Genomic DNA, 72,089 nt, shown 5'->3' with positions numbered 1-72,089 from the left:
CTTTTCGTTGTTGAAAGGATTCAATCATGTTTCACCATTGTTCATCACCGTTTAACAACTCGCGTCCGGCGCGTCTGCGTGGTTTACTTCGCTCGGGCAGCTAAAGCTGCCCTCGCGAAGTAAACCACGCAGACGACGCGGCCGCATCGTTGTTAAACAGTGATGAACAACGGTGAAACATGATTGAATCCCTAAATGAATACGACCTTCACGCACATGTAACTTAGAGAATACAATTTGCCGACTTTACGGCTCATTAGTAGTGTCCAGTCACATATACTCTCATTAGTAAGACTCACCTTGTTAACCATTGTGAAATTTTCACCCAGAACCTACTTTTCCCACCCACAGTTACAGAGACTTTCAAATATTTGTTGAGGACCAATATAAACAACTGCAACATATTCTGATTAAATGGTTGATAAATCGGGAAAATATCTTTTATTCTATTACCCTCACGACCCATTATTCAAAATCGCGCACTGTGATTTGTTGAAACACGTCACGTGAAAGACCATTAATTAGCAATAAAGTGGCCAGGGCAACGAACTTTATGTTCTTCTCGCATCACAGCGCACAGCAAAGCGAGATGCGGTATATTAGCGTCGTTACGCATTCTACGCAAAGCATTACGCTTGGTTACGAGTTCTGCAACACTCGCTATCACTTACGCTTTGGCTACACCTTGAGGTAAACAACTTGAAATATTTGGGGGGGAAAATGTGATATTTTCTCTTTAAATCGCACTATTTTGTGGTAGTAGAATAGATATAAAGGGTGCAACATTATCCTTTACACGCAAATAATGTGTCCTAGGCTGTAAAAACGTTTAAATAATGGAATTATTTACGTTTTTACTGCCTCGGACACATTATTTTCGTGTAAAGGATAATGCATTAACCCTTTATTTCTTAAATAAATTCTTGTTCAGAAATATCGCCAAAAGTCTTTGAGATTACGTCTCCTAACGGATTTGCATTAGGTGATTCATTCTGCCCAAGCATAAAGAATTAAGAGTTGTCTATTCCTGACATGAAAACTCAGTCTATATGTCGTATGCCTTTTTCAAGGCATTATTTAGTTATTGTTTTTTATGATGTCCATAAACGTCATGATGTTATGTACATGTATATAAAAATATACATTTTCAGAAAGGAAATGACCCATGGACATGATGGAATCCAACTAACATTACAGATTTCTGCAAAATTACACAATTTGATTTTACTTTACTAAGGAAGGCATATGGATTATAGCTTATTCCTTGTATAGGGGATAGTTACTAGTATATTGTTAAGTATTCTAAACTGCAAAATTAATGACATGCGGGGAAGAGCGCAGTTTGCGATTGACGAATCGCTGAATGTCCCTTATGGTACGTTTTACTAAGCAAACACAAAATGGTTTGCTATAAGCGATAAAGTGGATATTAGGGGCCGTTCATTTTTTACGCCAGGGGTGAGCGGGAGTTTGAAGTCAAGAATCCGATTTATTTCTTTATTTCATATAGGGGCGTGGTCTGATGGGGTAATCTGAAATTTTTACTTGAACATGAGACGGAATGTTTTAACTTAAAAGTTTTAAATGCAGAAAAAGGGGTAAACAAGGGGGCATTCGAAAATATTGAGCGAACTCGACTGGAGGAAATGCGATTGTTGTCAATTGTATTGTCAAAACTTCCGGTAAACGGGTAGCCATCGAGGTATGACAACAATCAGAACTTAATTTTGATGTCCAATTGAACATAAAGACATCAAAATCAAAATCATATATAATTCACCCGCAGATCGGATTCATGAATATATAGCCCATATAGACCTGAAAATGAATATCAAAATATTACAAATATAATTTTTTTAATAATTTGCTATATATTTGTGTTATATCCCGAATTTCAAAAAAATCAAAATTATCTGATATCTGAAGTACATTCCTCGTTTTCAGAATTCCATTTGGTGTGTCTGATGTGCTAAAAATACTGTGCAAACGTTGCTATCCGATCCCTTAAGTGCACAATATAATGCGAAAGTATCGTGTGATTTGAAAATAAAGTTGATTGTTTGATTAGTTAATTGATTGGTTGAGCACTAGCCTGTATATTTGTTTGATTGATTTTTGATTGATTGATTGATTGATTGATTGATTGATTGATTGATTGATTGATTGATTGATTGAATGATTGAATGATTGAATGATTGAATGATTGAATGATTGAATGATTGATTGATTGATTGATTGATTGATTGATTGATTGATTGATTGATTGATTGATTGATTGATTGATTGATTGATTGATTGATTGATTGATTGACATGAAAAAGTCCATATGTCAGATGCAAACAAATTGTCAATAGCAAACAACATCAGCAGAATTGTCCAATGTTTCTAACAATATGTGATGCGATCAAGCCAAATCAGTCGGAACTCGGAAATATTGATTTTGAGATATAGCCAAACAAATGAAAAATTTGCTTTTGTTTCCTATTGTTTTGGAAACTCTTTAATTGCTTATATCTTTGGGATTGGTTGTTCAATTTTATTGGGTTTTCTGCAAAAACCAGCTTTGTTAATGCTGTTTCCTAACCTATAAGAAACTGAAAATTTATTAATGCCGAGTTCCGACTGATTTTGCTTGATCGCATCACATATTAGAAATATAATTTCTCACCACCAAAAAGAAGAAAGTAAACACAGTAACACACTGTCGGACTTCATCATGCATATATGGATTTTTGATTCAAGACGTACATAATTATTTCACAACAAACTTGTTGTAACCTGTTATCTTTTTGCATTATGACAAGAACTTTATATGCAAACACACAAAAAAACCTATTTGATGTAATTGGAAACCGTTAAAACAAACTGAAACAATATTGGATAAATCAGAATTTCGAATGCAATTGAATTGAATTACAAGAATTTACATTATTTCATATTTTCAATCACGAATCATTTTGTCACTTTCATAAAATTGTAATCAACAGTGACGCATCTTGAACTTGTGATTGAGTATTCATGTAAGTAATGTTGAATGTTTGATCGGTAATCACGTATTTTGTTTCTAAATAAATAAGACAAGTTACCTGTAGAAAGAAGCTCGATTCTTATTAAACTCGTTGAGTCTAGTTGATCTCCTATGCTTTTAGGATCTAATCTTCTTTTGTCACCTAAGTGAAATAAAGATCTATTGGCATGGCGGCCTTGTGATATATTGCCACTGCTATAGGCGGAAATTGTATTTTAAATTGTGTATTCATTTATGTTAATATACCATTTGTTGATAGTGAAACAATATTGTTAGAGTCGATAAGGAGGACACGGGTGAAAGTTTTACAAAGACTGAGAAATATGATTAATTCGTCTTATATTTATATTTCAAATTATCTGCTTACATAATGAACGCAATAAATTGCTGTATAGAGAGCATTGCGAATATTGATCTGCGTGTTGCTGATGGCATTTTCACACGCTGTCCTAGATATCAGTATATCTCTATAACGAACACAGATTATCTTTTATATGAAGGTGATGGGTAGAAAAATAAAGAACCTGAATCCGATTGTGAAATTTTAAATTTATTATCTACTATATATAGTACGTATAATCTTAAGACAAATCTAGTTTACAGGTATTCAGAACGGAATGGAGTAACGGTACTCTTAGAAAATGTCATTGTGCAGTGACGTACGAGCTATACCGGAAAGACCAGCTTCTTATCAATTAACTTATTCAAAGATACCTGTAAAAAGCACAAGGAAGCTAATATTTGTTCACATATCTTGCACTAAACAGTATACTCGTATATAATACTTTCGTTTACTAACAAATAATTAGAAATTTGACATCAAGGCACTACAAATCCAGTTTAATGCATGCGTGGATAGGTTGTTGTACAATGCACTTTGAAACAATGTATTATCAGCAACTCTGTTTAATACACTGCTTGCAAAGCAAACGAATGAATGTCCTAAGCCAATAATCTTACCTACAATTACGCGGTATTTTCTACTCTCACTTTCACTGGCATTGTTCATTTGTCATGCTATTAGCATATATACAAATATATACATTTTCATAGCATTTGAGTATTTTCACCTGTATTATCATTGATACTGTTGTGGCCTTTGTTAATTAGGAAATTTGTCATGCGTAATGAGCTATTCCAGAAATTAATGCCCCACCCCCTTAAGAAAACATGTAAACTTGTACCATATTTTTTTTGGAATTCATAGACCAAAGTTTTATCCAAAAAAAATTGGGATTTCTCATTTTGACAATAAAATAATTAAAAAATTGGGAATTACCTGTGTCCTAAAAGAAGACAGGCAACTATTTGCCGACATTTTTGGAAATTCCTATGTCTTCTTTAGGGTTTTGAAAATAATGACAATTTTTTGTGGAAAGTACAAGAGGAAAAAATTGTGAAAATTTTTGGGAATCCTATGTCTTCTTTAGGGGGGGGCTTTAATTTCTGGAATAGCCCAATACAAGCGATATAGAATTAACGACAACTGTACTTCTTAGATGCAGTAACGACAATTTAAAGATATGTCAGTAAGAAGTACCTTAAACTTTATAATTACTATTAATGGAAAAGGGTTAGCCATATGATTACACTCTGTAATGGACAATCCGATAAATTACAGCTGGGATCCCATGGGACATTACTAATATACTGCAGCAAGGCCAACGTGATTATGTTTATTTGTTACTATCAGTTGGGTCAAATGGATTACTTGCCTCAACATAACCAGGTGACAGTTTTTGGTTTCGATACAACCCTTCATGGAAATCCCATTTTTCGTTTGCCATCACATTTTTAGTATACAATAAGGGGTTTATAAAATTATGTCCAACCATTTTCATACGAAAACGCATTCATATACTAAATCATATACAAAATAGTTGGCTTAAACATACGTAATATTTAAATAAGATTCATTGTTATAGTGATAACAAACGGTTTGTATTATAAGGTATTGTATTCAAGCTTTGTTTGAATCATGCTGCGCATCGTGGTAGCTGAATTCGTCAGTGTGGAATATATTGGATAAAAAAGAATAGAAAAAAGTAGCTGAATCTATTTTGGGTGAAATATGATCGGTTATTATAATTGAATGTATATTACTATTTAATGAAGTCAAATAGTTGGATATGTATATCAGGTTAGATATTCATATCATATTCCAATAAAATAGATCCAAAGGGAGAATGAAATTACAATTGAAGTATTTTCAGTCAAAAGCTCCCATTTCAACACACTTTCTCTATTGTTATTTAGTATTGAGGACTGAGTAGGAGATTGAAAAGGAGATTCAGTTAAAATATGTATACAATATTTTCGAATGGAATAAAAGTACAGTGAGATTGTAAACCAACTTCGCCGCTGCTGTTGCTCTTGTTTTTAACACACGTACTAATTGTCGAGAATAATTTAAATTACGCTTCATCACAACAAGTATTAGTTGTTTATGTCCCTTACCGGGGGCGTTTTCGAGGAACTTCCTCGTCCTCAGCTGATGTTGTTAGCTGTGATGTTTTTCTTGGAAACGGCTGGAGACCAATTGTTGTGTGATGAAACAATTGTTGTGGTTGGTGGTAATTGATATCTAGACAGTACTACATATTTTGCGCTCAGCAGAAGATGGTACTGTCAGGGGCGTAGCAAGAGAAACAATGCGGGGCCCTTTTAGCAGGGCTATATTTACAATTGGGCCTGTGCATGTTCCTCACCATGTTTTGGACCAAAATGTGGTAAAATTGCAAAGTTTTGCGCGATTTGCGCATATAATTCTAACCCTTCACATAGCAGAATTTACCTAAAATTGGGCTAAAATGGTCTGAAATTGTGTATATTTAATGTGCTTATCTTGCTTATCCATGCTTATCTGGAATTTCTACCACCACTTTCGATCTTATAGTAGGCCCCCAATTTGTAAACCAAACTTGGCCTCTTTTGCCTTCCTCACGGTGAGTTTGGGGCCTCCAAATTTTGGCCGGGCCCGGGTAAATTCGGCCCTGCCTTTGTTTTGTTTTTCTACATTCGGGATTGCCATTATTAGTTATTACGTCACATGGTTTCTTCTTAATGAAGCATTTGCCAATGGTTTCGTGAAATACCGAATGGTCAGATGGTTCCCGATATTCCTTGTATTATAGGTACGTTGACAAACAAAATGGTCGACTGCAGATCCGTCGAATAACGCTTTTTCAATGGGAAATGAACTTAGCTGCTTGGATGATGTCACGATGGGGTTAGCATATTTATTCCGTATTGAAACGCGTGTTCTGACGGAGCTGCACTCGACCAGCTTCCAAAGCCTCGTTTTGTTTTAAGTATATATCGAGGACAACTTATATGCCGTATAAATGGTGAATTAAAGAGATATCGCAATTAAAATGTAATTCCCGACATCCTTTGCAAATAAATCTAGACTACGTCATCTTCTATGCAAACCTCGTCACTACGCATGCTCCACAATAACAGATTCTTTCCAAAGGATTTTGAGAAGTGTCGAAATCGTCTATCCGCTGAAGACGCTGGATGACTTGGTTAACATGTATTCGCCGTAGAAGTAGTGATGCAACAGGTTTATTTACCATAGAGATAGTTTAATGTATTGCCCTGCACTAGACGTACACTGTAATTCTGCATCCCACCATTGATTATCAAAGAATAGGCATAAAGACATGGATCGTAGTTCTATGGCAATGTCACATTATGCAGAGCCCATACACGATTCACGAACACCTGTACGATTAGTATCTTTGAAACGGAGCAGTATGTATTCAATCTATATTGCACACATGTGATGCGATTAAGCAAAATCAGTCGGAACTCGGAAATTTTCATTTTATTATAGGATAATAAAAAGCATTTATAAAGCTGCATTTTGCAGAAAACCCCCTTGAAATTGAACAACCATTTCTAAGATATGAGCAATTAAAGGGATTCCAAAACAACAGGAAACAAAAAGAAATGTTTCCTTTGTTGGGCTATATCTCAAAATCAATATTCCCGAGTTCCGACTGATTTTGCTTGATCGCATCACATTATACAGACATGATAGTTGATGATTGCAGCCTACTTATAGTCCATTGTATTACATTTAAAGATTGTTTTCACCTATTGCTATGGTAATTAATCCTGTCCTGTTACATCACTATTTCTACGCAGGGTGTCGCAGAAAAAAATAGCGAGTGATTAAAATTGAACGTCGAGAAATAGACATCAGAATAAAAAAAAAATGAAAATTTTCGCATAGCCTATTTTATTGTGCATAACGTACGAAAGTTTTATTTGATTTGGTTGAATGATTGCGAAGAAATAACCGATTACGTAATGCGCGCATCAATGCAGTTCATTCCAAGTTTGATCACGGGCGCTTTTTTTATACTCGCTCACCGCTTCCTAAAGTTTGTGTATCATTATCATTAAATTTAGTCAACATTTTCTATTTTATAATCCGACGGTATTATGTTATTCATGCTTTCACTTTTTGTTCGAGAAAAACTTTAATATCTGCAATTGGAAGCTTTCCCACTTTAATTTTTATGTTGTGCAAACATGTTATAGTTTAGCTTTCCAAAGAACATTTGAGCCAAAAATGACAATGGTCAAAAGCTTACAGTTTACGTGTGATTTTTGATATCATGTAACATTATTGTTCAAGTTTTAAAATATTTAAACTGTGCATTACAATATCTACGAAATATTCCAAAAACATTAATGTGTGTGAGAAATGTTTTAAGCCAGCTGGAATTCTTTTATGCAATAATTCTTTATGCAACATTTATATCAACATTAACGAGAAAAGATATTTACAAGTATCGAGCATCATCTTACATGAAAGCTTTCATTTTCAATATCGTGCAAATTTGAACAAAACTTAGTTAAATGTTTTGCAAGAAACAGATTGTTTAAAGAGAACGAAAATGATTTCACAGAAAAGAACTATAATGCGCATTGTGGTATATGGTCTTTCTTTCAAACTTGGAATGAATTGAATTGACGTGTGCGTTATGTAGTAGCTTATTTCTTTGCAATCAGTCAACCGATTCCAGTAAAATTGACGTGTAAGATGCAGAATAAGATGGGTTACACGCTGATGTTTAGATTTCCTCGACTTACGTCCAAATTCACTGACCCGGTATTTTTTTCCGGGACACCCTGTACGTGCTACAATTTTGGCATACTCAAGTACCTTGGTAGCAGTAAAATAGACTTTAGTATCAGGTAACCCTGAAGATCGTGCAACTGCATTAGCAATACCTGGATGAGTAGCCTGCCTATAAATATAAAAATCAAGCTTTTCACCACTATTATACAGTTGAATCAGTCCTGATGTATGGTGCAAATACCTGGACAATTACATGAAAGTTTAGGAAGGCACTTGGCAGTTGCTACACAAAACTACTGATAAAATGACTTGATGTTACTTGGCAGTCGTACATCACGAATAAGGAGCTGTACTGTAATCTCCGAGAGATTGAAAGTGAACAGCGTTTGATTCGCAGGACCCAACCAGAAGTAAAACAAGAGGCAACCTTTGCATGGCAAAAGATCAAGAGGGCAACCACGGAAAGACTATACCTTAATCATGGATAGTGGAAAAGTGCAGTCTAAGAGTCCAACATTGCATCTTAGACGTCAATGAATGCATATTAAACGGCCTTCTTCTTCTTCTTCTTCTTCTTCTTTTCTTCTTTTTCTTCTTCTTCTTCTTCTTCTTCTTCTTCTTCTTCGAAGTCTTCTTCTTCTTCGAATTCTTCTTCGAATTCTTCTTCTTCTTCGAATTCTTCTTCTTCTTCTTCTTCTTCTTCGAATTCTTCTTCGAATTCTTTTCGAATTGTTCGAATTCTTCTTCATCTTCTTCTTCTTCTTCTTCTTCTTAGGGCAATATGATTCTTCCTCTGCGAATTCTTCTTCTTCTTCGAATTCTTCTACTTCGAATTACGGCAATGGTGATCGGCAATTCTTCTTCTTCTTCTTCTTCTTCTTCGAATTCTTCTTCTTCTTCTTCTTCGAATTCTTCTTCGAATTCTTCTTCGAATTCTTCTTCGAATTCTTCTTCGAATTCTTCTTCGAATTCTTCTTCGAATTCTTCAAATTCTTCTTCGAATTGTTCTTCTTCTTCTTCTTCTTCTTCTTCTTCTTCTTCTTCTTCTTCTTCTTCTTCTTCTTCTTCTTCTTCTTTTTCTTCTTCGATTCAGCTTAAACATGGAGGAGGGGGTTGTTAGGGGGTAAAAAAGGGGGAAAAATTTTAAGTTTGTCCAATTTGAATAAAATTGGTATATGTGACCGTTCACGGCGAATGAGCCGTAAATTCCTCCCCGGTCAATTTTGTTTTATTTCGTGTTTAAAAATAAACATCATAAACTTAAAGATGGTATATCATTTGACTTCAAACGATATCCAGAAGCGGGGTTATGGTTTGTTAAACTTTGCTCCTTCAACAAAATTATAGCTTTTTACGTTTTTACATGTGTCTCTTTTTCCACATTGCTGGCAATAAATATCAAACAGTCATAATTGGCGGTCATTTCAAATCATCCCCAAGTCAACGAGGTTTAAGAAAGTTCTCTCATTGTTAATTGTTGGTTATGCATACAAAATACAATGCCTGGTAACCCACCACTTGAACAGGATTTAGCAAAAGCAAACAAAGACCAGAGCTATTAAAAGTCTATAGCCATCTAAGGTAGAAGCTTATTCTTCAACAATAGGATTATTGATTAGTTTTTGACTATAAAAATCAGACAGATGTCGGGCCAGCTTAAGTTACCGATGAATACGACCTTCGTACACATTTTACACCGTAACTCATAAAAAATTTAGGGAATTTACCGCTCATTTGTGCTGCCGGGTCACATATGTGATTCTGATGATTTTAAATATGATGGAGGTCATTTCAAGGTCATCAGAGTTGACCCAAAGGTGACAAATAGTAAAATTCCTATGTCTGTCCAACTTTAATGAGAAAGGCCATTTCAAGGTCATCAGAGGTCATTTTTTTATTAAATAGATTTTTATTAAACTTGGTGTCTGCATTGTTCACGAAAAGGCAATTCAAGGTCATCACAAGTCGTATCAAGGTCACGGCGGGACTCCGTGGTATTATAAGACCGCAGATTATCTAGTTCATCTTCTTCTTTTTCTCGCAACCTTGATATAATTTGCTGTAGCTCATTAAATATTTGACCGATCATGACCAAACTTAAGCAAAAACGCCACTACCACAGCCTTTACATTTCTAATAAAGAACTTTGGGAATAGGACTCGCTAAATATTTTAACCGGCGAGGTAGGTACCAGGGAATAATCACACGGCTTGGTAGATGCGTCTTGGTTCACTCGTCTCGACTAGTCCCTGAGATTGGTATTCGGTTCATCGTCTCTTCATCATAGGCCTGAGTAGGGGCGCTAAAATAAAGTTCTTCATAGAACCAGAGGTTCAACCAGGGACTTATTTAGGCTTTTAGAATCAGCCAAGCACGAGTATTATCACACAAACATGAAGACAATCAAAACCCAATTTACTGTTAATTAAGTTATATTTATTACTTACTACATCTTCTTCATTCGGTATGAAACTTTATATTAAAACTAACAAGAGAACTGGGAGTAGAACAAACTCCATTATCCAGTAATAATTAGCGAGAATTGTACTCGCTCTAAACTAAGAAGTTGTGTTCAAATCTTGACGCACACGGAGAGTTTATGGAGAGATGTTAACCATCTGAGTGAATGCCACAGACTACAATTCATTCTCAGTTTGCGTCGTCCACAAAACCTCTTTACAAAAGACCATTGTGACGTTTAACGATAGTCTAATCGAAATGATACGAGAGAGTGATCTCACTCGAGGTGAATGACACCATAGTTTTGAATAAATAAATAAATTAAAATAGAAGGCACGGGCTATAAAATAATATATCGCCACAACACATTAGACATAGCCCATTTGGGATCAAACGTCAGGAATGAGTAATTTTGGCTAAAAATATGATTTTTACCAAAAGTGCTTCTTCGTTGCCCATGGTATTTCCGTCAAATTTTAATGTTGTTATTCTTTATTCAAAATGTTGAAATAATATTAGTAATAACTGCCGGGAAGGGTTTCTGTCCATTTTAAGTTGAAATAACAAGCTAAAGTGAAAGAAACCCCACTGGTTATTTTGGCCATTTGCATGCAATTCTATGGGAGGACATATTATCATAATTTTTAAATTATGATAATAATGTCGAACTTTGCTCTGTTGACCTACAAAGACAACACATTTGGCAGATTCCATTTAGGTCCAAGTTGGGACATGTGTAAACATTACAAATATTCAAAAAATCAGGTAAAAAAAAAATAAACCAATTTCATATTATAAGATCGTACATTATGGCTTTAAAGGGGTCAAATAAGGCTAGTTCATCATCAAAATCAGGCTCTAGCAATACGTCAAAAGAGGTATAATTACAAAGTTTGACAAATTTGATTAGAAATTAGTATATGTGATGTTGAAATGATTCAAAACATGGTCGAGGTCATTTCAAGGTCACAGCTGGATGAACTTCGTGGTTTTATAAGACCGAAGTACATCTAGTTCCTAATTTTATCTGCACGACATCGGTGTTTACAAAATATTTGCCTTACCCAGTTTTAACTGAGTAAGTATTATCATTATAAGTTATGCTGAGTTTTTGGTTATTTGGCATCAACATAATAGTTTTCATCAGGTATTGTTGAGAGAGTTCTCAATATAAGAAATTAGTCATAGTAAAAGTGAATTAATGACATATAAGCAACAATTTGCAATGGGTTTAGGTTAGGTGCAACTTTTACATCTGGCAACACATTTTGGGCTATTGAGACATATGGATGTATTAAACTGGTTTGTTTTGGGTTTTTTGGAGGGGTGTTGGTATTTCAGTTTCAAATTTGTTTATAGATTTTGAGTTAATAATTTTGATGAAGAATGTAATTACTTTATTTGATGTGTTCATTGTAGCGCCTCACATACAAGAACAACATGTCCCCTCATTGCTGCTTTACCTATTTATGTAATATACAGGAATAATACAGTGATTTGAAAGTAAGCTAGGGCTTCCGCGATCTATCTTAGGAGCTCTTAAGCTCTCTACTAGCATAACTCACTACTTAAGCTTGCATCCATCTGTAGCTGTCACTTTAATATTTTCAAAGATTTACTGAGAAATGTAGATCACCATGCGATGGCATCGATTTTTATTATCATATTATGCATTTATGTGAGTGGATTTTACGCCCACTGTAAAGTTTACTAACTTATTCTGTTTCCAAATTTATCTTTCATTATAAGGATTTTGTCACAATAGGTTTCCGGAGTTTTTTTTTTCCGTCTATTGCTTTGGCTTACGGTGTGGTGGATTGGATTTTTTTTATTGTTACTGTTTTTCCTGTATTGATGGTACCTGTCAGATAAAAGTCCTGCTTATTTATTGCTAAATGCACCATAGGTATAGGAGTGTAGTGCAAATGCTGTTTAGGGTATGTTTTGGAAATCTCTAGCCGCGCATCATATAGAAGCGTTTTTGACCCCTGAACCCCATTTGTGAGATCCATGCTTGGGAAAGAACCTTTTTTTTAAATTTTTTTCTGGTCACGCTTGAGTATATTATGAAACTTAACTGACCCCCATGGCTCTGTTGTTGCTTGAGAAATGTTGCGGATGTCTGTGTGTTGATAGTAGCGGCATGTGTATCTGGGAGTCGACTGTGTACTCTTGTTTGCCATGGGATGTTGGCTCCTGGACGCATGTTGGGGCTGTCGGCTCGTAGGTAGTGGTTTGGGGCCCATGGAGGTGATCCTGTGGGTGGAGTGGGCGGTGGTGGTGGTCAGGGTTTCATCCTGGTCTCTACACTCACTGGTTTAGGTAACTGGGTGAGTGTTTTTCAGGCTGACCCTGTGTTTGCCTGCTGGTAGCATGTCTTGAGCTCAGTGATGTTCTTTTTCCATTCATTCTGTCCCAGTGCTTGTTTTCTGGTTCTTGGATATGCTGGGTTAGGCCTGATGCTGCTCCTGCTTGGGCCCCCAGATACCTTAATCCATTGTGTTTTGTCATTATAAAAAAATGTTTTCCATTTTCTCAATTGTTACTATGTATATTTCCTTGGTGCTTTTGATATATTGTGCAATTATGTCTTAAAATGATGTTTTTTTATTGTATTGCTCTTGACGTAAGTTGTTGTGATGTGTGCAATCGTATGATATTATGTTTCATAATCCGTTTTTGTTGTGTATTATATGGATGGCCTTTGTGCCACCTGGGAACCAAGGGAGAACAGTGCCAGTGCATTGATTGCTCATCCCAGGTTAAATAATTAGTAAATAAGTAAATAAGTAAATAAGTAAATAAGTAAATAAGTAAATAAGTAAATAAGTAAATCAGTAAATAGGTTAATAAATAAATAAATAAATAAATAAATAAATAAATAAATAAATAAATAGATAAATAAATAAATAAATAAATAAATAAATAAATAAATAAATAAATAAATAAATAAATAAATAAATAAATAAATAAATAAATAATATTTTTATGCTTTCACATATTGTTAGATCAAAGAGAAAGGTGTGCAAAAAATTCTTTGAAAGATTATCTGATTTGTTTTACTCATACCCAACAAGTCTGAGAGTTTACTTCATTTCTTTTGTCCATTTTAAATTACAATGTAGCACATTAGTGTTTAATGTGTATTGCCCTATTGGAACGGTCCAAAATTGGGTCTATTTGTATAATCCGAATTATCTCAGTGACGCGTGTATTGATGATTTGTGCGACATTTTAAAGAAGAAATGTCATGATTTTTGAATCTTTAAACCTTTTTGAATCTTTAAAGTTTTTAATTTGCTGCAAACATTTTAAGTTAAGTCCCACAATCTATATGGCATATTTTTATTGAGACACCCTCTATATGATGTACATTTAATATTCATAAATTATCTTATACATGCTTCAGCTTTTGACATTTGACAAAAATATTTAATTGACCACCCTTCCACTCGGCTATTTCTAAAAAGTAATCAGGCTTAGCCCGTGCAATAAATTAGCAATAAATAAATTGTATTCAAAAAACACTCATTTTGTCGGTCACAACTCATAGTGGCGTATACGTAGGGTAATTTTTATGAAATTTGGTCCAGCGGTTTTAAATATCAAGTTCTTCAAGTACACCAAATAAGAAAGTACAGTCATGGACAAAAGTTTGGAATATTTATATTTTATATCAAACGCAGTTTTCAATCATATTCTAAACAGGTTTATTGTTCTGGAGTAGTGCTCATTTGAATTTAATTGAAAGGTACAAATGTCCTTTGATGTTATACATCACACTGTTTGTCAATTAAACAAAGAATTACCTGACATTACAATGGAAGGACCACACAATTGCAACACTTTTTGGCGGTCTCTTTGTATCACACAATGATATTAAAGACACTAACAAACTTAATGGTTTAAAGAAAAATTTTAACTCTCACTGTGATATGTTCAGATACGTCTCTTGCTTCTCTCTCTCTCTCTCTCTCTGGGTCAGATGGCGCAGGATTGCGCTGCTGTGGTCTTCACAAGAGTACGCCATCTACTTCTATCAAAAGCCAAACGTGTTGCACCATACATTCCGTGTGATGAAACGTTCTTCACATCATTTGTCCAAGATGTTGATGGACGTCCCCTTCCACGATGGCCTTCCACAGCTCCCTGAAGAATCTGCTTCTCAACTCCACCATCCTTTCTTACAATGTGGCCAAAGTAGCGCAATTTCCTCTCAACGATAGCCTTTCTGATGTTTAAGTCTGTGCCAATCTTATTCAGGACCCAGATATTTGTCTTCTTGTCTTTCCAAGATACTCCCAACAGCCTCCTATAGCACCACATCTCAAATGCATCTATCTTCTTCCTGTCATTCTTTGTCATTGCCCAGGATTCGCACCCGTATGTAGCAATTGAGAAGACTGTTGCACGGAGTAACCGTACCTTGAGGTTGATTGATAAACCACGACTCTTCCAGATCTTTGACATACTCTGAGTTGTTGTCCTTGCCATAGCTAATCTTCTTTTGATCTCTTTTTGTCTTTTTTAATCTTCTTTTTGTGTTCTTGAGAAAACACAACTCAATATTTGGTGTGTCTCCCCTAACGCGACGTGGCATTCCCTCGACCAGATTTGCTAATGTTCATTGTGGAATACCTCGCCAGCAAGCAACGAGGGCGTGTCTACGTTCGAGCAGGGTGATTGGTTGGTTGTCCATGTTGCCTAATCTGCGAGATACTTCTGCCCAAAATTCTCTATAGGGTTCATATCCGGGCTCAAAGCCGGGCAGTCCAGGTATTCGACATTCTCATTTTCAAGGAATTCCCTCACGCCTCGGGCTCTGTGCGCCGTGGTGTTTTATGTTGGATCACGATTCCCGAAGTCTCTTCTTCCAAACGGAAGCATAACTGTGTCAAGAACATGCAGGTATTGGTTTATGTGTCCGTTCAGCATGTAGATGTGTGATTTCGACCTACTGTGAAATGCTCCCCATACTGTGTTTCCATCACCGCCTCCCTGGACTCTAGGCAGGATAAAATCCTCAAGCAGGCCTTGACCAACCTGTCTACGGATCTTGAATCGGCTATCTTGTTTGTAGAGGAGGAACCGGGCCTCGTTACTGAAGATCATATTACGCCAGTGGCCTACTGTAAATTTATGTGTCTCTGTGACCAACGCAAGCGCGCATGCCGATGTCTTTGCAAAACTATCATATTTCTTCTTTCGTCTTGCGCGTAAACCTGCACTTACCAGTCTATTGTTCACAAGTTTCCTGGTAACAGGCGCGTGTATGGACCTCATCAATTGTGTTCGCAGCCAAGATTCAGGCTTCGTGCGGTCATTGCGGCAAAGTCTCAGGAGAGATCAATCTTCCATGGCAGTTGTCTTTTGGGCCGACCTGACCTTGGTCTAGGTGTAGTATTTCCGGTCTCTCGACGTCTCCTCACAATTTTAGAAACTGCACCTTGTGTAAATCCAAAAGCGGCACCAATATCCTTGTGTTTGTAGCATCCATTATGTAACTCAATGACGCGGGTGTATAAATTTACGCTCAACTTGCACCCCATGATCAAAAATATCGTAAACGATAGACAGATGCAACAAAGTAAAGCTGGTTTCTTCACAGAGTAATACAAAAGCCAATGTAAACTAAGGGGACTGCAATATTCCAAATCACTACGAACCAAGGCTGCATATGAGTACAAAGTCCTGGATACATTACGAGGGGCATTGAAGTCAATGGTGCGTTTAATCATACCAAGTTTTTTGTTACACTTTTTAACAACCCTGTTAATGTGATCATCCCAAGTGAAAGACGAGGAAATATCAAGGCCAAGATCTTTGATGGAACTAACACGGTCTAGAACGGCACCATTCATTTTATAATCATGACGAATTGCATTCCTACGTCTGGTGATTGATATGATCTGGCATTTAGTGGGATGAAAATGGAGATCCCAAGTTTTGCTCCAATTAAATAATGCATCAATATCACTTTGGAGCATGTGACAATCAGAGACATCAGCGATGTTTTTATAACATTTAGAGTCATCTGCAAACAAAGCTAAAGAAGAATTCTGGGCAACACTGGGCATGTCGTTAATGTACAAAAGAAAAAGCATAGGTCCCAATATTGATCCTTGGGGTACCCCTGAAACAACTGGAAGCCAGTCGGAATTAACCCCATCAATAACAACCCTCTGCCTCCTCCCTGTTAAATAAGCACGAAACCAATTGAGGAGGTCAGAATGAAAGCTAAAAGATTGCAATTTGTGAAGCAACAAGCTATGCCAAACACTGTCAAAAGCTTTCGAGAAATCAAGATAGATCATATCAACTTGCCCAGCGTTGTCCAGAGTAGAACTGACTTCACGAAAAACGGATAAAAGCTGTGTCACAGTGGAGCGACCCTTGATAAAACCGCGTTGCAGATGGTATAATTGGTCTTTAATTGCGGGGAACACTTGATCAAAAATAGCTCTCTCCATCACTGTATATGTGATACACAATAGTGACACATGTCTATAATTTTTCAGCACGTTGCCTGTCAGACTTTTTAAAAACAGGAACAACACTGGCTTTTAACCAGGTCTCAGGCATAATACCAGAACTGAAAGATAAGTTAAAAATGTGGCACAACGGGAAAACAATTTCATGAGCGCATTCTTTCAAGACCCTGGGAGATATCCCATCAGGGCCAATAGCTTTGGAAACATTTAAATTGCACAAGATCTTGAGGACATCACATTCGTTGATCTGAATATTACCCAGTGAAGGATGTTGAAACCCATGTATCTTTGGCAACTGTGTGTTGGAAGTTGGCTGAGTAAAAACAGAATAAAAATAGTTGTTAAAAAGAGAAGCTTTTTCTCTAGCTGTTGTAGCTGTGATATTATCCCAGCTGATAACTTTTGGAAGAGATTTGGATTTTGTTTTTGATCTAAAAAATGACCACAATCTCTTGGTGTTATCAACAACACTTTCACCAACTCATTAAACTTGACAGAGAGCAAATTTTTCAAACGATTACGTAACTTCCGAAAATTGGCCCAGTGGCTAGAGAGATTTGATTTTTTAGCACGCCTCCAAGCAGTTTCCTTTTTGTTTTGGAGATGCCTAACTTCTGCGTCAATCCACGCTGGGGCCGAAGAGTCTTTGATCTTAATTTTTGGTATGTAATCGTCTAAAACCTTGGTGAATATTTCTGAAAATAAATTCCATGATGAATTAACATCTATTGCACAATATACTTGACTAATATCAGTATTTTGCAGCTCACAACGTATGTCATTAAAATTAGCTGATCTAAAATTGTCCTACATTACGTGATATGGGATGTTACCTAAGACCTTGCCAGACACCCGTGAACCCCTTTGCATGGCTGACGGGTCATTGATGGTAAGAAATCTGCACTTAAAACACGGCTATAAAAATTAAAACATTACAATCTTTTGTCCATGATTGTACTATACTATACCGTGTTCAATAAGTTCGTTCCGCCACCTCCCAAAAAGTATTTATAACGTGTTTAAAATGAAACTTACACAATTCATTTTAGGTTATTTGTTATTTTGTGACATTAGTAGAGATGTTAAATAAAATTTATTTGAAGTCATAGTATCCTTGGTGGTCAATCACCATGATCACTTCCAAAACGCGCTTGCCCCCAGTTACCGTTCACTAATGGCACAAGTTATTTTTATTCTTTGCCATACACTCTGGACTCTATCTGTAAGTGGTGTTATGATTTTGTAATAAGGAGTTTCAAAAAACCTTTCTTTAAGAATAGACCACAATTTTTCTATTGGATTAAGACCTTTCTTCCTCCATTCTCTAGCAATTTCTCTCTCCTTGAACAAGCCACTGTCGTTTTTTAGACGCCATCTTTAAATTCTCTGAGGTTTGTGGTTTTTTAAATTCCTCAAGACACACGTCTGTCCACACTACAAGAAAATGATGATGATGAATGCACAAACATTATAAGGTCAACCAACTTTGTCTTTAGAATTTGAATAGCATGTAACATAATATTTCGTCATGACCAAACCAGGTCAAATATCAAATAGCCTAAAATGCATTGTGTAAGTTTCATTTTAAACACATTATAAATGCTTTTTGGGAGGGGCGGAACGAGCTTATTGCACACGGTATAATTAATTAAGTACGCATATTGCATTGTGGGAAGGAATTTCGGCACAAATTGATTTCCGGTAGAGAAACCCATCTCAAAGCGGCCAATCACAACTTTGAGGATAAGGACGTTATTGTGCTTGACAAAGAACATAGGTGGTACGAAAGAGGGTGAAAGAAGCAATATATGTTCGCAGGGAGGGACCAACTTTGGATCGCGGAGGGGGATTATGCCACAACCTGTCCAAGGGTTACGAACCAACCATCAGGAACATTCCTCGACGACGCCAGTGTCCACTTCTACCATCGTGACGTCACAGGTTAAGAATGCAGAGCCAATTCAAGATCGGTCGGCCTGATGATGCGTCATGGATATATGACGTGATATTGTGGCCATCAAAAACAGTAAATCCAGTTGAACAGAATTATAATTTAGTACAACTATTTGATCTACCTGGATGATTATTCATAAATACTGAGTATGTTATTAGTAGCATATCCTTCAAATCCTTCTCGAAAACATATTTTAAATTTTTCCTGCACGTACGCCACTTTTCCGGGTACTACAACTTTGTTATTTAGAGTATAGTAAGCGGTTTGTGATACCTCAATGTTGGTGTCTAGGTTTGTACAGTTCAGTGGTGTGAGGTTATTATTTGTGGAGTGATGATGGGGTACGTGGTTTTAGCTCTGAGAATTTAATCAGAGATAGAACAGAAATGTGGGACAGTATACATTCGTATCAGGTACTGGAACCAGATTGATAAAAGACAGATCAGAGGCCTAGTCACTAATGTTTAATGAGCTGTGTAGCAATAATAGTTGTACACAAAAAGGGCTGAAACAAAGACCTGACACGAAAATTGAAACAAAAACTAACTGCTACAATAAAGTTGACCAGAAATTATGAAAATTTAGGTTGTCTTTGTCTATGTCTATTCTTCTTTGTATAGGCCAGTTTGTCATCTTCAAACTCAACATTCGAATGATTAAATGCTGGTAGTTTAGTTGTATGGATCGCAGAGGATACAAATACATGTGAACATGTGGGAAAAACAAAATACAATACAAAGAGTAACAGACTTGACATTATTTATGGAATATTTCTTCACGAAGTGCCAAAATTAATCTGAAATGGGTCTGCATAAACCGCACGGGTTCAATATTTATCGAGGTGTATCTGGAGATAGTATGAAATAAATTTTGATAGAAAATGTGACGTTACATTCTGGTGCTCATAATGTAGTGATTTAGGCTAAAATGGATTTAAGGAGACAAAATTTGAGTTTGTGGAGGGGGGATTACTGAATTTCTGAACATTTTTTTGATATAATTATCAAATTTATTGAAGTTTGAGGTGATATATACTGAACCTAATACCAATCAGTGTTGTTTTAGAAGTAAAATGCACTTTAAAAATGACTCTTAAAGGGCATATTGCAAGCGAGTGAGTTTCTTCGAACGAGACATATTTGTCCTTGAAACTACATTGACGCCATGCTATGAACCTTGTGAGAGAATGGCCAACACGAAACGTATTGCGTTGTTTCCGGGTCCGGTTTCCATCAGAAAAAAAATCTCCCTTTTAAACTCACATTAATTTCAAATTAAAGTTAAGAATTGAGTAGCTCCTCAGTTTGTGACTAAACTTTCGCGTTCAGCTTGCGACGTTTCAAAATTAATTCTTGCTTCACTTGAAGTCGACTCATTTCGTGGTCTAAATGTGGTTTGTGCCGCGTTTTTCAGTGCCATTTTTAGTGTGTGTGACCCTTTGGAAAAAAACACCTTGACTTAGTCGGCACAAGTTCAAATTGGGCGCCATTGTTTAATCACTGAAATGTTATATTCGCATATTGTCAGCATGAGAAGATAGCAGATGGCGAGCTGTAAATGACTGCGTAGACACAAAAGTTTTTGTAGTGGAGTGTGTATTTTTGCAGGGTCATGGCAATAGCAGGATTTAGTTGCTACCCAGCTATAGGTAGGTTTGTCGATTGACTGCGCACTGACTGCGGTTCTGGTCGAAGTGGCGGTCCTATAGACGAATCCATTTTCACGCATTCCTACACCTCAATGGCAGCCATAGCTGGGACCCCCTTAGGTCTATCCCACCTAAAATGTGAAATGATGTGGTCCATCACCCGTGTTACACAAAGAAAGTGTACTACACAATACAATTCAACATCGATTTTTAAGCGGATTTAATCCACCCAATTGTGCAGTAACAACACCAGTTTGGTGCAGACGGGTCCCAGTAATGGCTAACTGAATTCTGACCATATCACTTGGCTCGATGGATTCGTCTATACCATTTGGTCTTTTTATCCGCTACCATCCCCATTGTTACCATCCTTTTCCCTATCCCGTGACAGTACAGGGCCTATGCATATACATAGCAATGTTCTTTAAACGTTTATATGACGACGTCATCCCCCTTTTGCATATGAAAATCAATATTTTACTTCAAACGCTGAAATGGGCCGTACGAGCCAGCATTTTACCAACACAATTTGTCTTTTTTCAGGAGAAATACGAATAAATAAATTACAACTAGTGTCAACTTACAATGTAATAATTATTTTCTTTGAATGGGGTTAAACTTGTTTTTGCAATAGATGTGCCCTTTAAAAGTAAAAGAGAAAAAAAGAAAAAAAACCGACATCTAAGACCTATATCACATGAAATAATATTTATAGCATTAAGGCGTGTTAAAAATTCCCTATCTACCTACCTGCCCATTTGTTTGCTTCCCCATAAAATAAAGATACAATTTAAAAAAAATTAAATCGGGTCAGCCAGACATACCTATTTTTGACGAACGAACCGACGTTGCGACTGAAATCTTCAGTCTTCAGCTGGGTTGTGATGTAAATGACCTTGAAAACCGGACATGGACACTGAAGGTTTCAGTCGCAACGTCGGTTCGTCCGTCAAAAATATGTATGTCTGGTTGACCAGATATAAATTAAATCTTAATTTTAACATACCCAGATGAATGAGAGTCTAGACAGTCTGTCTCCAAGAAGTTGGTCAGTAGGTCGGATTTCCAATTCAAGGATTGGTCGGTGAAATACAAGCGACTACTTTTGTTGCCATAATGTTTAGTTGCAATTTAAGCACAGCGTCTTATTTGGTCCTATAGCGAATCGGTGTCCATATGGATATCTATTGTACCTTTACATTAATTTGTGCACTGTGCTTTCGTTTTCTGATTAAACGAAAAACGATAAAACTATGCAAGTGTACATTCCCTCATTTCAAATATATAGTTTTGGTTTCTCTATTGTTCAGAAACCAAAAATCAAGGGATTAAAATGTGGAGATGAACTGGTATGCAATCATAACACTATTGTGCTGGGAGGACACAAGAGGGTATATATAATCAAAAGTATAATGGCCTATAACCATACGTATATAATAGCCTGTTGTGCTAACATTTTCATTATCGATATCTATCAACGCGGGCGACTTTTGATGCTCTCTGCCGTAGGTGGCACACTTCCATGACACCATAAAATTACACCCGAGTTCCGAGATTCGTTTGATAAGTTATGCATAGACATCGTTGGGACACAAAGGATGGATATATACGAGGCCTAGGCCTACATGTAGAAATCATGTGCATATATTGAGGGGTGGGGGGGGGGGTGTTTTGTTTATTTGTCTGAAATATAAACGATGCATGATGATGTAGATGATTTGATTATTCCCGGAAAGCACAACCCATACCTCTTACCTATGTTCCCTCCGCCACCTATATATAACCTCCTCCCTCCCCCTCCCCACACTCGATATCGACTCTTCCCTATTATTCCACTCCACTCTTGAGCCCCCTCTTCCCCTCCTTCCCTTCCCACTTCCAATGCCTCTCCCCTCTGTTTCTCTTTCTCCCTTACCCTTACCCCCTCCCCCTCACACACACACACATACCCTCTTTCCCTGGCGATCTCTTCTATCTCTCTCTCTCTATTCTCCAATAAATAAATTGAATAAAAGTTAGTTTAAACCAGCTTTCTATGATATTGATCTTCCGTCATGCGACATGCACATAAATAGAGTTGTGTATAATAGTGTTTATATCACTGAAGTCATAATCTGTCAAGTGCCTGTTGTATTGTCTGTGGAAATATTTCGATGGTCTATATATTTTCACAGTGAAATCAGCTTAGGCTAATTCGTAGTCTCAAGTCAATGCTTTCAAACTAAATCAATGCTTTCAAATGTAGACTGCTTTGTTCGACTTCTCTGCTCGTGAATATTGCACTGCGAAATTTAAACATTTCTTTTGTATACTTAGATCAGGTAACTCGAAAATCCTGTAATTTTATTCGTCACACCACTTATAAGAAACTGAAACCAAAACCGAAACTACCTGTCACAAATGTTTAGTTTTAAACAAAAGGTAGAAACAATGAGTTCGATATCTTGTGATTCAAGTGGTTAGGCAGGACAATAGGAAACCACGTGACCAAAACCAAAACTAAAACTCAATATTTGAAATGAGGCACTGTTATGCTTGATACAATGTATTACATCCCGGGATTACATCCCGGGTATGACAAAGAGTCATCGGTACCTAACCGGACACTCGATAGCTCTATAATGACCAAAACCGACGTGGTTCCATATGGGTATATTCCTCAGTGTAACAATATTTTTGATGTGCAGGATTAGCTACAATCCTGATTTTACTGTTTTGGTTATTCAAATATTTTATAGATAGATTCAGCTTTGTAAACAAACTAATGACAATTGTAACTAGTGAAAAAATACTCTGTACCAACTGCAAAAATGTCTTATTATTTACACTTTATTTTTTATTTTTCAAGTTGTCTAAGACACATTACACGACATGAACTTTATAAAGATAAAGATAAAACTTGATCAAATTAAAATAGTACAAGATCTTACCTTAGAACACATACCCTCTATAGTACGTATTTAATGTTTACAATCGGTGATTGAAAGGAATATTAAATCGTGGCTAATTTAGCATAGTGACGTATCATGATCAACGTATTTTTGAGAAAAATGAATTTAAAAAGTTCCTGATTTTTACAGGCCCGCTGTAGAGCCCTCAAATAACATAGGATAATAATTGCTAAAGAGGATAATTGAATAAATATTTATGTTTGCTATGCGTATGCTACAAAAGAATCGCTATCTGTAATTTCTAGGAGTAGTTAAGTCATATGCGCCGTTATGTCAAATCAATAGGCAACTGCAAATACACGGAGGCGGTAAAAAACTCATGACGTATCACACTATTTTGAATGCAATGTCACTATAGACGAATCCAGATTCACGTATTTCTACACCTCAATGGCAGCAATAACTGGGTCCCCCTTGGGTATATCCCACCTAAATTGTGAAATGATGTGGCATTGGAAGGGATATTAAACTGCATTCCATCACCCGTGTTAAGGGATCTGTAATGAGCATTTTGAGCGTTTCGACAGAATTTTTGTGGGACATGAGAGCACATCAGACATATCGAATTGCATTCTGAATACGACGAATGTCTTTCTGATATCAAATAATTTAAATTTTTTGAAATTCACGAAATAATACAAATTTTATTAAAATTTGATATTTTTCACATTTTTGATATATAACAGTCCTCGAAGTAAATTATATAAATCTAATGATATATACTTAAAGTGTATGTAGCTAAGAGAAAAAAGTCAACGATCAATTGAAAATGTTTACCTTTCATATTGAAGATATGGATTTTTTTCCCCAAAAAGACCTCATTTTTTTTTTTTTTATCCATATCTTCAATACGAAATGTCAAAATGTTCAATTGATCGTCGGCTTTTCATCCCACCTACATACACTTTAAGTATAAATGATCAGATTTATAAAGTTTGTTTCGAGTACTGTAAAATATCAAAAATTTCAATTTTTAATCATTTGCCATAAAATGTGTATTATATTGCGAATTTCAAAAAATCCAAATTATTTGATATCAGAAGAACATTCTTCAGAATGCAATTCGATATTTCTGATGTGCTCTAATGTCTCACAATAAATACTGTCCAAACATTCATACCCCAACCCTTAAACGTAGACAAAATGTGACGTGTCATGTCAAAAGGAGGCACTTTTGGGCGGGTTCGTAAATAGTGAAATAGCCAAAAATCTGCCCGGGGCGATTTTTTTTTCAGAATTTGGGTTTGTTGCGAATTTAGGATGTTATTAATGTTTAAAATATTGTCTGATAGTTTCAGACCAGAATATAACTGACATCTTGTATTTTTTGAGACATTTTTCAACATAATTCCTACTCTCAACATTGTCAATAATATTTGTAAAGGCCAATATCTCAATTTCCAATTTTATAATTCCATAACTTACAAACTCTATATCTTCGCTTAGGAATATCCGATTTCATTGGGGAAAACGGCGTTATGGAGCAAAATATCTCCATAATTAAGGGCTGGGGTATGAACGTTTGGACAGTATTTATTTTGGGACATCAGAACACATCAGACATATCGAATTGCATTCTGAATACGAAGAATGTCATTCTGATATCAAATAATTTTGATTTTTGAAATTCGCAATTTAATACACATTTTATGGCAAATCATTAAAATTGATATTTTTTATATTTAACAGTACTTGAAGTAAACTTTATCAATCTGATGATTTATACTTAACGTGTATGTAGGTGGGATGAAAAGCCGACGATCAATTGAAAATGTTGACCTTTCGTATTGAAGATATGGATTTTTTTTCCAAAACACCAAAAAAATTAGGTCTTTTTGGGAAAAAAATCCATATCTTCAATATGAAAGGTCAAAATTTTCAATTGACCGTCGGCTTTTCCTCCCTGCTACATACACTTTAAGAATATATCATTAGATTTATATAATTTACTTCGAGGACTGTTATATATCAAAAATTTGAAAAATATCAAATTTTTATAATTTGCCATAAAATTTGTATTATATTGTGATTTTCAAAAAATGAAAATTATTGATATCAGAAAGACATGCTTCGTATTCAGAATGCAATTTGCGAGGCCTGAGGTGCTCTCATGTCCTACAAAAAATACTGTCGAAACGCAATAAACGCTTATTTTAGATCCCTTAAGGTTATGTAAAAACCTCAAAATTGATGACCTGCCCAAAAGTGTCTCCTTTTGACATGACACGTCACAAATAATGATGAAAGTTTACAACACAATACAATTCAACATCGATTTTAAGCGGATTTAAATCCAATTGGGCAGTCACAACACCAGTTTGGTGCAGACGGGACCCAGTAATGGCAGACTGAATTCTGACCATCACTTGGCTAGTTGGATTCGTCTATAGCTGAGAGTAACGGCGTGTTGAATTTTGTAGAATTTAATCAGTGCGCTTAGGCAGCTTACAGACAAATCACCCATGCGTGTGTAACAATAAAACAAATGTATATAAAAAAAAAAAAAAAAAATAAAAGAGACCATGACAACAATGTTATGAAGTGGAATCTGTAAATTATTGGCTAACAGAAAAACATGAAAATACCACCTCAAACTTTTAAATTATTCCGCATAAGAGCACCGACCAGATGGTTCATAATTTAACTTAATCCAGAAACGTTTGTTACACAAAGACACGAAAGCTTTCTTAGGACTACTTTACGCAAAATTATTAACCGTGTCTTCTCTTGCAGACCAACGATTTTATTGAAACTCAAGATATAGGGTCCACCACTTATAAATTTCCCCCTAAATACTTCAGGCTAGTCCTATTCATGTGTTTGTTAAAGTAAACCTCACTGCTATGGAGTTTTTAAAACGGCCATTTTCTTATACAATTAATCATTGTGTGTGACGCTATATGTGTAAAACAAATAGGGCTATACATGATTTTGTAAAATGTTTTTGGACTTATTTGACAAATTATTTTGGGGGACTTATAAGTTGTGGAAGCTTTATTACCTTAACGGACTGAGTATAATTCAATTCAATCAATAAATGACATGTTTGCCAAATACTATTTTCTAAATTGTATAATTTGTTTTGTTACAACGCACGCGATTCGAATCTGCCACTGTTAAATTCATCATGATAAGATGAGACAGACTGGAACCAATTACATCTTAACCTTATAGCATTTCATTCAGAGGTTATTGAAGTTAACTTACTTCATTTGCAAACAAATCGTCATAAAATTATGTCACTATACTAAATCAGCAGATATTCATTAAAGTACTTAACTTGCAAGTTCCTAAATAAGTCTTGTCTAAATTTGCGAAACTAAAATCAAAATTGTTCACTCTATCTTTCGATTGATAACGAACTATCAATAACTTAAACACAAAACATTATTGAAAACTAATCATTATCTGTAAAATAACACACAATATTCTTATTTGTAGTGAGTACGGCGAACCATTTCACTCGGGAAAAGCTCCATATATCATCCTTTTTTCGATCTCCGAATGCTCTCATTTACATTTCGAGGTTAAAAACACAGTTGTATGTTAATATATTCATATCTTCTTCATGATACAAAACCAAAAGAAAACGATTTGTGACAGGTCCATTGTGGAATGTTTAATTACCATACTTTTTATGTCCGCATAATCTTTCCTCATATTAAAATAATTTGGAATATGGAAAAGACGAGAGAAAATGGCCAATGTGAAGCCCCAACGACGCTGTAGGTTTGTCTGGTTTTCCTCAAAAGACCACATATTTTTTTATTTCATAGAGCAGTTTTGTGCACTGAAGGATAGACTGCCTTTTTTCAAAATTCATACGCAATTCTGTGACAATAAGGACTTACTATAGATTTCAACCTAGTCTATAGTGTCACACTTTTAGCACCTGCCCCGAGACCCTATTTTTAGGATTTCCCCAAAATTTCCCTTTATTTAGGATCTATCTCTGATACTTTTAGCATATCTATGTAGTATGACCCAGACGATAGAAGCTACAGACACAAATACGAAGGAGATCACAAGGTGGAACCCAAACATTTCAATTAAAGTGTTTGCTTACAGGAACAATAGAATAGAACTAAACGCGTTTAGTTTTACCAAGGGAAGACGCATTTCAGTTTAACCATAGAAGAGCTACCACTTTTATTGTTCTGGACGTCGCATAATTCATCACAGAATTAAAATGAATATAAGAATCATCCTCAAAATAAAATGATTTATATTCACAAAATACTTATTGATACTAGTATTCAATTCGAAGTTGAAAAGACAGTAAGTACTGTCGCGTGCTGCACACGTATCAATGAAGAACGTAGGCGGTGAAAACAAAAACGCGTAGATCACTCCGTTGCCATATCTATGGAGAACGTAGGCGGTGAGAACAGAAAAACGATTCAATCACGACGTTGTCATTTATCCGTTTCACTTTCTCTTCCTGCTATCTTCCATAACCTGTAAGAATGAAAACAAATAAAAAAAAAAGATAAATAATGTTGAAATGGGTTTAAGGGCTTGGAAAGCTATGTTTGCACAGTATTTTTTGTGTGACCTGCACATTCGACACTCCAAACTGTATTCTGAGTACGATGAATGACCAAGTAAAATACCAAGTAATTAAGAGTTTTTAAAATTCGCGATATAATACACATGTTATGGCAAATTATTAACAAATGTTATTTTTGATATTTAATAGTCCTCGAAGTATACTTTATAAATATAATGATATGTATTTAAAGTGTATGTAGCTGGGAGGAAATTCCGTCCATCTTATGAACATTTTGATCTTTCGTGACTGAAGAGGTTCATCAGGTATGTTAATTAATCAGCTATTTAGAGTTAATTTGTCAAGACCAAGTGAACAACTTACGTTTTTCTGCTGACAGTTTCGCCGGAAACCTTCTGGCTTTCTCAAAGCATTGATGATGTTATTGATCCATCTGCTTGGAGCGGGAACCTTGACCGGATGTTTTAATTTTCCCGGAAGTAGTATTCCTGTCTCCAGCGGTGGCCGAGACGAGGGCTCGTTCTTTCTCAGTCACATCTTTTATCCTCTGCTCAAGACCACCGCTGGAGACAGGAATACTACTTCCGGGAAAATCAAAACATCCGGTCAAGGTTCCCGCTCCAAACAGAAGGATCAATAACATCATCAATGCTTTAAGGTTAAATACAACTGATTTTCAAGGCTTGATTCCAGAGGGGCGTAAGTTAATAATGGAAACAGCCATGCAGAAAAGAATGAACTCACGCGTACAATAGTGTATCAATCTGAACTTGGGCCACGGACAAACCGCGGCTCGTGAGTCATCCTATATGTTGCAGGGATAGGGAAGGGCGGGGGGAAGGGGCGACCATGATAGGACCATATGGGCTGATGGGGGGGGGGGGATTGTGGGCAGCCGTTTTCGGCAATTTTACTTTGGATTTTCTAAATTTTCAATTTTTGAAATTATCCTGGGTGATATCTGTCGTGAAATAAATCAATGCTTCTATAGGCTATAATAGGCCTAGTATGCCTATTTATACCCTGATTATGCAATATATAGGCCTACAACAATAACTACAACAACAGTAACAAAACCAACAACCAATATTTTGTTAATCTAATTTGTAAAAATATATTCATAGGCTGCGCCAATTAGATTAGTATAGCCTAAAAATTCCTGAATTATATAAAAAAAAAAAACGGGCAAAAACAATCAATCGCTGCAGTCAGAAAGAAAGAAACGAACAAGAAAAAAGAAAAAAGTGAGAGAAAAATAAAATAAAATAGATGGAATGGACCACATAGGGACTCAAACACGTACCAAAGTTTTCCAGCTCAAAACTATAGTATTATATAGTCGAACGTGAGTCCGGCCGCGCGCTAACCGATTGAGCTACTGAGTGACCTGTGAAATCGATTGATCTCAAACTGACTATTATGGAATAGTGCATACCAGGCTCTTATGGTAAACAATCTCATCACCGCTGTAAATGTCGGAGGTATCGATGGCGAAAAACCTCGATTTTTGCAAAAGTAGCTTAAATTTGGAATGAAATTCAAATGGTAAAGGAATCGACATACTTTTGAGAAATAATGTAGGCAGTTAGAAATCAAAATTAACGTTCCACAATCCAGATATCGATAATGTAACATAACAGTGTTTTGTGGTACAAGATTCTCGAAAATTGTTCCCCAAAACGGGCTAATAAAATTTAATCGGTACTGTATTTGGTTCTTCCCCATGGCAACATTATTTCTTTGGTCGATTTGTAGTACAATACAAAAAAGGAGAAAACAGTCACTCGGCGTGGTTTTATACGGAGCGAATATTTGAAAAAAACTGCATGGAACGTGTTTTTGATCTTGTGAACATGGTAAGTAAAAATGATTTAAACGAAGGATTTTCAAACGGATTCTAAAAATTTGTATAAACACACAAAAATAATGTTAAGATACATCCATGCACCAACATTTGACTCACTGCGATATTTGATTGCTGAGAAAACGCGGTTTTAGAGAACAACTTTATACGTCTTTTATACGTTTTTTATACGTTTCTTCGTGTAACCTTAAGAAAGCCAGAAGTTTTTCACTTGGTCTTGACAAATTAACTCTAAATAGCTGATTTTGATCTTTCGTTTAGAAGATATACATGAATTTTCATAAAAGACCTAAAAATATAAGTCTTTTGGGAATTAAACCAACTGCGCTATCGATCCAACTGTGACTATTATGGAAATTCAAAACGTATGTCATCTTGGAGCCGTAGTCTCCGCAACAGCTAGTTTGGTTCCACACAAACAATGTTTGTATGGTAAGCTGCTGAGGAGACTTAAATTTATTGCGATTTCATTCATAACTGCCTACCCATAATTCAAAAGGCCGCGAACATTTCATTTTTGTGGTATCCACAAACCCTTAATATTTTATTACGATTTTTTCGGAAATACATCGACTTGGAGCGTCAAATATCACTATGGTAATGAGAAAATATGGTCTATTATATGATGCCTAAAACTCATTAACAATGAGAAAAATCGGTGATATGGTGTCGATCGGGTTACGGACTTTTAACATCATAATTCAACCATTTCAACTCGTTTGCGTGCATTTTGTTCCAGGAAAGCAAATACTCTACCTATTATGCGCCTTATACAAGTGTGATAATAGATACCCTAGATACAAGAGTGGATACATAATCTACGATTGTAACTTGCCGCTGTAAGATTTTTGATTTTGAGCTTTTTGGCTTTTTAGCTTTTCAAAGTAATAAAGTTCGCTAAGGCAACGAAAAAAAAAACCCACAAAAAACATGTTACCCGACCGACTCAGAATTTGGGTTTTGGAGATTTTTTTTTTTTGATTTGCTAAATTCAGGTAAAATCATCCGTTTTGGGGCCAAATGTTTTTGATTTGGGCTGAACATTTTTAGAAACTATGTTCAGATGTTTAAAAATTTGTTTTCAGATTTTTTTGGTAACATAATGAAAGATTTTTTTTCCAACTTTCTAAATCACATCATACAGGGCTATATATCATTTTCAGAATTTAGCTTTTGATTGCACCATTTTTCACCTCTGACTCGAAGGGTTAATATAACCATGGATTGACGATTATGCATGCTACAATAAAAACATATCGATTATTTCTACTAGTTATATTCAAAATAAAGTAATGATTTGAACACTTGAAAATGGTGAAATCAAAACTAAAACGATATGCCTTATAAAGAACTACATTAGTTTGAAACGCTAAAAAGTTAACCCCTAACTAGTTTATGTTATTTTTGAACTATAGAGGTATAGGAATGCGTTGTTGTCCACTCAGTTGAATAAATTTCAAATGACTATACGCCGTAGAAGTGACGTCATAATCGGATTAAATACCATAGCAATGGATGAATACAATTTTTGAATAGACCGCCCTGCACTACAAGCAGATTGCACTAATCACTCGTGTATGTCAGCAAACATAGATTGAATACAATACCGCTCTTTTCAAAGATACTTATCTTACAGGTGCGAGTGATCAGCCTTTCTGTGACATATATGGTTCAATGCATCGGTACCGCGTGAACGTTGTAGTGCAGGGCGGTATAGACAAAATTGTATTCATCCATTGCTATGGTAGTTAATCCGATTAACTACGTCACTTCTACGGCGTATTTACCTGCCTGCACCAAGCAATTATAATGCGTCATATGCAAGAAGCCAGCGACTTAATGAGGTGTACTTAGTTTGTACGCATGGTGCAACGGGAGTGTCCAATTTAGCCATATTGCCCTTCGAGTACAATAGCCTGTATCTAAACATCCAGTGGCTAAGCGACATAGGGGCACGGGAGCACCCCCCCCCCCTATGATGACCCACGCTACGCTACTGTAAACATCTTCCCACAGCAAGGAGAACCAATGAGCATAGTAAATGAACAATTAATACAATACATGTACTAACCATATAAAATTGGTCTCTGATATTGTCTAGATGAAGGCTACTTTCAAAGTCGGGTAATTTCCAATCTTCGTCTGATGCTAGTGAATTATGCAGCTGAAATCATTGATATTAGACAGATTAGAAATGGTTTTAAATGGTTTATTATAAACAGTTATGATATTTTTAAATTAGTTGGGCCGACGGATAGTAGGTTAATTGTGTTGACTGAAATGAGCTCATTGAATTATCATGATTATTGCAAGATATTTGGTGGCTTATTTGAGTGTTTTAGTGCACAGCACGGGAATTTATTGAACCGAGAAGTATCATTACCTTTGAACAAGTTCATTTCGAAAGTTAAATTTAACTGTGTAATTAGTTCTTGTTTTTGTGCAAGTCCAAGAACAATAAAGACGCTATATAGACTCATTATTTTTCTGACGTTACACCACTACACTATAAGGCAACTACAAGAACTGTCGTAGAGAGCGTGATGCGTTATTAGATACTATTGACAGTCAGATGTCATTAGTGTAGTAGAAATACGTCACTAAAATGTGAAGTCTTAATTTTTCTGGGAATTATTATGCAAAAAACAATCCATCCCCTGTGCAAGGAAATGATTAAATAAGCCACCAAATGTCTTGGGCTAATCGTGGTACTATCTGTTAAGCCCGTTTAACCATATCCACCCACCTTACCCATGTACAGGCTGTATCGAAATGATTGTTCGCTATTAACTTCCTGTAACTGTGGACTAGACTGTGTATTCTATACTGTATATCCTATATTATGATGTCATGGTGACGTTGATACTGATTTTGACATCTCAATGGAGGAACCTATTTAACCACCCATCGTGTATCGTACAAGATAGTATACCAAATTGTACACCTCTACCTGTTAGTAAAAATATAATGCATTCAACAAGTGAAAATATATATAGTAAACAAGTGTTACGACCGAGCTTATAAGCATGTTTTACGTAGAGGTTTATTAATTATATATTAGCTATCGTATTCGTTTACTAAATGTACACTAGGCATTGAGGAAAAGTAAATCTGTTTGCGGCGCACTTTACTCGATATAGGGACTGTAAAATTATAGTGCTTGCGCCACCGTTAATTCTAATAAGTCTTTCCACTTGCAAAATTGCCTAGCGCCACACCAGCTGTCGTGTGACATAGGCATTCTAGAATTACCTTTAATCAGTTCTATTGGTTAATAATATGCTTAAAACTATAACGATCTTTTAAATTTTTGGCATTTTTTGTATAATGTTTACACTGGTCATAAGTCAGCGGGACCAGTTGGAAATTTGGCCAAGAAAAACATAAAACCTTCCCAGGAGCTACTATTAATATTATTCCATTATTTTTGGTGACAAATAACAATGTACAAATTTGTTGGTGGAGTATGCCCAGGGTTATTATGACATTTTCGTATACGTGTCTTCGTTACATGTGTTTACAAACGCACCCCAGCGCGCAACATCCCACACCGTCCGGTTGACATATTCCATCCTCCTACCCAACGGTCTTAAAGCCTTAATGTACGATTTCCGTCATATTTTAAATTTGTTATTTAAAATGTTGAAATAATATTAGTAATAACTGCCGGGAAGGGTTGCTACCCATGTTAAGCTGAAATAACAAGTAAGGAGTGAAAGAAATCCCACTGGTTATTTTGGCCATTTAACCTGCAGTTCTATGGGATAACATAATGTCATAATAAAACACATTATGACTTTATGTCGATTAATTCCATTTATGTGCAAGTTGGGACATGTGTAAATATTACAAATATGCAAAAAACAATCAGGTTTGAAACAAAAATCATATTATAAGATTGACGAAGTCGACGATAGTCATAGTCGCGAATATTAGCGATGTTCGCGACTTTCCACTATGACCATGATGACATGGTAATACTGTAAAAAAAAAAATTAAGGTACCAGTTGTTTTCACCCCAGTATATCCTAAATGAAGACACATATGTCAAAATTAAAACAACCAGCTAATACCTAGACTCTTTCGCTCTGATTCAAGACCTTATTTGTTGAAATTGGTTGAGAATTAAAGAAACGGTGATCTAAAACCTACTGAAGAGATGAAATCAAAAGTTGCACTTGTGTGTTCTAATCAATGAAAGCATGACGCTAGTTTTAACGTGCTATAAATCAATAATGAAGCACGGCGCTAGTTCTCTTGTTCGCAAACGCTTTGTGTACAAATCAATTGCGCATGCAGTGGAGGAAACGGCCGCTTTTAAATGGGCACCTTCCTTGGATCGTCGCGTCTTTATTTCTTAAACAATTTCAACGAATGAGGTCTTATATTCGAGCTAAAAGATGCAGCTTTTGGCTGCTGGTTCCAATTATGACATACCTGTCTTTACTGTTTCAATATCAGTATGTGTATAATTTATCGCCTGCGTCATTCATTGTTAAACATACCATACATTGATTTGTGTATTTTGGGCATAAAGTTTTTTGTGCATTGTGATTTGTGCATATTAGGAATGAAAGAATCTTAGCCGAAGTCGAAAAATGAAATCGTGCAACTCTAGTCTAAACAGGCCCAAGAACTCATTTCCAAGTGATTCAACGTTTTTCAATTAAATAGCGATTTGACCAACTCGGTGCAGAATAAGCGTCCAGGAAATCATTTTCTTCGATATATCACGCGTACAGAAGCGGTTTGTTGGCACGCTTACGGCGAAACCGCGAAAAAGCCTTGACGTCACTACCAAACTCCAGGTGAACGAAATTATATATTTATATATAGTTCGAATATTATTACGTATCAAAGACGGAGTATGTGCTATCTGACGTTATTATGCAGCTAGCCCGGGGAGCGTCAATCCATCTAATTGCATCTTGATATTGTGGCGCTATAAAATACGAGCACGTGAATCTAAAAAGTTTGCAATCACCGTTTATGATGGTGGATTTGCATATGAGACAGACACGCATAAACTAATTTGACCACTGGAATAGTTCGTATAGGAGTAAACACCTATATCTCATCCCCCCCCCCCCAAAAAAAATAATAATAAAATAAAACCCGACACAATTCTGAGACGTTCCCCTGATCTTATATACTATACTCGTATATGGAGCGTGTATCCTAAACAATGTTACAATTAAAAAAAAATGAAAATATAAGAACCGTCAGTAGAAAATAGAACACTATTTTAATGTATTGCCCTGCATTGGACGTTACCCTGTTCCTCTTCATTGCACCCTAGGTTATGGGTCGTGATTCTAAAGAAAATTTGAAGAGTCCGTGTAAGTTTCATTCGCACCTGTAAGATGACAAGAGCGGCAAGATTGCACGCATACACGGGTGATGAGTATAACCTGCTTCTAGTGCTGGACAATACATTAAAACTAATGGAAACCCTTACGGATTGTTTAGCAAGTGGTTATATAGGGAGCCAATTATTTCATCTGTTACAATAAGTAAAGTAACGAATTACAGAAGGAATACATACGAGGAAACAACATGCATTATCACTTGCACCGTTCGTCTTTCACTCATCACAAAGGACCCTTTCCCTCTATTCCACAATATAGACGAATCCAACGAGCATGGTCAGGATTTGGTCGGCCATTACTGGGTCCCCGGCGCACCAAGCTGGTGTTGTGATTGCCCAATTGGGTGGATTAAAGCCGCTTAAAAATCGATGTTATATTGTATTGTGTTGTAAACGATCATCATTCTTTTGTCTACGTGTAACACGGGTGATGGGATGCAGTTCCCGCCAAGGACGCATCATTTCACATTTCAGGTGAGATATACACAGCGGGGATCCAGCCATGGCTGACACTGAGGTGTACGAATGCGTGAAATTGGATTCGTCTATAGCCTCCCAGCAAACACAAAAACGTTTTTAAAACGTTTTAAATAAGTTATATTTTGGCTTTTGGTTTAGGTAAAAACGTTTTAATAACATTAAAATGTCGGGTTATATAAAGGTCATGAAAACGTTTTAAAACGTTTTGTATGAAAACACACTACAACAATATTTCTAAAATGTTTTCAAAAATGTTATTGTAAACTATTTTTTTCTAAACATTTTTTGCCAAATATTTTGTAAACACTTAAATAACATTATGTTAAAATATTTGCCCCCATCAAACACAGAAATGTTCTTAAAATGTTTTCTTCAAAACGTTTTAATAACATTTAAATGTCGGGTTATATAAAGGTCATAAAAACGTATTTAAAACGTTATTGCAAATATTTTGGGCAAACATTTTTCGCAAAATATTTTTTCAACCCAAAAATAACATTCTGTTTACAATGTTTTGTATCAGGTTTTCAAAATTGTTTTTGGAATGTTATTAAAACGTTTTTATACCCTTTATATAACCCGACATTTAAACGTTTTCTGTAAAACATTTTGTGTTTGCTGGGCAGTAGATTATCAAAAAATGTTTTTCAATGTTATGAAAACGTTTTATACCCTCAATATACCCTTTATATAACCCAACATTTAAACGTTTTCTGACAACATTTTATAACCTTTTGCGAATGATGTCGAAAACGTTTTGTGTTTGCTGGGCTACTTCTAACATTTCCATCCGTAATATTCTCACCATCCGTTTTCGAATGTCAGAATACACGAACTGGGTTCAAGCCCGTGATACGAGTACGTGTACAATGAGATATACAGTAAGCCAAAAATTCAAGGTACCAGTTTTGTTCACCCCCTCTATGTCCTAACGAAAGAGAGATAAGTCATAATTGGAATCAGCAGTCAATAGCTGCGTCTTTTAGCTCGAACTTTAGAGAACTAACACCGTGCTTCCATTAATTATCACGTTAAAACTAAGCGTCGTGTTTTCTTGATTATAACACAAAATTGCAACATTTTATTTCGATTCTTCCTTAGGTTCTATATCATCGTCTCTTAAATTCTCAACCAATTTCAACTAATAATCATAGCTAAAGGGCACAGGTAGTGGCTGTTTGTTTTAATTTAGACATACTTGTCTTTGTTTAGGATATATACAGGGGTGAACATAATTGGTACCTTAATTCTTGTAAGGAGTTGGGTGGCGAAGTCACTATTTTTTACAAACCTTCAAAGTTTACCTTCAGCTTCAAATGAAAATGAAACTGTTAGGATTTACGTACGCTTTCCCGTACTGATTAAAAAACATTGATGTCATTATCTTTGATCTGCCACTAAATAACCTTTTTCAATCAATTCCTTTGACAATTGTTTGAAAAGAACTTTTCTAGTGTTGAAGGAGTACGAATCACAATGACAAATGTAAGAAGGTTATCAAAGTGATCTCGTTTCACTCGTGGGTATTTTAAATGTAACTCACACCACTGGCACATTGTAGGCCTATATCGATATTTCTGGGCCACTTGCATGACTGTTAAAGGTGCAATGTGTAATTGGAGTTTACAAAACAAGGTATAATTGATCCATTTAGCAATGATGACAGAATGCTGATCCAGGAATAGATAAAAACCTTCATTTTTGTTCAAAATTGATCATCTCTTTATTATGTGTGAACCATCGTTTTGCACTCTATAATGCAGAACTGTTGATAAATTATCCAATTGTCAATACAATGCTTCTCTCATCAGGGACTATCAAATGCTCATACAAATTTTGACTTTTAACTTTAAATTTAGAAAATGTAGCTAAAGTTTAACAGACAGCGACACTTCTTGATTGTCAATACATTATATATTTATATATTATATATTTAATCAAGCGCTTGTTACCAAACTCATTCAAAACTAATATGACAGTATTAGTTTAAACTTGGTCTCTTAAGATACGAAATCTAATTGTAGCAATTTAAGCTTACCTGACTCCCAGGCGAGAGTAAAAACAACAAGTCGTTATTATCTGTGCGTTCTGCCAAATATAACATAAATGAAAATAGAAAAGATAAATTGGAAGAGAATTAAATTAATCGCTTCTCAATATTGTAAATGGTGAGTGACAAGTAGATTCCCTTACGTCGCTATACTGTTATTTCATTCAGAATGTTCATCCTCACAGGTGAACTATTACACCTATACCCTACTGCTATATTTAAAAAACATCTTCTTAACACTATATCTACATAATTATTATTAGCCTAAGACTAATTGAAGAAGGCTATATTCTATCGGATAAGCAACGATCTTGATCAGTGATTATATTTTCAATTTTATTTCCTTTTATTTAACTTTTATTATGATAGCCATTTGAAAGTCATTTGATTTCAATGTATTAATGCATTTTAAATCTATCACGTTTCTTTTCACCCTAGTGGAATGAAAATAAATACAAACATTCCCAAAATAATATCACTATGACGTCATAATGTGAGGGCGCCCATGCAAATTTGGGAAATTATGGCTACGTACAAAGGTATAGGCAAAATTGATTTTTGGCTAAAAAGTTTCATAAAATCTTCTCCTAAATATAAAAGTCGCACCACCCCCATGGTTATCTTTGATGGCCTGTCCTGCCCCCGGGTAAGTGCTGAGGTAAAAAAATATCAGTAGACTGAGCGCATGATGGGTCTACGATTAGCTTCGGTCGTTTGGGCGTAAAGCGTGCGTTTTTTATGACTCATCAAAAATCTTAGGTGGGTTGTACCCCCTTCGTAGTGTCATGGTTAACCATACTAAGAACAATGCAACTATGGTCACGTCTTCTAATGATCTTTGAATATATTTATATATATAGAGAGAGAAGCTATAATATGGTTGCGGTCTGTATATTTGGTTTGTTCATGGCTTCTTTTGCGTCATAAAACAAGACGAATCTGAATGAAGATGGTATTTTTAGATCTTTATCTGTTGAGTAAATTTACAGTAGACGTCAGGTAATTCATGGGTGATGAATTTTGGATCACATAAAGTGGTGCTATAAAAAATACTAGAAATTAGAAGACGACGATATTTGTGACTGGACCTCAAGAGTCAGCCGTAAAGTCGGCCCGGTCAATTTTGTTTTATTCCTAGTTTAGAAAATATACATTATATATATTTGGTTATATGGTTTGTTGAACCCTGTTCCTTTTTGTACCTTTTTTGGTTCTACATGTGTCTCTTTTTCCACATTTCTGGTAATATATATCAAACAGTCATAATTATTGGTCATTTCAAATCATCCCCAAGTCAACGAGGTTCAGGAATGTCCTCTCATTGTTAATTGTTGGTTATACATACCTAGACAAAATACAATTCTTTGTTATCCACTACTTGAACAGGATTTTGCCCAGCAATAGGATTATTGATTAGTTTAAACAGTGTTTGATGAGATACTTGTCGCACCAAATTGAGGTATCTATGAATACGACCTTCACGCAAATTTTACAATGTAACTCAGAATACAATTTGCCGACTTTACGGCTCATTCATAGTGTCCAGTCACATTAATTTAGTCATTCAAATTGACTATTTAATCGTTTAATCATTCGCCACGAGGACAATTCTTTGACGGTCATAATTTAAAATTGGATTAGAACAAAATCAAAAAACCGAAAACAACATGCTATATATCATTTCCATTGAAAATTAACAACTAACGTGATTTTGTCATTTATATATTACCGTTGGCATATGGCCTTCATCGTATCATGTGTGTACATTAATATTACTTGTGGTTTGGTTTGATTCAAATGATATTACCCGCAAATATTATATATTCTGCCTCGTCTCAAGTTGGGAGTAAAGCTATGTTGGATTTCGAAGTAGCAAATACGGGTCGCTCGCACTCACCTAATCCCACGGAGACGTATACACACGCGTAGACAGGCTATTTGTCCGTACCATGGCGACGCAACCGCGTAATGCACATATCAAATGCAACCCCGGCCCCTGGGGACCCGGGGATGGTCCGGGACTTGACATCATGTGACCCGGGATTTGATTCAAAAAGTGTCCGGGGTGAGCCGGGTGTTGGCCGGGACTGGTATAAGAATTGACGTCGGCCAAAACCCCGGGAAATTGGGCCGGGACTTTACCCAGGCGAGGGCCGGGATTCTGTCGTAACTTACCCGGGGTTTTCCAACCAGTAAAATGGGCCGTGAACATGGTCATGGTTTGCATACCTGCCAAGTGTCCCGATTTTGGCGGGACATCCCGATTTTAGACCCCGAAAACGTCATAAAATCAGGATGTCCTGATTTTCTAAAAAAAATAAAAAATTTTTTAATTTTCAAAAAATATTTTGGCCAAAAAAATCAAGTTATAGGCCCTAAATTACTTGTTATTAAAGGTGGGAAACCATAGAAATACTGCAACTTTTTTTTTTTTAATGCCAATTTCTTTTTACAAAGTTGGATAAAGTTGTACATTTTGATTACTTTTGCTTCTATTGAACAGTCAGGGACACATTGAATTAGTATACATTGCTAGCTGTTCAATAGAAGCAAAAGTAATTAAAATGTACAACTTTATAAAAATATATTGGCAATTTTTTTTTTTTTTTAGTAGCAGTATTTCTCTGGTTTCCAACCTTGAATAGCAAGTAATTTAGGGCCTATAACTTGCTTTTTTGGCCAAAAATATTTTTTGAAAAAAAAGAAAAAAAAAAAAGATGGGGATCAAAAATTTGTTGAATCATCATTTTTATATTGCGCATTATATTTATCAATTTCAGCCACGTAGGTCATGTTATTAGGCAAAAAAAGAACTTTGAAGAATGTCTCTCATGTACAAAAGTATAGGAAACTGAACATTTAAAACCAGTTTTTTAGGATGAAGGAAGCATTTTTTCAAAAAAGTCTAAAACAGGTTTTTATGTCATAAGTGGTCATTTGGGATGCTAAATCTGCTAACATTGCCTGGGCTTAGGTACCTAATTTGCATATTTTACGGTATAATTTTGAGTCAAGTCAAGATAACAGCCTTGAAGAAGATTGCATGTACATGTATAAGATATTCTTCAAGGCTGTTATCTAGGCTTGTTTACTCAAAATAGCCTTATTTTTTAATCCATTTAAATGTAATTTCCCCTCAGAAATAGTGTCTCATGTAGTGTAAAATGTGTAGAAACCCTCTGGCTTCGGGGGGCTTCACCCCCTCGACCCCCACCAAGGGCCCTTAAGCGGCCCCTGGACCCCCCCCGCCGTAGTCGCGAACGCTACACTCGCTCCGCTTCGCAAGTGTCCCTATTTCTAGTTTTCAAAAGTTGGCAGGTATGGGTTTGATAGTAAGCATGGTAAGGATGCCCGCATTTATCCTTTCACTTGGCCGTACTTGAGCCGTGGATATAATCTACTGAGTCGCCAAATTAATGTTACTGTTCATAATCCATTCCAAAAACAAAATCTTGGCTGTTTTTTCAAAATTTTTCAGTAGGCCATGTATCTGTTATTTAGCGGGACTCTAAAGTTAGCATGGTTAACCAGACTACACTGGCTTTTGGATATGCATGTGCAAACGAGAGCCTGCTGTACGCTTATTTATGCCAAATGTTTTTTAAAATAAATTTTTAACCACCTGCCGAGAGTAAAGTTTTAAATTATTAGGCCTACACTCAAAAACAAAACTGACCGTGATAATAAAAGAATCAATGACATCTGCGATCGACTGCTACATGGCTACATACATGATATAAAAATTGAATTCAATAGCTTGTGTTAATATACAGATTTTTAAAACTACATTACATTTTCATGTTGGAGCGTTTAACAATAATTACTAGAGACATTGCGATTTCAAAACGTAGACATCAGATGTACTTTGATCTATTCCAAACCAAAAGGGGTAGGACTATATCAAATTGTTAGATTCCGTGCGTTGATACTCAAACAGTTGAGCAAGTATATAGGCCTAAACCTAATATAGGAAGGAGAGGAAATAATTATGCTGCTCTGTGCTATTGACGAGAATCTAGGTAACCTAATTTCGTTTATCGTTTTTAGATGTTCCGCAACATCGTGAGTAACAGACGTATTTGCAATGGGACACACAAGTAGACCTATATTTTGAAGCCTTTGAATCCACCCAGCATGTCCAGAGCTCGGCAGTCGAAATTTGAGCCCGCATGACAAGATTGCCGCAATAATATTAAGATCCAAGCCTATGATGCTCAGGACCGGGATCTTGGGCCGGGGAATACCCGGGGTTTGCATCGGTTTGCATCAGATATTCGCCCCGGGGGGCCGGGGAGTGGCTGAGAGTTTTGCCCGGGTGGGTCCGGGACTGGCCAAGTGTTTACCCGGGACTTGAACTTTTAAACCCAAAATCCACGGCCCACGACCCGGCCATCCCCGGGTCCCCAGGGGCCGGGGTTGCATTTGATAAGTGCATAACCATACTGATATGTCACTGCGAAATGCAACATATCGTTACTCTCAACTTGAGACGATACACACATTAGCCTATAGTGACCGCGTTATGGCGGTCTTTAGCCTGACCGGCTATTCCGTGTACTATTCAAATGATTAATATCTATCCTAGGTAAGAGAACGTCCATGCTTAAAAAACACGGATGTTTTAATACATAGAAGATATGTTGTCACACATTGGTTCATCGGGCTCACTTATGTTGTTCATAGACAGTACTAGATAATAAACGCGATACGTGGAAGCGTTATCTCAATTTGGTGCCATGAAGTGCCGATTGATTACAGAGGCATCACATGACATGACATCGCGCGTTTATGAACCGCGTTCACGGTATACTGTGTTTCGTCCCTCGGGGTCTTTTTTCAAATTTCAAATTGATAGCTGTTGAAAGCAGCTCAGCGTGCCAGCCAGACGATAGTGTTCTACCTCATTTTAATACGGCAACAGCCTGGACGTTGGACGCAATTTGCTTTTCCACGACGTACGTTTTCAGACTCTATTTGTCCCATTACAGAAAAAAAGTTCACAAAATATTATGTCCCAGTGCAATGTATATATTTTCACTTGAAAATAAACAATTTACATTTTTGATTAAAAATTAATGAGAAAATTGTCTCGAACTCGGGAATTTCTGTTCAAAGGCGAGTGTACCAATCACTAATCACCACTGCTGCACTCATTCATTTAGTGTTTTTTCGGTGGCATAGGAACTCTATGGACATGTGTTTTTTATTTTTACCATCTTACAGAACCACAATTATGACTATGGTTTTTTGCTTAAAACTTGGTCTACCCTATGTAGGCAATTATTTCATTTCCATAGCCTACAAATGGAAGTTAATGTTCAAATTTCAATGTCTTTTTTATTTCTTCAATGTGGCAGCCAGCAATCGATATCTTTGTAAAAAACTCTTTTTTATGGTTAAGAGATAAAAAATTCTCAATGTATTTTCTTCAAGAAACCCATAGCACTTTAAATGATATTAAGTGTTGGACCAATGAATGGGGCTCAAAAGCCTTGTGGAGCCATGGTACTACGAACAGTAAAGGTACTGGTATTTTGTTTCACAGTAATTTTGCTTACTCAATTGAACACAGTGTTATTGACAATGATGGACGGTATATTATTGTTGATGTTAAAATTGCAGATAAAATATTTACATGTGTTAATATATATGCTCCGAATGATGATTGCCCTCAATTTTTTCGTGAAATTGATACTAATCTAAACCATTTCCAATGTGATCGAATAATTTACGGTGGCGATTTTAATTTTGTTTTTAATTTGGCTCTTGACAAAAAAGGTGGTAGAAAGCAAACAAATTTTAAGGCAAGATCGGAGGTATTGAAATTTATGGAGAAAAGATGCCTTATTGATATTTGGCGTGATATGAATCCAAATACAAAATGTTTTACATGGAAATCTAATGGTGACCCACCAATACTTTGTCGTTTGGATTATTTCATAATTACAAAGACACTAAAAGCATGTGTTGAGAATTGTACTATATCCCATGGTTATCGAACAGATCACTCATTAATTTCTACGGTGTTTAATGACAATTATGAAAAGCCAGGTAAAGGGTACTGGAAATTAAATGTTTCGTTATTGAATGATACTAATTATGTAAACATGGTAAAAGCAGACATTGACAATATTGTAAAGGAGAATAGTAAAGCCGATCCTGGTATTTTATGGGAGACTAGAAAATGTGTTGTAAGAGGTAATATTATAAGATATTCTGTTAAAAAAGCTAAAGAGCGAAATAACTTGCAAAAATATCTTGAGAATGAAATTACAAATTTGGAAATGTTGTATGCACAAAATTCTAACCCAGATGTACTGGCATCTATTGAAGTTAAACAAAGGGAATTGGAATCTATGTATAATTATAGGGCCAAAGGCGTGGTTATACTTTATGGAAAAAGTTGAGAAAAATATTGCCTTCAGTAAAGATAAATATGGTGTTCATGTCAAGAAATGGGAACCAATGTATTGATAATACCATTATAGAAAAGTTTTTGTCATATATTATGTAAAAATCATTGCTGGCTGATGTAATTTTTGTGTGTGTTTTTGTTAATATACATGTTTGTATATTGTTGTTTTTTGTGTCACTTTAATAAAGACCCTCACGGGCTAGAAAGATAACAAAATCACTAATCACTACACCACGCGTCCAACGTTACGAATATTTGAATTATTAAACATTATATTATAAATATTGTAGCCACGCGCAAAAAAGAGTGAAAACATGCCTTATAGTGGGTTGTACTATTACACGGATTTGGCTAGGTATTAAACATAAATTAATACCTTTGGTATTAGTTGTCATGGTTTTGTATTAACGTGGTAAACCAAAGACGACATCAAGATTTAGTCAATATTGGCCGCCACCACCGCCTCCCCCCATGCCGGGCCATATATGGATGAATCGTGATTGCGTCGCCAACGTCCGGACAAATCGCCTTTCTATGTATGTACACGCCTAACATGCGGCTCGAATCTGCCGCTGCAAAATGCAACATGTAGTTTCTCTCCACTTGAGACGTGACACACTCTAAGTATAGTTCACATATTATTTGTTTCTAACCCAGTGGTACCTCATGTATAATTTCCTTTGAAGGATTAGGAAAATGTCCACTGGAGATGCATGAAACTAGCACTACAGTTAGCCCTGTTACGTTGAATTTGCAGAGGGAAATTAATAAAGTGTCAATGGTGTTGAAATAGATCATATGTTTGTCTAGTTTGTTTACAATTAATATTATTAATAGAAACAGTACTTACTTCTGACTGAACCATGTAAAGCTAGGCAATTTTGACAGGCAGTTAGTCTTCTTGCTGGGTAAAACAATATAAAAGAATGATTAATGATATTAACAAAAATCAGGTTCGACTTGTGAATTTTAAACAATTTGCGAAAAATTGTCTAATGTTTTAAAGTTAGTTATCGTACACAAAACAATGTTTTTCTATCTGCAGCAATGGGAGTAATGAAATACAAATTAATTTCCATATATTTCAGTTGATCTCATTTGCTTTTTTTGAAGTGCTCTTGAGCGCTATAAATAAAGATATCAAACACTCTCGGACTCAAAGCAAAAGACATGAATAAATAGACGTGGAGTGGTGGTATAAAATTGTGTTATATCAAAGCCATTACGGCAACCTTGCTATATGACCGGACTATACGTTATCAAAAGATAACTTCCCGTATACATTTCGTTTCAAATCTGTATTTCGATCATTTTGATTTAGATGTTAGATGTATGGTAAGAAGCTGGCAACCACTTTATCCCCATATATCACTCTGTATGGAGGGGGTGTTGCCATAGAAATTAAATATCATTTTCAGTTATTTTTGAGTCAATTTGCCCACAAATGTGATGTTAACACATCTTTTACAAATGAACCATTGTAGTGTGCGTAAGACATATTTTGTGTTTTTAGAATCAATTGAAGACACTTACCACAAAATAGATACGTTTCAAAAAGTGACAAAATCATTCAAACGTGATTGTTTAAGTTTTATTAAGTCCAGTTCTTTGCTCTAATTAGTTTGTGGCAAGCCGATAAGCCTTCCTTTATTAATGCGTAGTTTTGAGTCATTTCATCTAATTTTAAACATGTTACACAATACACGGATGGTCGAGTAATTGAATCCTTTTTACTTGTTGTCGGCATTTTGCTTGCAAGCAAGCGAGCAGTTTTGGAATAGGGTGTTGCCACAATTAATTTTGACCACAAAATTGCTTAAATTTAACAGCAAAATGCTTAAATGGACCCAGAATTAGTTACATGCATTACATATAATTTGCTTTATCATAAATCAGATCTAATGGCGCTGGAATATTTTAATATTAATGTATATTGAGCTAAAAACCGCTACGGCCACTAAGCAAAACAAAGGTTCGTTGTCTGTGTGGCAGGTCACATGGGAACAAGTGAACACGGAACAAGGGTACACGCCACAAGGGAACAGCCTATGGATACAGGGCCTATGTACTTAAAGTGTGTGTAGCTAGGATGTAAATCGACGATCAATTAAAAATTGTGACCTTGCAATTCGATATGTCTAATGTGCTCTTATTTCCCACAAAAAATACTGTCCAAACGTTGCTACCAGAGCCCTTAAGCTGTTTCTGGTATTATTGCGAACATTAGGACGACATGTGACAAAAACATAAAACACGATTTATTTTTAATTTGGTAAATATAAAAACTCTCTCCTTTAGTGTACAATCAGCGCTCGGCTGCTATTCAAAACTAACGTTTGTTAATTTTGTTTGTTGGAAACGATGAAATTGCAGCTTCAAGGCAGATAAATAAAAAGATGCACGCAAAGTGGTTTTAATAGTGAGCTTTAGTGAGACCTAATAATAAAAATAAATAAATAAATAAAACCAGAAAATAGATACGTTTCAAAAAGTGACAAAATCATTTAAACGTGATTGTTTCAGTTTTATTAAGTCCAGTTCTTTGCTCTAATTAGTCTGTGGCAAGCTGATAAGCCTTCCTATATTAATGCGTAGTTTTGAGTCATTTCATCTAATTTTAAACATGTTACACAATACACGGATGGTCATTGAATCTCTTTATACTTGTTGTCGGCATTTTGTTTGCAAGCAAGCAAGCAGTTTTGGAATAGGGTGTTGCCACAATTAATTTTGACCACAAAATTGCCTAAATTTAACAGCAAAATGCTTAAATGGACCCAGAAATAGTTACATGCATTACATATAATTTGCTTTATCATAAATCAGATCTAATGGCGCTGGAATATTTTAATATTAATGTATATTGAGCTAAAAACCGCTACGGCCACTAAGCAAAACAAAGGTTCGTTGTCCGTGTGGCAAGTCACATGGGAACGAGTGAACGCGGAACAAGGGTACACGCCACAAGGGAACAGCCTATGGATCCATAGACTGTTCCCTTGTGGTGTGTGCCCTTGTGGCGTTGTGGCCTTGTGACCTGGCCTTGTACCACCATGTAGCCATTCCATGTTCACTGTGGCGTGTGCACGCATGTGTGCACCGAGGATTTTAGTCATCCTTCACCCTCATGGGAGACATAACGCAAAAAAAAAAAAAATTTGCATTGTATTTGGTATGGTGGAATAAACGGAAACAAAAGGTAGGGATTAATTCTGCAATACCTAATACTATTATATGAGAAAAGAAACGTTGATGAGAATGCTAATAAAACAAACATCGAAAATGTGTAAGTGAACCTTTTTTATTCAAAGATAAATGATGAACCCAACTACTGAAGATGAGCAGGATGCCGCCATGGCATTTCTTTTGCTCGCTGGTGCTCATATCATGGTAATCTTTTTTTGGGGGTCCCACAGCAGCGGATAACCCCTCACCTCCTCAATCAAATCAGATTCAGTCATATCTATGAGTATTAAAATGCCATGTGTTCTCTTGTGGCGTCGGCAAAAGAATGAACATGTTCATTCTCTGTGCTGCAGGTCACACGGAACATGTGCCGTACACAAGGACACATGTATAGTGGGTACAGCCTATGGATACGGCCACTAAGCAAAACAAAGGTTCATTGTCTGTGTGGCGCGTCACAAGGGAACAAGGAACACGGAACAAGGGCACACGCCACAAGGGAACAGCCTATGGATACAGGGCCTTAGGTATCCAATATTGATCAATCAAATTGATCGTGTATAGGCCGCATTAGTTGGTATATAATCTGTGCGGTAATTGTGTCTCACTATAAACAGCAAGTGTATCGGTACATATACAAGGTATATCGTATACGGTATACTCAAAATGCGTTGTTTCCTGAAGGCGGCCACAACGGAGTTTAGAAGTACCTTGGCCACTTTCGGGTGTTAAAACTTGCAACAATTTGTGAAATACAAAACTGTTTATGGATGCCAATGCAGCAGTGGCACTGACGAACAAACTTACTTTTGTTTTTGTTTACAGCTGTGTTAGCTCTTATGTTTGTTAACCGCAAAAAGAATTCAAAAGTTTTGTCACAAAATTCATACGGTGTATTTACCTCTTTTGAGTCATGTACATAGTCAATACATTATGACAATTTCTTGTCTGCTGCATATAAACAAGATAGTCAATATATATTATGGTCATTCGTTATTTATAATCGCAATTATTTACATACACCAACAGTATTTACCTTTTCTTTATTTGAAATTTTAATCATTGATTATCTACAATATAAATAACCAACAGAGAGTCAAAGTAAACAAAATCTGAATAACGATAAAATCAAGTACTTGTAAACTATTTTAAACCTTTATTTTTTTTGGTTATTTTTTAGCGAAGTTGGTAAAATTACCAAAAAAAATCAAAATGGGTTCTTAAATATCTATACAGTTTTTTAAGAGTAATAGAAAAAATACTGAAGAACTTTTGTTCTTTATGTCGCCAAAACATTTAGGTAAAAACCTTCATTTGGTAAAAAATATTTTCTCCAAAACAGAGAATTTTTATACACATTTACACAGTCTATAATGTCTACCATTTTAAATCGTATTCTTTGAAGTTCTTTAGAATCAAAATAGCAGTTATGAATCCCAAATGTTTCCATAACTCCAGGGTAAATTCCAACCTTTCTACGCTTACGGCGAGTGCAGTGGAAGGTGTCATACTTTTTTCTTTTTAGTTTTAGCATTTAAATAAAACACTTTGTGCAAATCCAATGTGTCTACAAACTACAGTCTACAATTTACACAGTCGATGAGCATTTATTTGCTGTACAATTTAAGGGATCGGGTATAAACAGTATTTTTGTAGGAGCTATCGAATTGCATTCTGAATACGAGGAATGTCCTCCTGATATCACATATTTTGGATTTTTTTTTAAATTCGCTATATAATACAAATTTTATGACAAATTTGATATTTTTAAATATCTAGCTGACAACCGACATCATCCATACGCCATTTGACCTGCGTCAGCATCAATACAGTTAGTTCAATCATATAATTTATTACAAAATACTAACTAAAAAGAGTAGAATACCGCGGAGTAACATGTGTTGATTAACTGAATGAGAACATTTTACCACAACTCATCACCGGAGTAAATTTGACCAAATCATACAGATTAAATAGAATGGCGTTCCGATTAGAAAGACTTAACCACAGAGATTGGAATAGCCGAAAGTAATGTAATTCATCTCCAAGTAATTATTATTTGTAAATTCATCTCCAAGTCATGTCTTTATTGAATTGAGCTTTTTTGATATCTATACGAGTATACTTTGTAATCTTCATGTAAATACACGCAACGAAAATCAGGATTTAAAACCCCAAGGGACAGCTTCCCCTGTGTCCTCTCCCTCCCCCCCCCTCTTTCCCCGTGGGATGCTGACCGTCCTGATATTTAAGATTTTAGACCTTTTTTAGTACTTTTTAGGCAAGTAAAATTTTCTCCCTTAAAAATTGGCTTGCCCACTTGCCCCCTAGCCCCATCCCTCTAATATCAAAATATTATGGGCAACATTCCTAGTGGTCATTGTGTGACCATTATGGGCCTTAATTAACTTATCCTATTTACCTCATTATTTTCTATCCTGGCCGTTATTTACTAATGTTAATCCATCGATATTTTAAACGCACCAATTTGTATGTAAAAATCCATTAATTGAAAACAGTATTAAATCAATTTTATTTAACATGTTTCGTTTGTTTCTTGTTGCAGGCCTATGTCTTACCCGTTTCTGCAGTAGCAACGGAACCTTCTCGAATGCAAAACAAAAGAAAATAAATAAAATAAAAATGAAACTTTAATATTTGTGCGGAAACAAAGGTTTCTGATGGGTGTTATCTTAAAATCAGGTGTAAATCCTACATTTCCAATTTCGATGAATATTCTAATTTCAAAAAGAATCCTCAACTTATTCGACGAATCGGAATTTATTTATAAATGCGCTTTTATTAAGACCAGCAAGCGTGACCAAATCCTCATGCATTGACCACTATACAGAAAAGGATATGAATTATGTAGATAAATATCATCAAATTTAAGTATTAATTGAATAGCAAAATTATTACACTTGGGGGGATTCTGAATTTGTAATATGTTTAAAAAAACATTTTGAAAGTATTTGACGACGGAATTATTTTCAACGACGGAAACATTTACAATATAATCACAAAGTTGAACAAACTAGACAACTTTGCTGCACTCATGTTGTTCCGCCTTTGCATTTATTCCTTAAATTTGTACAAACTATATTAATTAAGGCAAAACCAACGAGAAGATAAAAAAAAAAATACCAACGTCAATAATGACAACAATTTGCCAACAGCATGTCCAAATAGACAACGAATGCAACTTACCTCCACATGGCTCCTGGCATGGCCCTTTAGAGTCCAAAGGTTCAAGCAATAAATTAATGACAAGAAAAGAAATATGATTAATTATTTTCAATTATAAATGTTTAAATCAATAATATAGTTAGGTGAAAAAGTTCACTTTGGTGACCACTCTCTGGCTAGTAAGGTTTGACGATTGATTCTATGGACCATTTAGAAAAAAATAGCCACCATGTCCCTCGCGAAAATCCCGGCATTTTAAAATTATTTTGTAACGTCAAATTAATGTCAGATTCGGATTTCTTGGGGTCGACTTACCGGAAAAAGTGTCTTTGTACACGATTTTAGGTAATCTGGTTCAAAACTTATTTTTTTCAAGATGGCGCCGGCGGCCACCATCTTGGATTTCTGGGTAAATATGAGTTCGTAATGTCAAAGTAATGTCAAATTTGAAATCCTTGTGGTCGACTTATCCAAAACTAAATTTTTCAAGATGGTGCCGGCCACCATCTTGGATTTCTGGGTGAAAATGATGCCATAATGTCAAACTAATGTCAGAATCGGAATCCTTGCACTCGACATATCCGAAAAAGTGTCTTTGTGCATGATTATAGGTGCTCTGGTTCAAAACTTAAATTTTCAAAATGGTGGTGGCGGCCATTTTGGATTTTGGCCTCTAGCGAAAAATGCCGGGATTTTCACGAGGGACATGGTGGCTATTCTAAATGGTCCATAGAAGTCGAATCAATCGTCAAACCTTACTAGCCAGAGAGTGGTCACCAAAGTGAACTTTTTCACCTAACTAATAAATTAATAACTGTAGACATTTGTAATAGCGTAATATGTCTGTAATTAAACTGATATCAAAGCACTTGACATTTATTCCACTGTCACTAGGATAAATCACATCATTTAGCAGCCAAAAAATAACGCGCTGGTATGACTATCCCGCCTCAACAGCTCCCCATTTTGCACCTGCGTGAATTTGACAAACGACATCAAATGTATTGTACAAGGACACCAACACACTACTGATTGAATTTCTGATATGCTCCATATACAAACCGGTCGCAGATATTTTCGCTCCACAACATCATCAACACCAATACAAAACTCCACATTCAACATTCACAGGTCTTTCTCCTGCTATGAACCCCGTATAAGGAACAAACTGTCAGACATACAAAATCCATTGACATTTTGAAGAAACGTGTAAAACATCATGTGTTTGAAATTTATATCATGTATGTTATGTATTTCTTTTCCATTTGTTTGCATATGTGTGCTCTTTGTATATTTCCCCAGCGCCTTAGTGCAAATTTCTTGGATTTAGACGCTATATAAGTTGATATTATGCAAACTATTCTTTTTTAATCGTTGAAGATAGAGGAACAATTTGATGCAAATTTTAAGAAAATCGTAGTAACTTGAAATTTGTACCCCTTTAAAATGAGCAAAATCGCAGCATGTTGGTTTTTGTTACTATCAATCAATCAATCAATCAATCTTTATTTCATTCAAAATACAACAATACAATAACAGCAAAACAACACATTTGAATGAGGAGATGCTCAGAAGGCCAAAAAGGCCTGAACAAGCACCCCCTTAACCTTAGCCTAAGTTTCTTAATTTGTCTAATAAAATACAATTACATACATACAAACACCCCCACCCTCTTTCATACATTCATGTAGAACAAACTAAGCAGGAAAAAATGATGCATAAAGAACATGCAGAATATAAATTAGGATTTCATAACATTTGCTCACGTACGTATATCGCACAAGAAAGCTGACATTTTGTGAATATAATATAAATGCTATAAGAGATCAGTTAATTTTAATCGATTTTTTTTGTTTTAAAAGGAGAAAAATAAAATAAGTAAATCCAAACTAAGAGGTATTAAGTGTACATTTCTATAAGGTTTGTTTTAATTAGGGATCTAAAGAGTTTTACTGATGTAGCCGTTTTGGCGCATCTGTCAATCGAATGCCATTTTCTTGGCCCGGTGGTTCTTATTGTTTTGTTAGCAAACTCTGTTTTTGTAAGACAGATCTTGTAATCTTCAGCGTTTCTTGTGTGATACCTGAGGTGATTCCTCTGCTCAACAAAATAACTATTGAAGGCCTTTGGTAACTGATTGGTATTATACTTGTACATAAAAGTGCTTAGTTCGAGATCATAACTATCATAAACATTAAGCAAATTGTAATTCTTGAAAATAGGGGCTGAGTGACTTAAAAAGTGACTATTCGATATCATTCTAAGGGCTTTTTTTTGTTTTTTTTAAATCTTTTCCAAATATTTTTGACAAGTATTTCCCCATGCTAAGATACCATAGTTTATGTAAGGAAGTATTAAAGTACAATATAGTGAATACATTATTCGCTCGGGGACAAAATGTTTCAGTTGGTTTATTACACCAACACCTCTAGATATATTCTTTGAGATGTTGGTAATATGAAATTTCCAAGTTAAATTCTCATCAATTGTCACTCCAAGAAATTTGGTCTTATTCAACCTTTCCAGGATTGCATTATCTAATATAATATTTTTAGTAACATTGTACAATACGTGTGATGTTTTGTGATTTGTACCAAGCACCATATAATTAGTCTTGCTTGCATTCACTGATAGCTTATTAGCCTTAAACCAATTATTTACTTCTTTTAATTCATTGTTGATAAGATCGTATTTGGACACAATGTCCTTATGTGAATAAGTTATAGTAGTATCATTGCATTACACTTTGAATTTTATTTTTAGGGTCAAGACCCCACAATTGACCTTTTTGGTAAATCCCATGATTCCCTGCGGTAAGACCCACGTGTCGTCGTTTGACGTCAAGCTGATGCGCACATTGCGCATTTCAAGTCGGAGTGACGTCAAATGACGACATCTGTGGTCTACCACAAGAAATTATGGGATTCGCCGAAAAGGTCAATTGAGCGTGATAAACAACGTTCTTTAATTCAGTACCCTCAAATCACCCAAAATATGTTGTTTATTCACTTTTAACATGAAATACCTAAACTAATCAATAAATCCAGTTACTACCCTGGAATTTCAGTGACTCAAGAAAAGCGGTAAGTTATTTATGATAAGAAAAGAGGTATCGCTAGAATGTACTTCACTTCTTAACATATATAATGAACCACTTGTCTTGAATCACTGAAATGTTAGTGAAGTAATCGGATTCATTTTCCCTATAATATATAATAACTTTTATTACCAGTGTGTAGTTTTTTGGGTTTTTTTGACAAAAATGCAAACTGGGTCCCCGTAACACTAAACTGGTGTTGTGACTGCCCAATCGGGTGGATTAAAGCCGCTTAAAATTCGATGTTAGATTATTTTGTGTTGTAAACTGTCAGCATTATTTTGTCTACCGGTAAGACGGGTGATAGAATGCAGTTTACAATACCCTCCAAGGCCGCATCATTTCACATTTTAGGTGAAATGGAGCCGACGGGGACGAGGAATGCGAGAAATTAGATTCTATACAGAAAGGCTCTGTAATAAAGTTGGCCATCAACGGAGGTCTGCTACTCGGTGTACTCAAGGATGTGGTGTACTAACACATGCTTATGCTATAGGACAATTACAGGAAATACTCACCGTGAAATTAAGCCACGGATCTCTGTAAATATTGAGGATTAATTCAAAATCGTATATTGTATTACCTTAATTGCACAAAACCCCCCATCAAAATTCGATGATTAAGGTGTTAACCATGTTATTTTTTAAACCAACTGCATTTTTATTAACCCTAATGCGGACCATGCTTGATAATTCGGTACTTTCAATTTACAATATTTGCTTATGTGTAATGATGATTTTTAAATACATGTATGAGTATTAACAATCCTGGTGAATAATCTGTACAAATTGAAACAATTACGCATTCTGTCAGACTTGAAACAGGAAAATAAGATGCTTTAATAATAATTGTGATAGCCGTCATCTATACCACTTGAACACAACTATAGCTATACATTTCAATTCACTACACCTCATATATGTGACAAATAGGTTGTGCAAAATGGCATGATGGGAAACCGTTTATTTAGACACATATCCTGATTTAAGTGAAACAACAACAGTTATCTAGGTAACGAAAACAATTTGTAAGTACGAAAACTATAAATATGTTCAACACATTATCCAAAGGAGACGCATAGCAAATTTTGTAAACACATTTTGCTCCTCGAATAATACCACATTAAAGGATTGTCACATTTAGTAAAATGGTTAAAAAACTATTATTTATACAATTACAAAATACTAATTTCGTGCAGAGTTATCACACATTTAAAAGTCTCAAAGTTTTTTCCCTCTTTCCCTCACTCCGATTTAGTGATCTCTGTCAATATGTTACAGTGAAATGCCGTCCTTTCCACGCCTTAATAGAGAGTAGACGATTTAAATCCCTAATGTACAAGAGCTGAATTGACCTTTTTTTCAAAGCACTAAACCGTAAAAACATTAAAATTGTAGTGCGCCTTCAAGAATTAAATTTAAGCCCATACACTGGGCGGATTAATTTTTGAAAAAAATAAAAATTAAAAACATAGTTATAGTAAGAACAAAAACTTTTCTCGTCAAACAGCAAAATGATACGATAATCGTGCGTTAAAAACTATACTAAGCACAGGTATCGTTACAGTTAAAACAAACGCAATATCTCGCAGTAATTAGCATACTCAAATTACCAAATAAAGTCGGTAGATGGAGAATATTTAACCTGCGCATTTGATATCTCATTTGGTACGATTCGACTTTTATTTCCCCCAAACTTCCTCAGCATTTCAAAACTGTAATACGTCCGTTACAAAAGGCGGCGGGCATGTCCTGAAGGAGAAGATATCAAAACTTTTCATGTTCGAAACTCTACTTTTTTCATTCAATATTTGGAAATAAAGTCGCAACGTGTCGAATGAGTTTTCACAATAAGCGGAACAAAATTCTCAATCAATTAATTACTTTATGTTGTAATTTAGGTCAAGTGTCTATAAGAAATCACATTTTAGTGTAAAGATACTTTTGTGCGCATTGTTAAGGTTAGCAACTAAACTCTTCAAAAAAAGTTTGGAAACTTTCCAGAACGGCTATATATCAGAAATATTTAAAATTTATTTCCGTATTGTTTCATATCAATATAAACATTGTTCTTTCATGTCAAAAATTACATCAAATTTGTGACCATAACGTATTCCACGGTTGAGCAACTGTCTTTGAAAGACAGAGAGGTCTCAAACAAAATGTGCCAAATCTGCCACTGTCTGCGCCATTTGCATCAGTAAACATGAGTAAGGTTTCGAAGTGCTGGCAGCCTGGTCATGCTGATGTACCGGTCTTCTGCAGCCGTTGTTTTTCTTGGGCGGCCACTTCTGGGTCTGTCTTTGACATCTCCGGTCTAAGGAAACTTGGCTTTTAGCTTGGAGATCATACTGCGGGAAACTCCAAAAGTTGCCGCAAATTGATTTTGAAGTATGCCAGCCTCAAGCTGACCAATAGCTTTATCCAGATCAGATAATCGAAACATGGCTGATTAGAACTTTCTTGCAAATGACCACTATAGTATAAAGAAGTGACCAGCAAGAAAGATTGACATTTCGATCCACCTTTAGAACTGTTAATCCTAGCACTTTTCATTCAAAACGATATACTGCAAACAACTTTTTATTCATTCATTTTATTCATACTCGTACATTAACCCACTCATTCATTCATTCATTCATTCATTCATTCATTCATTCATTCATTCATTCATTCAAAGCAATGAGATGAGCGCAGGCAATGGTCAGTTTGGCACATTTTCTTTCAAAAAAAGTTACTCAACCGTGGAATAAGTTATCGTCAGAAATGAGGTGTCATTGTTTACAAGAAAGAACAATGTTTTCACTGATATGAAACAATATGGCGATAGATTTCAAATATTTCTGATATAGAGCCGTTTTTGAAAGTTTTCAAAAATATTTAGGAGTTTATTTTAAAGTGTTGCGATTTGGTAGTTCACAGCATCTTGCGAATTCAAATATCAAAGATATAAGCGCATATATAAGTACATAACTCGTTAACAACAATAAATCAAGTAAGTTTTCAAAGTATATGATTTGTAGAATGAACTTTTTCAATAATATATTGATTAAGATAATGAAAATCGATATTTTGGCTGCTTCTACCAACAATACCGCGTCTACCCTTAATATACCACCCTAATGCAAGATTCGGTCTAGGAACTTCCTATTGACTGATCTAATACACGTAACAAGTACCGTGGAGGAACTTGTAGTTTTATTCTACAAACTGTACCAAAAGCAGATAGCCATGTCTATTTAAATGTTTAATGAAACTCTACCACTTCAAAACGCACGAATAACTCTAATGCTCGTCACAATAAAGAGAAGTATTTCAATTTCAGGTGTTTTTTTTTTCAATTAACGTTGTAGATTATTTCTAAAACTGATTTTGTTTTTAAAAAAAAAGTGAAGTGATTTATAGTGCGCTACGCACAGGCATAACGCCTAGACGTTGATCCACAAGCATCAGCACACTTTACAGGTTGTCGCTGACCACTACGGCCCACATCATTCCATAAACCATTTTAACAACAAATCAGGGACTCTGCTGCTACAAGAGCGCACACCCTAGACATTCCACAAATAACCATCGCAACCAGGATCAGCTCTCCGAATTTCGTAAGGGTTACAACGAGACAATTAGCAGTGAGTTCCTGGTCCAGGGGAATTTCAAGCTAGCTCAATTTTTCCACAAGAGCATACTAGGCACCGCTAGGGTTCGAACTCGCAACCTCTCGCACCATAGTCGAACGCCTTAACGATTGAGCTAACTTGACTGATATTAGAACTTGTGCAAGCATCATTATTTGAGATTCATTCCGATTACTGCTTACCTCTACGTCTTGCAGCGATCACGAATGAGTTGCCAGCTAACAACATAAATACCATCAACGCTTTTATCCAGAAAAAAAGTTGTCCTTTCAAGTCCATTTTTAGTCAAATGTCGGTGCAATTTACATTGCATCTTGCACATACCACTTATATACTCAATACTAGATCATTCATTATTTAATCATTTTCTGGAAGGCTAAGTTGATTGGTGAATGTCATGACTGATAGTCCCCATGTTGATAACAAAACAATGATAGATAAATTAATACTGAAAAGCGAAAAATGAAATATTATCACTCGCAAGCTGTATCCAAGTAATTTGTTAAGTGCATAGGACATCTTAATTTATATCTAAGCCTTTTTTATTTTGTTTCCTGATGGAACACGCCTTTGATCCGAACAGGCAACGATATATTACGATACAAATTTGAGTTTGGTTTCATCCTTGGAAAGCGCTGGTGACATAATGAAATAAAATTAAGTTTTATACGTACACAAACCGCTACAAATACAAACATTTGAGCTGCATTTTCTTTAAATCCTTTATTTACCTCTTTGTGTAGTGTTAGTTTTAGTCCTTTGTTATCCTCCCAAACTCATAATTAACCCATAATTAGGGGAACCAATTTGCCATTTATGTTGTTTTACGCGCCCAGTATTTTGGTCCGTCAGTGATGAAAACTACATCATACTTAAACTATAAAAGGAATACTTACCTCTTTTTCTTCCAAATGTGAGATTTACTAATAATACTAATAAAATCCAAGAAGTCGTCCAAGATATAAGTCTGTATTTCATGGCCATTTTTTGCCTAAATGGTATCAACACCCAGCAAAAGTATCTTTTATAACGACATGGTCTAACAAGTATTGTCCTATTTGGTTTGGGTTTCTCAAATGTCATTTGTGATAGATCACAAAGTCATAAGAAAACAAAACGTGCGGTCTGAACTTCGGAAGGTGAGAACAAAAAATATACCAACACCCGTGTGTCAAACTCCCACTTTTTAACACAATGAATAAGATATATTATATATACAACACACTCACCTGATAATATAGCTGGCTTGTAGCCTTCTGAAATTGATATAATTGAATTTCCTATCAATAGAAGAAATAAATTCCATAGATGTAAGTTTTTATTCTTTGCAGGAATGAGCATTTTGGTAAGACTTAGGCCGTGTTAATCTCCTTAATGACTGTAAATTTCTTCATCAGTAATAACATTTTAATTTTCTATTTTTTGCGCCTATTTTACTAACCAAATACTACATAAATGGTCTCTAAGGATCAAGCCCAGCCTTATTTATATTTATTATTTACGAGTTTTATATGCGGAGTTATACTTCAGGCTTTTTTTTCCACTTTATGCATGCGTGGCAAATTTGACAACCCGAAATGCAAGATAACCTTATTTGTTCTTCATTAAGATTTAAGGGATAAAACAAGTGTTCAAACAAGCATTGGCGTTAACTGAATGTCCCAAGAGACTCTACTTTACATATTTGTTCTTGTACAATTTACAATTGATTGATAAACGCAAACATGTTGCACATATCAATATTTTGTAAGATAAGATATCCTTTTCCTTGTTTTACATAAGTTAAACGTGTGTGCTTTTTTCATATTCTGTTTTCTATTAAAACAATCTGTTCACGACCTTTTCACAAATCGAGTGGTGCGATATAATCTCAGCTTAGGGAGCCGCATCATTTTTAGTACCTGCTCAGAGAGTCATAATTTACAAGACCATGATAAGATCAAAGATGGAGTATGCTAGCTCCATCTTCCAAAATCAGTACTTTATTCCAGATATCCACCTTTCGCATGTGGTTCTTTGTAGCCCTGCGGGGCAATATACTTGGATAACCCTATTGAGCTTCGATTTTTGGCGGTCTTTCGCGGTTTGTGGTTTTAATTTGTCGAATATCAAAATGACGCGGTTTGTGGTTCTGTGAAGCCATACTAGTTCCATATACTTATTAAACGGCGTTTGTTGGTGGTCTACCATTAAGACAATTTGTTTCCAAATTTTGAGTTGTATTGCTCCATCGGCTTTGATATGAGAAGCACAAACGTGTATAGGTCCAATCGTTTTTCCTGAAATGAGCGTAAAGGATGACCTTAAAATTATCTGAAGTCAATTGGGCGCTTATTGGAACATTTTTATAAAACTGGAAAAAAAACATCAATATGTAGAAAAAGATTACAATACTCTCCATTCCAGAAAATACAACACTAACTTTTTGAGGATCATATCAATTTCAAAGCGCTCTTTAGCAAAGTCATAGTTCATTGAATGTACAACCGTATGACAAAATAGGCGAAAATTTTTGAGCACAAGATTTGCAGTTTAAAAATAATTGGCTATTTTTCATTAAAATGAAGCAAGTATATGGACAATTATGTGCTCTTTCATTTAATGACATAAAATGTGAAAAAACATTGTAAGGAACACTTGAGGTTTTGAATTTTTAAACCTATATCGTGGTCAAGAATTGTGGTGGAATAGGTCGTTTTCAACAGATGTACCACATTCGCCTTGCTATTATACATTATATTGCATTATCTGTTGACATAATAAAAAAGGTGCTTTTAGGGGGAAATGTTAGCTTTCGTTCGATATAAAAAAAATTCTGATTGGATGGAGGAAAAAAAGGATAGAACCTGTGCGTAGAAGAGAATCGTTTTTGTAGTCAAACCTTTTCATATGTAAAAACATAAAGCTCTGCCAAGTGAAACATAGCTCAATCTGTATCTTTCATTTAGTGCATGTAGCCCCCCCCCCCTCTATTTCAGAAAGTTGATCAAATATATTTTAATATGTAAAGAAACCTTTAATCATTAGCTTTAATAAACTGAACAAAACATTTTAATCGGCTCACAACTTTTGAAGATAAGCTAGATTTAAAAATATATACCAGTTTTTTCACTCTGTCCACTAAGGAAGCTTGCCAACTTTTAAAAAAGATTGAAAAGGAGTACACGAACCATGCATGGATTTTAAACATTCCTAGATCCTCAGTGATAGCTTTATAAAATAACAACTTTATTTAGGGAATTGACTTTACCGGTGGGCTTATGGGCTATGGACTGTGTTAAGTGTCTTTAATTTGTGGGCAAAATGGATGTTGGATGGGACTTCTTTTTTGCTCTATTTGCAATTACTTATATTTCTTGGTTATTAATGTTTTTTGTTATGATTCTTATTTCTTATTTTGTTGTTTCTTGCTTTCTTTTTATTTACAGCATAAATCATTTCTCTTTTTGGGATAAGCCCTGAAAAGGGCTGTTTGGTTTGTCTCTGTTTCCTCTGAAGTGAGTTTACTGTGCTGCTCTGCCCTCTACCTGGTTGCCTCCTTGATGAACACAGGATTCAGTCCTGGTCCTCATTAAATTAATTGCGTTGCGTACCATCCTTGTGCGACGGACACTTGCAAATGCAGCAGTAATACGGTTGTGTAGATCTTGAAAGCCAGCTGGTGGTTTATTATACTAGTGAATGCGTTCCGAAGCCAAATGCTATTTATCTATTTATATATAATTATCTTTCCATGTCATTGACCGTGTGTTTCATGTTAATATTTGATGTAGCCAAATCTTATTCGAGGACAGAGTGAAAAACGGGTACGAAATCTAAATCTAATCTAAACAAATACTCAATAAAATCGCAAAAAAGAGACATCTAATTGAGAAGAAAAATGGCCTACGATGAAAACACAAATACTTATACGAGAATACAGATTAAACATTAAGTTACATTACATTATTACATACGAGGGTTGGTCAATAATATCCCGCAACCATTATTTATCTCCGCTCATGCATGACTTAGATGACTGTTACTTACGATCAATAAAGTTTGTACCTTTGTCTTTCAAAACGCACAACAATTAGTATCAGAGTACCTTTAATTACGTAATCTCATTTGCATAAAGTCATTGCTATATGTACACTGACAATTGTCAACATTGGCTAGAAATTTGAATTGGCTTTGAGGAACGTGTAATAAAAAGAAGCAGAAGTAAGGACCAAAGCAGTTTACAAGCCTTATTTTTGGTATGAGGTAATCTGAGTATATTCAATTGATAATTGTGAAAGAAGAAATGTATCCGTCAACAGATGAGGAAAGGGACCGTCTTTGAACTTCACCAGAAATAGGCCTATAACAACAAGCAAAAATGGTGTGAAAATCGCGAAAAAAAGAGCCCACACGGCAGAAGAAAGAATCCAAATTATCTCCAAAATAAAACAAAACCAAATATGGTTATTGGTATGGTATTAGAGATCATAGTCCGGACAATAGAATTTGTTGCAACAAAAATAGAAATATGCGCATGCGTTGATGGTATGCATGATTGAAAGTACCAAAAATGTATGAAAAAAGTCAAAATTCATCATAAACGCGCTAAAAATATGACTAATACAAGGTTTGCGGAACAGTAGCTGTGTGAGTGAATTACTATACCAAGTCTTATGCTAAAATTAGACACACCTTTCGAAATTCAAATTTCTTATTCAATCCAGAGCCTCTCTATGGTGTGCTACTTTAATTACAAAAACAAGACCTTTTGAAATTAAGGGTTCATTAAGAAAGAAATGTTTATGGTTTCACCACTGGGACCTCCCTTTTTTATAATCAGTAGATACCCAATCAAACCAGGTACCATTGGTTAAATTTTGTCATCGATTAATCTTTCTATCTCTTATTATGTGAAGAACAATGGGTGATCAAGCCTACTCAAAATTGGAGATATTCAACACGATTTATTTTATTTAATAAAATGGTATATGTCTAAAAAGAGTCCAGTATCATGTCTATGTTATCGGTCTATAAAGCTGCAAAAACCGTGCCAGATTCTATACTTTTATTCTCGAGATATTTAGAATTATGTAACAATACCTCAATTTGGCGCGAGATTTTCTTGACTACTTTTCACCATAAATCAGGCAGTGCCCATACGCTATTGTGTTTATGCTAATGTCATTACGTAATCAAGCATTCAGCATCGCTAATACATATTCGTTTTGAAAGACAAAAGTACAAACTTGAATTTAGCTTAAGTAACATCCATCCAAGTCATGCATGAGCGGAGATACACCATAGTTGCGGGAACTTATTGACCAGCCCTCGTAGTGCAGTTTTGAAGTATTGAATACTACAAGACTAGAGCAGATGATGGGAGGTTATTCCATTCTGATCTGATATTTGGAAAGAAATTGTATTTGTACACATTTGATGATACATTCATGGACCGGAACTTCAGAGGATGATATTGTCTGGTGCATGTGACGGGTTGCCTGTGAATATAATCAGGAATTTGAATTGATATATCTTCTGATTGAATTTTATACATAGATGGATATTTTTTCGGCGTTCTTGTAGTGTGGGGCCGATTTAAATAATTTAGAATGCTAGTCTTTTATAGTTATTAATAGGCATATCACCTGAAAAATAAGCGCAGCAGAACACGTTATTTAATGTTTCTACATGAATGAGCTTTATTAAAGCATCAGAAATCAAAAAACGGAATTGAAATCGGTCAATGCATTGTGATGTAGTGTCAATTTTAAGATGCTCGTAAATGGAATTAAAACCTGCCACAAATGGCTATAATGACAACATTGGCACATTTCGAGATTTCGAAGGTTTATTTGGACGCTTGCTTGAAAAAGCAGCGCTAATTTAAGTATCACAGGTTAAATGCCTATCTTTCCTAACTTCATTAAAGAAAACAAAATTTAAAAATCTATTATTGAATAATTATAATAAATTAACCAAATATACTATTTTAGCAAATTCCGCCAATCTGCAGACAAATTAAAGGTGAAAAAATGACTAAGTTCAGCTAAATGTGCGGTTTTTTTGCACACATAGGTATACAAAGTTATTTCAATTGATAGCAAAAAATACACAAAAAAGTAATTAATTATGCAAATTAGCTAATTACAGGTAATTATGTATTCATGATATTTTTATGTAAATTAGGCATGAGTAATTTTGGGTTTTTTCAATATTTAATTCATTCCCCATAAATTAGTCAAGTATGAACCTGTCATGATGTTGAATAAAGAAACTGCAGTTAATTACTTAAATATAATACAAAACATACAAAGTTTGTCCGAAAATCCGAAAAGTAAAAATAAAAATTCATTTGCAATGAGACTTTAAATTAACATTTTTGTTATCTGGAATAACATGGGAGGACAAATAGTAAAAGGAACAAGCAATCCACTGTACCCCGTATACAAAAATAGTATGGCCTTGGACACATACAATGGCTTAGAGCTATTGTGGTTTGGAAAATTACTCCCTAAAAATATCTTTGAAAATGATTTGTTTCAACTAGTTTTCCACAAGTGTTTCATTCGTTGTCGACGGAAATAATTTACATGCTTAGAAAGATAAGTATTTCAGCTAAATGGTGGTACGTCCTTTTATTTCAATAGGCCTATATTTACTGATTTGTGAGCGATCTTTAAAAATCCATAAAAACAGGCAGTAGCTCTTAAAACAACACAATGAGGACCCGATGGTAGCTTCGGAAAGGCTTCACACAACATATATTAAAAATTCAAACAATTTGGATAAATGAAGCATATGAGGAAATTCATTTATCGACATGGATGTTTTCTAAAATTGGCCAACTTTAAAGCGCGCTCTTTTCAATAACTGTTATACTTGCATTTTGTATCCATTTCCAGATTGAACCCCTTATACCATAATGGTCTAGCTTCTTAAGCTGTCGTTGATGCGAGAATTTGTAGATCTGTTTGCAAGCTATTATCAAGATTTCGTGCAAGGTCTTCTATGGTAAGTATCAATTGAGATTCACAGCTATGGTTTGATCTAAACCCACGTTGAAAGTCAGAAAGAATATTGTATTTTTCTAAATGAGACATTATATGACGAAAGAGAATGTGCTCCATGATTTTGCATGTGACTGACGTGAGGGACACTGGCCTGTAATTGGCCGGATTGTTTTTCGGTCCCTTTTTAAAAATTGCCGTACTATTATTGGCAGTAAGCCAGTCACAAGGGATGTCACCTGTTTCAAGTGATTGGGAAAATATAAACTTGATAATGGGAGCCAGTTCTTGATTGAACTCTTTCAGTATAATACTCCATCAGGTCCGGAGGCTTTCTTTGGATTTATGTCCTCAAGGAGTTTTCTCACTCCTTCTGTATCTATTGTCAAATTATTAATTGTGGGGAAAGGGTCACCTTCAATTTTGGTATTTCCGTGGTGTCTTCAATTGTAAAGACACTCGAATACTTGTAACTTTGCTGCTGGATATTTCAACTCCATCCACATTAAGTGTTGCAACTCTACAACTTTCACGCCGGATTGTTTTGACGTAGGACCATAATCTTCCCAACAGTTGTACTCCCTGTGTTGGGTGATTCATCTACCAGACCTCTCAGATAATCATTTTTGGATTTGGTCATTTCTCTATGAACAGTTTTTCAAATTTTTCTGAAATGTTCCCATAGAATATAAGACTTGTATTTCTTAAATGCATTATAAACCCGTTGTTTTTTACGGATGGGCCTTTTTATTTCGGGCGATAGCCAGGGTACATCCCAACGCTCCCTGATATTTTTTGTGGGACATGCTTCTCTACCATCCCACCGATTTTATTGGTGAAGTGCGACCAGTTTTCACTGGTAGAACGCTCATTGCTCGTAAGAAACACTTTTTGGAAAGCGTTCTTAAAACCTTCCTTGTTCATTTTCGTGTAAACAAACACTTTGCGTGGAGGTTTTGTAATACGCTTAGCTTGAACTTTGATCACAGCAATTTACTATCCTATGATCGCTCATTCCAGGACAAACATCGACCTGCTCCACCAGAGCTGGGTTGGTGGTTAATAAGAGGTCTAGGATGTTATTCAAGCGGGTTGGCTCCTTTATTTACATCTGGACAATTAAAATCACCACCCAGGATGACATTTGGTACGTAAAGAAATAATTAAAATTGTTTTGCTTTATCGCTAAAATGAGGATGGACTTACGATTAGCTTAATTCCTTTCAATGTTTACTTGAACGGGATTGGTTTGGGTAAAATGTGCCTTTTAAAATATTTAGATGTATCCTTGTTGTAATCGTGACATCCCGCTATCTCTAAGGACCGCTATCTCTAATGTTCGCTATCACTAATTTTGAATAAGGTCCGCTATCACTAATTTTGAATAAGGTCCGCTATCACTAATTTATTGAAGGTTCGCTATCTCTAAGGTTCGCTATCACTATAATTGCAATAAAGGTCCGCTATACCTAAGGTTCGCTATCACTAATCATGTTTAAGGTTCGCTATTCCTAATTAATTAAGGTTCGCTATCTCTAAGGTTCGCTATCACTAATTTCGATTAGGGTTCGCTATACCTAGGTTCGTTATCACTAATCTTAAATAAGGTCCACTATCTCTAATTTTAAATAAGGTCCGCTATCTCTAATTTCAAATAAGGCCCGCTATCTCTAATTTCAAATAAGGACCGCTATCTCTAATCTCAAATAAGGCCCGCTATCTCTAATATTTAAAATAAGGCCCACTATCTCTAATTTTCAATAAGGTTCGCTATTTCTAATTTAATAATTAGGCCCACTATCTCCTTCTTAGGGGGACACATGTATCCCCGACACCTGAGCACAACGCGATCGGCTATATTTTAAATTTCCTATTTTTCTCATATTGGGCCCCCGATAGATCCGCCACTGTTTGATCAATTGTAGGCCTACTAGTGCGCTACGGTGAACTGATTCAAATCTCTTTCTGGTGTGTTCGGACCGGACCAGTACTAGCGATCCAGCGAACATTATTATGTTTATTCAAAATAAAATTACTGATCATAGCGAGCCTTATAGCGAATTAGAGATAACGGGCCCTATTTTAAATTAGATAGGCCTTATAGCGGGCCTTATTTTTAATTAGAGATATGGGGCTTTATTTTAAATTAGAGATAGCGAACTTTATTTTTAATTAGAGATAGCGAACCTTATTTTAAATTAGTGATAGCGAACCTTAGAGATAGCGAACCTTAGAGATAGCGAACCTTAGAGATAGCGGACCTTATTTAAAATTAGTGATATCGAACCTTAGAAATACCGAACCTTATTTAAAATTAGTGATATCGAACCTTAGGTATAATGGACCTTTTTCGTAATTAGTGATAACGAACCTTAGGGATAGCGAACCTTAAAGATAGTGGTCCTTAGAGATTGCGAACCGCCGTTACGAGGTCAGTAACAAAAGATCAAGGAATAAACTCATTGTAATCATTAATATTAAACGACGTGTAATTGTATGATCAGAATGAGATTCCATATTACAGGGAATCTGGTAAAAGTAGTATACTATCGACACTACACTGTATAGAGATAACAAAACAACGAGATAACCACTTTAATTTATGTTTTTTAATTTTAATTTTATTTGGGACAAGTTTGGTAATGACAGACATGATTCAATGCACCATAAACAAACATATTTATATTACTATTATACTAGGTGTTACGAGTCGTACTTGGCTCAAGGCCAAAATCACCTTTTTCCATGCACAACACAAATACACTGTTTGATTAAGCTAACAAAATCTAAGTCTTTAATTGAAAGCAAAATATGATTGGTACAATATAATTATGTTTGGCATAAGCTCAAACACAAAAATACAAAACAGTAAAAATATCACCGAGCCTTAACAACGATGATCAGTGATTGACCACCTTACCCTCAATTCTGATGCGACCTGTGAAAACCTTTCGCAGGTTACATTATCCTATTTTGTTATATAAAGATAATACAGGCTAAAATATTTCTTTATTTTTTCACTCCTTAATTCTTTGCTCATAGCTTTGGATGTTGAAGTCACAGGTACAACATAAAAACAATTGTCCCCGTGTGAAGGGTTTTCACAGCTCACATCCTGTTATTTTTTCGCTGAAGTGAGCGAAAAGGATCGACTTACGTTTACCACAAGTCATTCGAGTGTTTTATTTATTTATTTATTTATTTATTTTTTATTTATTTATTTATTTATTTATTTATTTATTTATTTATTTATTTATTTATTTATTTATTTATTTATTTATTTATTTATTTATAAGGCAATATTTATTTATTTAACTTTATCACTCGCACAGAATTACAAAAATATATAATATTGCACATAAGTTTCATCAAAAATTACACAAAATCATGAAAGGAACAAAATGTGTTTTAAAAAGTCTGCAGCGAACAGGTGCCAAGCACATAAGACCGCCCCACCAAATCCAAAAAAGAAGGGAAAGGAAAAATAAATTAGAGGGGCAATTTGGACAATTACAAAAAGATGTCCAAGTGCAAATACAAGTTGCATCAAAGGTGCGAGCAAATTTGGACTGGTAAAACTCCAAAACCTGTTGCTTAAATGAAGCAACAGAATTTGTAGATCTGATAATACTAGGGAGCTGATTCCAAATGGGCACTCAGTGGGGATAATTATGACAGGGTCGGTCACCCACCTTTGCACAGTATTTGAGTGGGATCTGAGAGCACATCAGACACGAGGAATGTCTTTCTGATATTAAATACATAATAATTATGATTTTTAAATTCGGGATATGATACACATTTTATGCAAAATTATTAAAAATTAACATTTTAAATATTTAACAGTCCTTAAGAATTAACTAGGTAGACGTTACCAATCTAATACTATGTACTCAAAGTGTATGTAGCTGAAAAGCTGACCATCATATGAAAATGTTGACCTTTCGTGTTTAAGATAAACATGAAGTTTCCCAAAAGACATAAAAAAATTCTTTTGAAAACTTCAGGAATTCTGACATCATCCAAATCAACTTTAATAGTGGCCAGGGGATTTAATGTGGATGTAATTGGAGACTTCCGACTTGGACGACGGTGTTCGAAGAATCTGGTTTTCAATACTCTTCCTGTCTCAGCAATATATGTTGCTCCGGTAATACATTTCATCTTAGTTTTGTCTTTGGGCGAGACAACTAGCTGCCTCAGAGTTTAAGTGGGTTTATGAGAACTCTGATCCCATAGCTGCCAAAAATTCCTCGTAGGGTGTTGGAAGTTCACTTTAGGCAGAACTACTTGTCGTTTTGTCTCGACGTTTGTATTTTTCTGGTTACTATATTACATCGCCTGTCAGGGGAAACCCTGAAGGGTCAGTGTTCATAATCCTACACTGATGAGACCGAAATATCATTGAAAACCAGATTCTTCGAACACCGTCGTCCGAGTACTACCTCGTCGGAAGTCTCCCAGCACATCCACATTGAATCCCCCGGCCACCAAGTTGATTTGGATGAGGTCAACATCCTTGACTTGAAGGCTTGATATTTTGAAAGGGGTGTGAAGTAGTCAATTTACATCAGAGTTAACCAACCATCACTCAGTCGCGATGGGGGCCGATACAAGTTACCAAGAGTGTACGACCGAGGTTTGGGGTCAAGTGTCCAAAAGGACACTGATCCCGAACTTGGGGTGGCAGTTTCCAGGTGAAGATCAACGTTGTGACCGAAAAGTTGAGGTACATACATTAATTTTGCGTTGAGGTCATGATTTTTAACAATCAATCATGAAGTTTACCAACAAAGGTGAACTTTCATGCTATTATTATTTTTACTATCATTATTATTATTATTATTATTATTATTACTAGGCATATCACCCCAAAAATAAGCGCAGCAGAAACACGTTATTTAATGTTTCTACATGAATGAGCTTTATTAAAGAATCAAAAATCAAAAAACGGAATTGAAATCGGTCAATGCATTGTGATGTAGTGTCAATTTTAAGATGCTCGTAAAGGAATTAAAACCTGCCACAAATGGCTATAATGACAAAATTGGCACATTTCGAGATTTTGAAGGTTTATTTGGACCCTTGCTTGAAAAAGCAGCGTTAATTTAAGTATCACAGGTTAAATGCCTATCTTTCCGTACTTCGTTAAAGAAAACAAAATTTAAAAATCTATCATTGAATAATTATAATAAATTAACCAAATATACTATTTTAGCTATTTCAGCCAATCTGCAGACAAATTAAAGGTGAAAAAATGACTAAGTTCAGCTAATTAATATGCAAAATTGATGCCAATAGAAAACCGTACATGATATCAGGGTGCGATTTTTTTTTGCACACATATGTATACAAAGTTATTTCAATTGATAACAAAAAATACACAAAAAGTAATTAATTATGCAAATTAGCTAATTACAGCTAATTATGTATTCATGATATTATTATGTAAATTAGGCATGAGTAGTTTTGGGTTTTTTTCAATATTTAATGAAAGTCTATCCATTCACCATAAATTTGTCAAGTATGAACCTGTGATGATGTTGAATAAAGAAACTGCAGTTAATTACTTAAATATACTACAAAAAAATACAAAGTTTGACATTTTGTCTGGAATAGAATTTTAATTTTTTTCTGTAAACATGGTATGTGTCACCATTGCTCAAAGCTAAATCCGAAAAGTAAAAATAAAAATTCATTTGCAATGAGACTTTAAATTAACATTTTGTTATCTGGATTAACACGGGAAGACAAATGGTAAAAAGAACAGCCATTCTACTGTATCGCGTATACAAAAATAGTATGGCCTTGGACACACACAATGGCTTAGAGCTATTGTGGTTTGGAAAAATACTCCCTAAAAATGTCTTTGATAATTTTTTGTTTTTAATTAGTTTTACTCAAGGCAAGGGAAGTGTGTCATTCGTTGTCGACGGAAATAATTTACATGCTAAGAAAGATTAATATTTCAGCTAAATGGTGGTAGGTCCCTTTATTTCAATAGGCCTATATTTACTGATTTATGAGCGATCTTCAAAAATCCATAAAAACAGGCAGTAACTCCTAAACAAAACAATATTTAATTTTTGCGGACCCGATGGTAGCCTCGGAAAGTCTTCACACACCATATATTAAAAATTCAAACATTTTGGATAAATGAAGCATTATGAGGAAATTCATTGTTTGACATGATGTTTTCTAAAATTGGTCAACTTTGAAGCGCGCGCTTTTCAATAATTCACTGTTATGCTTGCATGCACAGTGTGGCAGAATTATTGTACAGCCACTGTGACATACCTATTATTACTATTATTATTATTATTATTGTTATTGTTATTATTATTACTATTATTACTATTATTATTATTATTGTTATTATTGTTATTATTATTATTATTATTATTTTTATTATTATTATTATTATTATTATCATTATTATTATTATTATTATTATCAAATTTAATTTTTATGTTTAATGATTACATCATAAGTTCCATCTTTTGTGTTCATTATCTTTTTGCAGCATAGATGTAAATATATTTTACATATTACAAATACATTTTAGTAGAATGATCTTAGAATGGCGTCGTTTGCTTCCTTTAGACAACGGGATCAAACATACTACAATATACACGTACGGAATATTTTAAACACTAAAATATCTGAGTTTTCAAATGTAATACAATTATAATTTTATTAAAATAAGATAAAATGAGAGATATCTTCATGCCTTCCATTAAAAGACTAATGTGCAACAATTTTCTCTCTGGTATCTGACTCTGTTATCTGACATATTTGGGGATTTTCCTTATCCATCCATGCAGTTAGTTTTACTGTATTTCATATTTTTATCTTGAAAACAAACATTTTTAAAACGCTGAAAGCCTCTATGTTTGCGAAAAGAGAGTGTCTAATTTCAGATAGATTTGGTGCGATATTTATTAGAAAGGGAAGAGTTCTACGCATCATACACTGGATCACGGAAATATTCAACCATTAGAAACTATAGACGAATCCAACGAGCCAAGTCATGGTCAGGATTTGGTCGGCCATATTTAGTTCCCCGCATGCACCAAACAGGTGTTGTGAGTGCCCAGTTGGGTGGATTAAACCCGCTTAAAATTCGATGTAAGATTCTTTTGTGTTGTAAACTGTCATCATTCTTCTTGAACCCCAGACCTCTCGATTGCAGGGCTAATGTCTGCATAGACAGATAAACCAGAGCAAAAACGGCTGACATACCTGCCTGTGCAGGGACTTGAACCACATTGTGCTAGTGTGGAGTTATGTTTCCATTCTAATTTCGTGTTTAATTGTGCCAGTGTGCGATGCGTGATTCTTCTTTATCCTGTGTATTGATATATTAAGAATAACGATTAAGCTTCATCAATTTGATCTCGTTCGCTAGTTTGTAATGTTTGAATATTTATGTGTTCCAGTCTATGATGCGTAGGCCTCTTCCCTTGTTTGCATGATTAAATTAGGCTGCAGGGTAGGCATCATTAATTGAAGTGTTATGTATGTTGTTTGTACTGTTCAATCTGACTGCTCATTTTCAAGGTTTTTTTTATATCCTTTTTTTTTACCAAAAAAAGTTCCAAAAGTATTATGTTAAATACATGTGTTTATGTAAAACACTCACTAACTACAGAATTTACATCAAATTCAAAATTCAAGGTAAAC

At 35.3% G+C, this 72,089-nt stretch overlaps 1 protein-coding gene across 3 annotated transcripts; it reads right to left on the bottom strand.

Moving 5' to 3' along the window:
• Positions 1 to 25,727: 25,727 nt before the first annotated feature.
• LOC140141944 (uncharacterized) lies at positions 25,728 to 58,396 on the bottom strand. Of its 3 annotated transcripts, XM_072163829.1 has the most exons (7): positions 57,600 to 57,713; positions 50,708 to 50,731; positions 50,080 to 50,103; positions 45,165 to 45,218; positions 37,888 to 37,937; positions 32,073 to 32,165; positions 25,728 to 28,085 (listed from the first exon to the last, which is right to left on the bottom strand). In XM_072163829.1, exons 1-7 carry the CDS (start codon positions 57,694 to 57,696, stop codon positions 28,056 to 28,058), a joined length of 372 nt encoding a protein of 123 aa, XP_072019930.1. In that variant the 5' UTR covers positions 57,697 to 57,713; the 3' UTR covers positions 25,728 to 28,055. The 3 variants fall into 3 exon arrangements, with proteins under 3 accessions (XP_072019930.1, XP_072019932.1, XP_072019931.1); XM_072163831.1 differs by lacking the exons at positions 50,080 to 50,103; positions 57,600 to 57,713 and adding an exon at positions 58,314 to 58,396; XM_072163830.1 differs by lacking the exon at positions 50,080 to 50,103.
• Between the last annotated feature and the right edge of the window lie 13,693 nt (positions 58,397 to 72,089).

Source organism: Amphiura filiformis, chromosome 20 (assembly GCF_039555335.1).
Source record: "Amphiura filiformis chromosome 20, Afil_fr2py, whole genome shotgun sequence".
NCBI lineage: Eukaryota > Metazoa > Echinodermata > Ophiuroidea > Amphilepidida > Amphiuridae > Amphiura > Amphiura filiformis.
This window is presented reverse-complemented; position numbering and strand designations above follow the sequence as displayed.

Bases quoted from the DNA above. Each gene is read 5' to 3' on its own strand.
- LOC140141944 (XM_072163829.1), bottom strand. From the start codon at position 57,696: ATGGACTTGAAAGGACAACTTTTTTTCTGGATAAAAGCGTTGATGGTA. The intron at 37,938-45,164 runs GTAAGTACTGTT...TATATTTGGCAG, and splicing joins TTTACATGGTTCAGTCAGAA to AACGCACAGATAATAACGAC. The intron at 32,166-37,887 runs GTAAGCTTAAAT...CAATGATTTCAG, and splicing joins TACTCTCGCCTGGGAGTCAG to CTGCATAATTCACTAGCATC.